Source organism: Crinia signifera, chromosome 6, assembly GCF_055691185.1.
Source record: "Crinia signifera chromosome 6, ASM5569118v1, whole genome shotgun sequence".
Taxonomy (NCBI): Eukaryota; Metazoa; Chordata; class Amphibia; order Anura; family Myobatrachidae; genus Crinia; species Crinia signifera.
In genome coordinates this window covers 148,111,574-148,183,662 of record NC_139222.1, presented here as the reverse complement: position 1 = coordinate 148,183,662, position 72,089 = coordinate 148,111,574, and the positions used below count along the sequence as shown (strand labels likewise).

General features: G+C 43.5%; 1 protein-coding gene and 1 pseudogene across 1 annotated transcript; one reads left to right on the top strand and one right to left on the bottom strand.

Moving 5' to 3' along the window:
* The first annotated feature begins 19,038 nt into the window (after positions 1-19,038).
* SOST (sclerostin) lies at positions 19,039-45,443 on the top strand. The gene is made up of 2 exons (XM_083147577.1): positions 19,039-19,475; positions 38,751-45,443. The coding sequence occupies exons 1-2, from the start codon at positions 19,253-19,255 to the stop codon at positions 39,167-39,169; spliced, it is 642 nt and encodes a 213-aa protein (XP_083003703.1). The 5' UTR covers positions 19,039-19,252; the 3' UTR covers positions 39,170-45,443.
* A 25,032-nt stretch (positions 45,444-70,475) lies between these two features.
* Positions 70,476-70,594, bottom strand: LOC146011653 (5S ribosomal RNA; annotated as a pseudogene).
* Positions 70,595-72,089: the final 1,495 nt, after the last annotated feature.

The window sequence follows — 72,089 nt, the reverse complement described above, 5'->3', positions numbered from 1 at the left end:
TGGATAATTTGCAGATGGCAACCAATCAGCTAGCTATCATTTATCTAGCACAGTCGACAAAAGCTCTTGAAGGTTTGCTATATCTCCACAGGAAGGACCAGATATATCAAGCTTCAAAAAGTGCCAAATTGGAGAGTGATAAACAACCAACCAATTGGCTCCTACCTGCCATTTTCAAACCCAGTCTGTAACATGGCAGGCAGCAGCTGTTTGGCTAGTTGTTTGTCTCTCTCCATTGTATCACTTTCTGAAGCTTGATACATTTGGCCCTAAATCATTTATAAAAAATATTGTGAGTATAACAGTGAGCAATAACCAATAGTTAGCTACTGTATACACACAATATCAATGGAATATCAAACATGTCAGGTTCAATATGAAACAAATGGAGAAATGAAGTAGCGCTTACCAATGAGGGATGATCAATGTAAAAAACATTTAATATGCATCGAATAATAAAAATTACATGTACATATACATATGAATAATAAAAATGGGGAATAATGATAAAAAACTCTCTAAGAGGCCCTCTGTATGTGCCACTGTATTTGATAGGATCCGCTCCTATTAATGCCGTCTTGATGGAAAGGTCCCAAATGGAACGATGCAGTTCTGTGAACTGGGGGTACAAATGGCTATCCACTGGATTCAATGAACACAATAGGAGATGGGTATAGTTACCACTGGATGTCCCTTTGGAGACTTGTATCCGTGTAGGATTGCTGTTTCAAGCTGTAATCTCCGTTTGAAGGGAAAGGATGGATAAATCTGTTTCTCCTGTGTAAGAATCACGATGGTGTGGAGAGCAGGTGGAAATGTCCCGAACATGCAATGGCTCCAAATGTGGAGGTGAAGACGGCTGGTTGGCTCCTGATGAGCACAATGTAGCGATGGCAGTGGGGGGCCTTGAGAGTGAGCAGCTTCCAACGCATTTCACTGCCTCTAAGGGCAGCTTTTTCAATATGAAACAATTAATATGATTATTTGATAATAGTGCATATTTATGTGTCATGTGCATATTCTTTACAAGATTATACTCTTGTGAGCAGGAGTGTAAAGTTGCTGGGTCCTATGTGATGATTCAGCTCACGTTGTACTCCAGTGCACATACATCTCTCTATACAGCTAAGAAAAAGCAGAGTGGGAGTCTTCATAGTGGGTGAAAACTCACACCACATGGGTCGCGGCTGTAGTGATGCTCCAGACTGCAAGAATCTATTCATGTTCCATAAATAGATAGATGCCTGTAGGAATGTTTCACATGTTGTATGAACCAGCCACGGGACCATGTTTGCCTTTTCATGTTACAATTTGCATGATAATGGTCTGTTTAAAGATGTTGATGAAAACAATTAGTTTTTAATTTATGACTCTTATGGGTGTTTAAAGCTGAATCTGAGATCATTGCTGGCAAAAATTAAAATGAGGGACACCGAACCAACTGTCTGCAATAAATAGAGTTATACAGATGGATGTTACTGAAAGCATTTGGACGAAACGCAGATGGAAAAGTCCCATGTCAGATGTGAAAAGGCTTTAATTAACATTGAAATCTACATCCAGTGTTAAGGGATTTTTTTTCTTTTGCCAGAAATAGTTATGGGTTGATGGGACTATGGGTCTGATTCAGAGTTATGAGCAGTGACTGTAATAGTTCAGGCTTCTTGTGTAAATAGATGCGAAGCTGCCATTAGGCCACAGTTGCGGCATTTTTAACTATTGGAAAGCATTGCAATCTGAAAGCTGAAATTTGTTGTCTGATGTAGGCACTGATCATATCTGATATAGTTGGAGCAAGCTGCTTAGGAAGAGTGGGCCAAACTAAAGGTGCCCATACACTAGTAAGATTTATCTTCAGATCTGGCTGGTTGGAACAAATACATGGTTATAGATGATTGCCAGTTTGTCAGTTTTCCAGCATTTCCAAGCAAATGGTCAACTGTCATTTGCGCTCATCCATAACCATGTTTTTGTTCCAGCCAGATCTGAAAATAAATCTGCATGTGTATGGCCACCTTAACTGCTGACAGGTGCAGAAGTATCATTGGGCCTGATTCAGAGGGGCATGCAGATCATACATGGCTGCTATTTCTCACAGATTCTTAAATAAGCAAATGCCTATTTAAGCATTTGCATTGTGTACTAATGTGTTGTGTACTTATCTGACAGTACTCAAGAGTTTGTGGATCCAATTACTCCAGAATCAACCTACTGTACCACCGGTCACAACATCGACTTTGTGAGCAGTCCCTGCCCAGGAGCAGATTTACCGCTAGGGAACATAAGCAGCTGTCTAGGGCCCAACGAGTCTTGGGGGCCTGGCCAGATTGCCTATCATTAAATCCACTCCTGCTCAACTCCAGTGTTAGAGCCAGCCACTGCAAGTGTCAGCCAGTTATCCAGCTGCATGTCTCCGCTGGTTCTCAGACCTGACACATTGTTTGATCCCCCTTACTACCAGCCACCATAAACATGCACAAGTAACCATGCCCCCCTCCGGCCATGCATGGTATTACCTCTATCGAACAGCAGCCACCGATAGTGAGCTGCCCCCTCCCTCCCCTCTTGGAAAATGCTGCTGCTGCAGATGACAATCCCTGCACCCGCATGCTATTATGTAACAGGTATGAACAATTGCACCTTTTACCCCTGCTAGTGGCACCTTTACATCTGTGCCTCTGCCCACTCCACAGCTGTGTCAATTCCGCTACCACCTGTGCCACTGCCTCTGTCATTCCTTAGTAGTGTAGCCACTGTCACACACTCCCACAGTGCAGGAGTCTCTTACCCTGTCCCGGGGTAGGTGCGGGCGGCGGCAGCAGCACGGGAATCTGGCGTCCCGGGATTCTGGCGTCCCGGGGTCTGCGGTCCAGGCAGTGTATTTCTCGCCGGCAGAAGAGGTTCCCCTGCAGCGCCGGTGGGGACAGCAGACAGGCGGCTTCCGGGTTGATGGGCGCACGCTTACTAGGGGCTCTAGCTTAGCGTTAAAGCTACAGGCAGGAAATTAACCCGATAGCCTGCAGGGATAAAAGGAAGTCCCTGGCAGGCAATCGGGGCCAGAGTATAGGCTCACACCTGCTCCAGTGTTATTGTAGTATTGTGCTAAACCTTCTCATTAAATCTGACCCCGGCTTGTTCTCCTGACCACTCTTCCGTAATTCCCCTGTGTTTGATCTGTGCTCCCAGTGTTTGACCTCCGCATGTTAGTGACTATTCTTCAGCCTCATCCCACTGTACTGCGAACTGTGCTCCTCTGTGTATGACCCGGCTTGGCTTTGGACTACTCTCTGTATTATCCCCTGGTACCTGCTGGTCCGTCCAGATCTCGACCCGGCTAGACGACCACGATTTCCATATTCCCTATCCCTACTACCAGCTCATACGGGAAACCTGACCAGTGGGCCTCGACCGACGTGTCGGGCGCTGCTGAAGCCCAAATCCTGCCTGGATGGGTCACTGGCGGAAAACCCCTGGCACGGTTAGACTCCACGCCCCTGTGTCAGGTTGAGCCAATTCCCGAGTTGGTAGGAATGGTACGGGATTGTGACAGAATACTCTGGCCCATTGGACACTGGCGTAACTAAGCTACCGCAGCCCCCGCCGTGGCGGGGAGGCGCAGAGTAACTATGGGCGCCAGGGGGGCTGCGGTGCTATAGTTACCCGCTGCGCTGCTGCCCGGCCGCATCTTCGGTCACTGTCCTGTCACTCGCTCCCGGCGCCGGCTCCTGCTGATAATGAAAAGTGACACTTAGAAAATGGCTGCCCCCGTATTGCAGACAGTTTTGGCAGCCATTTTCTAAGAGTCACTTTTCATTATCAGCAGGAGCCGGCGCCGGGAGCGAGTGACGGGACAGTGACCACAGACAGATGCGGCCGGGCAGCAGCGCAGCGGAGACTGGACGGGACAGTGACCGCAGATGCGGCTCTGTCAGGTATGGAGGCGGGGGCGCCGAAATTTTTTTGGCGGGGGGGCGCAAATTATATAGTTACGCCACTGCCATTGGAATATGGATCTCGCCGCTGGTCCATCTCCTAAAGAACTTCTGGAACATCTATTGACCAGAGTGAACAAACAAGAGCAAGATCAGGTACAAATTATGCATGGCTTGCAAACTCTGATGCAACGCATGGAGGCACCACCACCACCTCCACCTGCTCCGGTACCAGCCCCTCCAGCAGTTGTGGCCAATGCCACTCCTCTTCGAATTCCAAACCCAGCAAAGTTTGATGGGAATCTCGAACTGAATGTCTCATTCAGTTCGAGATCCAAGCGGCATCATTTCAGTCAGAGAGGGCGAAGGTCGCCTACATAATTTCGTTACTGACAGCCCAAGCCTTGTCCTGGGCCTCTCCACTTTGGGAGAAGAATCACGCAGTGGTTAACAACAGCTCTGACTTCATTGCTGAGTTTCGCAGGGTCTTCGATAAACCAGGCAGAGTGTCATCCGCCGCTTCAGCGATCCTTCGACTGAAGCAAGGATCCCAAACTGTGGGCCAATATACAGTTCAGTTCCGGACCTTGGCCTCCAAGCTGGGGTGGAATGAAGAGGCTCTGATGGCCACATTTACGCAAGGTCTTTCGGATAAGATTAAGGATGAGTTGGCATCTCGAGAACCAGCAGCCTCTCTAGACGATCTTATCTCCCTATGCACTGGAATGGATCTCCGTCATCAGGAGAGAGAGAGAGATAGGGAGCAATCCCGAAAATATAGCTTCAGATTGGCTCCTCGATTTATACCGCCGAGTTCTAGCTCTTCTTCAGCATCATCGGTTACTGCAGATCAGCCGAGGAACCCATGCAGATTGGGAAATCTTGTCTCCCATTCGCACAGAGGGAGCGAAGATTCAAGAATTGTCTCTGCTTGTATTGCGAGGAATCCGGTCACCTCCTTTCCAAGTGTCCTAAGCGTCCGGGAAACGACAGAGTCTAACTGACTGTAGGGGGGTCAGTTTGAGCACGTTGTTACATGCCCCCTCTCGAGTCTCCGCAGGGGGTTTCACCATCGATGTAACTCTACAAAGTCAAAATTTCTCTTTGGTTCTCAAGGCCTTCCTAGACTCGGGTGCTGACGGTAATTTTATTACGGCACAGACAGTTAAACATTTGGGTATTTCATGCCAAGAATTAGCCAACCCTTTACATATTATAGGGGTGGATGGTAACAAGTTGCCTTTTTCAAGTATTCGTTTCAGTACCTCAGCAGTATGCCTGAAAGTGGGAGCTCTGCACCAAGAGACCATTTCATTATTTGTACTTCCCTCAGCCGAGAATCCTGTTATCCTGGGGTTACCCTGGTTACAGTTACATTCTCCTACTCTAGACTGGAAGAATCCACAGGTCCATGCATGGGGTGCGGAGTGCCACGGTAGATGCTTTAGCCAGGTTCAACATCTTCAGTGTACCCTCTCAACAACCAAATTGGATCCGGGGGGTAAACTTCCAGTTCCTTATCGAGCTTATGTGGATGTCTTCAGTAAAAAAGAGGCGGAGAAGCTGCCAGCCCATAGGAATTGGGATTGCGCCATTGATCTTTTACCTGGGAAGTCGCCTCCCCATGGTCGGGTATTTCCATTGTCTACTGCTGAGTCACAGGCAGTGTCAGAGTACATCAAAGACAACCTGGAGCGGGGCTTTATTAGAGAATCCAAGTCACCTGCAGGTGCGGGTCTCTTTTTTGTGAAGAAGAAGGATGGGGGTCTCAGACCTTGCATTGTTTATAGGGGTCTGAATGCAATCCCCATCAAAGACCGGTTTCCTCTTCCTTTAATTTCGGAGCTCTTTGATAGGATCAAAGGGGCACGAGTATTCACTAAACTGGATCTCCGCGGAGCATATAATTTGATTTGAATCAGGTCGGGAGACGAATGGAAAATGGCCTTTAATACACGAGATGGGCATTTTGAATGTTTAGTATGCCTTTTGGTCTAAGTAACGCTCCTGCAGTTTTTCAAAGATACATCAATTATATCTTTCAAGATCTTTTGAACAAGTTCATAGTCATTTATTTAGATGACATTTTAATTTTTTCCGAGAACCTTCAAGTGCATCGACATCACGTTTGTGAAGTACTGGCTCGCCTTCGGAAACACCGGCTGTATTGCAAACTGGAAAAATGCTCTTTTGAGCAGCAGGAGATGCCCTTTTTGGGGTTCATTGTCACAGGGACAGAGTTGCGCATGGATCCCAAGAAATTGTCCGCGATATCCGATTGGCCTCAACCAGTGGGGTTGAAGGCTATTCAACGATTTCTAGGACTCTGTAACTTTTACAGGCAATTTATTAAAAACTATTCTTCGGTGGTGGCTCCGATAACGAAGCTTACGCGAAAAGGGCAGAATACAAAGGAGTGGTCCTTGGAAGCCAAACAAGCCTTTCTACTACTCAAACAGCTCTTTATGACTGCTCCCATTCTGAGACGTCTCGAACCTGACAAGCCCTTTTCCTGGAAGTAGATGCTTCATCAGTCGGGGTTGGAGCAGTGTTTTCCCAAAGGGATGATGTCAACAAATGGTACTCCTCTGGGTTCTTTTCCAGAAAATTCCAACCTCCTGAACGGAATTATGCAGTGGGTGACAATGAGTTGCTAGCCATAAAATTGGCGTTGCAAGAATGGCGGCATATTTTGGAAGGAGCAAAATTTCCGGTAACAGTTTATACTGACCACAGGAACCTGTTGTACCTTAAGACGGCACATTGTCTCAATTACCGACAAGCTAGATGGTCATTATTCTTTGACCGCTTTAATCTAATTCTGACATATCGTCCAGGGGACAAAAATATTAAGGCGGACGCGCTTTCCCGAGTCTTTGGGTCAGCCTCTTCAGAGGAGCTAGAGGAGCTAAAGCCTATTTTAAAATCTTCCTGCTTTGTTGCTTCTACTACCAAGATCAAGATTCCAGTTGGGAAAACATTCGTACCATCAGGATCTCGAGCTAAACTTTTACGCTGGTTCCATTCTTCACGATTCTCCGGTCATGCAGGAGTCAACAAGACATTAGAGATTATGTGCCGTAACTACTGGTGGCCGTCAGTGAGAAAAGATGTCAAGAACTTTGTAGCTGCTTGTGATATATGTGCTCAGCATAAATCTTCTACGCAAGCTCCGGCTGGGTTGCTTCAACCTTTTCCGATTCCAAATCATCCCTGGGATGACATCTCGATGGACTTCATCACTGAACTTCCTGCTTGTCAGGGCTACAACACTATTTTGGTAGTAGTGGATCGGTTCTCTAAAGCCGCACATTTTATTCCTCTGAAAGGTCTTCCGTCTGCTCCCAAGTTGGCCGAGATCTTCATCAAAGAAATGTTTAGACTGCACGGCTTTCCACAAAGTATTGTGTCAGATAGGGGGGTTCAGTTTACGTCCAGGTTTTGGCGAGCTTTGTGTTCCTCCTTCAATATTAAACTCAACTTCTCCTTGGCTTACCATCCCCAGAGTAACGGTCAAACCGAAAGGGTTAATCAAGACCTAGAATTTTTTTAAGAGTCTACGTCTCAGCTAATCAAGACAATTGGTTATTTCTACTTCCTTGGGCAGAATTTGCCTACAACAATCTGTTCCACGAATCCACCGGTCATTCTCCATTTTTTACCCAGAATGGGTTTCATCCGAATCTTCCAGAAATCTTTTCCAAATCTTCAGATTCATTACCAGCTGTTCAACAAACAGTGAAAAGTTTTCTTAGCATTTGGTCAGAGGTTAAGAAGAACCTAGCTAAGTCTTCCGATCGCTATAGACATTGCTCTGATTATAGAAGAAGAAGGGTTCCTCAGTTTAAGCCCGGAGATAGAGTGTGGCTTTCCACCAAGCACTTAAGGCTCAGGGTCCCATCAATGAAACTGGCTCAAAGATTCATCGGTCCCTTCCGCATCCTTCAAATAATCAATCCTGTCGCAGTAAGACTCAAACTTCCAGAGTCACTTAAGATTCCCAATGTCTTTCACGTGTCGCTGCTCAAACCATTGGTTATCAACAAGTTCTCTGCCACCAAACATTCTCCTCCATCCATACCTATAGGAGATCATGAGGAATACGAAATTAACCAAATTCTGGATTCCAGGGTGTCGAGAGGGGTGCTCCTATTCCTCATCGATTGGAAGGGATTCGATCCAGAAGAGCGTTGCTGGGTTAAAGCTTCTGAGATTCACGCCCCACAGTTACTCTCATCGGAAGTATCCCAACAAGCCCTTCATAGGGTGTTCGGTGCCCACCCCTAGGGTAGGGGGTAATGTCACACACTCCCGCAGTGCAGGAGTCTCTTACCAGGTCCGGTCCTGGGGATGGTGCGGGCGGCGGCAGCAGGATGGGATTCTGGCGTCCCGGGGTCTGCGGTCAGGCAGTGTATTCCTCGCCGGCGGCAGAGGTTCCCCTGCAGCGCCGGCGGGGACAGCAGACAGGCGGCTTCCGGGTTGACAGGCGCGCGCTTACTAGGGGCGCGCGCGCCGCTCTAGCTTAGAGTTAAAGCTACAGGCAGGAAATTAACCCGATAGCCTGCAGGGATAAAAGGAAGTCCCTGGCAGGCAATCGGGGCCAGAGTATAGGCTCACACCTGCTCCAGCGTTATTGTAGTATTGTGCTAAACCTTCTCATTAAATCTGACCCCGGCTTGTTCTCCTGACCACTCTTCCGTAATTCCCCTGTGTTTGATCCGTGCGCCCAGTGTTTGACCTCCGCGTGTTAGTGACTATTCTTCAGCCTCATCCCACTGTACTGCGAACTGTGCTCCTCTGTGTATGACCCGGCTTGGCTTTGGACTACTCTCTGTATTATCCCCTGGTACCTGCTGGTCCGTCCAGATCTCGACCCGGCTAGACGACCACAATTTCCATATTCCCTATGCCTACTACCAGCTCATACAGGAAACCTGACCAGGGGGCCACGACCGACGTGTCGACCGCCGCTGAAGCCCAAATCCTGCTTGGAGGGGTCACTGGCAGAAAACCCCCGGCACGGTTAGACTCCGCGCCCCTGTGTCAGGTCGAGCCAATTCCCGAGTTGGTAGGAACGGTACGGGATTGTGACAGCCACATAGTGTGGGGAGGTAGTGTAGCCACATAGGGCCTTATTCTGGTTCGGTCGGTACAATGTACGTTCGGTCTGTTTCACCGTACATTTCCTGTATGCGGGCGGTGAGCGTAAGTCCGCCCACAGAACAGCCGCATACGGACGGTCACAAACACACCAATGGAGAGTGGTGTACACTTGAGCGTATGCCACCAAATGCAGACGGGTCTCCTCTTAGACACCATTAACTGGCGTACAACAGAGCGCACGCCACCGTTTACGGACGGGTCTCGTCCGTTTTCACACCGACATCTTCCGTATATCGGAGCATACGCCACAGTGCATGGACGGGTCTCGCCTTTTTTCAATGGAAAACTCAGCGTGTGTCACCGATCGTGAGAGCATACGTCCATGCACAGTGGTATACCCTTCACATATATGGCACTGGAAATCTTGCCTTTCAACTATAATTAAGACAATTAATTAATTATTCTAACTGTTATTCAATAATTGTTTTCTATTAACTCAATTGTGTACCTTAATAAACACCCTAATAAAACAACATTTTAACCCTCATTACATGTATATTTATTATGTTCTAATGCTGCCCTCTCTCTGGGAGAGGGCAGCCAGCTCAGTGAAGCAGGGGAGTGGGGCCACAGATGAACTGCGGGAGGGGAAAAGGGGCAGTTCAGGGGCAGAGTCACAGATGGACTGCCCTATTGGGGGCATGTCTAGAGGGATCGCGTCATTTTAGCCCTGCCCTGCAATGCCGGTATTTCAGACCAGCAGGTTTGCAGGAGATGGAGGGAAATGCGGGAGGGTTGCCCCCCTTTCCAGGGGGCAGGGAGGAGGACCCAATTTCTGGGACCCTCCCGGCCATTCCCGGAGAGTAGGCAACTCTGATTAAATTTCACCCTTACACAGAAGGGGGGCTGCTGCAATGCCACCCCCTCTCCACTGCTGCCGCTGCTGGCATCGTCCTCGGTACTGCGTATACGCAGAACACATTTTTATGGGCTGTCACCGCAGCAGCCCATAGAGGCATCCCAGAATGAGGGAATGCCTCCCAATGGGACTGCATTGGGTGACTGGCAGGTCGGACTTCCAATAAGAAGCCACTGCCAGTCACAGTGAAGTCTCACAGACTATATCTGGCTTCACACAAGAGCCGATTTTCCCTGGGGGGCTGCAGCCCTGCAGCCCATAGGTACAAACCGTCACTGGTTACAGCTTAGATTTATAATAAAACTGAAGGTATATCAGGACTGTTTAATATTTGTAGCATTTTATGTATCTTATCTAAGCAATGCTTAGACAGTGCACCTAAGCTGTTCATTATGCACAGCTCCTCTGAACCCATGAAAACCTTTGCAAACACATTTACAAGGTTCACAGAGGAAACAACATTGACTCTGCACTGATCCTCAAATGTTTTGTACTTCATAAATAACTTCCACTATATTTCACAAATACACATCCTGCATATATGTAGAGGAATTATATTTATCATTATTTCCGTATGACTGCTTGCTGTTTGTGAAAGTAGACACAACACTGGTTTATTTTCGCACTGACTTTGTGTTATGCTGTAAGCTGAATATAATGTAGTTTAACTGACAACCTTTAATTACGTGGCATTTTGAATTAGATGGGACACTGGAAGTCAGTTTAGTAGGAAAAGTATTTTTTACTAAAACACATTTATTTTTATTTTTCAAAATAAGTTTGTGAAATGTTAAATGTGTAGATTTACAAATGTCTCTGTATTAATAATACTTATTATACTTACTATACTATACTTAATATATATATATATATACAGGGGCGAATTTAGGGGTCAGGCCACCCCTAGGCACAACATTTTTGTGTCCCCCCCCTATTTTAATGTAATCATATATGTATATACATTGTTATTTATATATTTCATTAAAATTTAACTCTAGCCCACCTTAATATTTTTTTAAGCACTCTGGGCTGCTCACTGTACAGATGACCCGGAGGGAGGCACTTATTAGTACAGTGATTAGCAGTGTCTCCGTCAGTCTCTCTCACACTGTGACTGGCTGAGTGCAGGGAGGATCTGTGCGCCGCTCAGCTGCTGGATACGCAGCCAATAGACTGTGTGTGTGTGTAGAGTAGCCAATGGGTGGTTGCCGGCAGCAGTGAGCCTGAGCCATTTCCGGATACACAGGGGGACAGTCGGACCCAGCCACTAAGCGGTGATGTAATGTGCATGGCAGAGTGGGTGGGCAGTGGCGGGTGACGAGCGGCGCTGCCGCCAACATATGATAATTCATGTCTGCGGCGGCGGCGCTCGTCACTCTCCGCTGCCCACCCGCTGTGCCATGCTGCTATTTAACAGAATGTCAGCCTGCCTGCTGCCCTTAAATGGTGCCGCCATGAGGCCGGTGCCTCACGGGCCTAGGCACAAATCCGGCGCTATATACTTAATATAGTTGGACTATATTTGAAGGAAAGTCCAAGGAGGTATATACTAATAATTGCGGCACTGTTGCAATACCCCTTTCACATCGCATCCTCAATACAGGATATTGCTGATTTGATGATGTATCAACCCGAGTCGGGGTTACATAGTTACATAGTAGGTAAGGCTGAAAAAAGACTTGCGTCCATCTAGTTCAACCTGGTATAGATATCCATTGCTGATTTGGTAGGTTCTGGTATTTTACAGACAAATTATATTTCTTATTTGTACCCATGGATGTTTTTCTCCAGTAAATGTTTGTCCAACTTTGCCTTGAACGCATTTAATGAGCCAGCCGTTACCACCTCTCTGGGAAGAGAGTTCCAGAGTTTGACTGTTCTGACCGTAAAGAAATTCTTTCTACTAGCTGAATGAAATCTTTTGTGGTGTGAAAGCACCAAAACTTATGACCCAGGTCACAAAACCTTGGAGTTCAACCCATGTCGCCCTCTGTACAACGGGCGATCCGGGTTTAGTGTGGAAACTGCCCAGGGTCAGTGCCAGGTCCGACAAGGGATCGTGCATAGCAAACTGAGGGGTATGATTAACCTTCTGTAGGAGGTTACTTTGCAGTCTCTTGCATTAGGCTATGAGTACAGAGCAAAAATTCATAAAATTATTCAGAAACTACAGTTCCATCTATAATTTCTCAAAAAAAAAAACAGGGGCAGATCCAGGATAAAATGACAGGGGGGGGGGGGGGCACCATGATAAAAGAGGGTTTGGGTAGGGGAGGGGCGGTGTTAGTGGTGCCAGTGTACATGCTAAGAGAGCGGCAGAGAGAGGGTGGGAATGGGATTAAAAATAGGCCCTTGCATTTAAAGTGCGCAGGCCCAACATGGCTACAAAAGTGAAGGATGTAGTTGTGCGCGCGCCAAAGGCGCGCTCCAGAAAAGGGGGTGTGGTCACTCAACAGGGGGCGTGTCCTTGAGTGTAGTGTACCACACCATATACAACTTCTACACATTATGCAACAAAATACTAGACCCCATTATACTTGCCCCTTACACATGATGCCAAATGGAATCATGGAATACATGCTCGCGGTAAATGGGCGACAGCCGCCGCCAGGCAGAAGTGATAGCCATTGACAGTGGCAGAGCCTGGCTGTATTCAGAGCACTGCAGGTATTGGCTATTTGAAATAATACACCTCTCACACCAGAAAATACATTCTCAGATTGGCCCCTTTTACACCAGCCTAGTCCCTGCATTTTCTGGTGTGAGGGGGAGAGAAAACCACACCCCCCCCCCCTATAACCGTTTATCACATTTAACCGGCTATATCTTCGGAACCAACTGACCCATTTACATGAGACAAGTATCATATTGAAGAACTTTTGAGTGGGCTTTAAATGATTTTGGTCCAGTGAAACTGGAACGTTTGGTTCCAGGGTAATTTGCCCTCAAAGAACATGAACAGCCATGAAATTACATTTCAAAGATTAAAAAATCGGCTTACCCGCAATATCTCTAGAAGCGATTGACCGATATGGACCAGCCTGGTATCATATTGAAGGGAGAGCGATTTGGAATTTAATGAGATTAAACACAATCTTCTGTGATGCCAGGGGGGGACCTGGCAGCTGGGTGGGTGTCGGAATTAACGGGTCCCATATTATCCTATGGGGAAAAACGTTACAGGTTTGCCAGGCAATATCTCCGGTTCCCAGGGGGCTAATGACACGGGAAAGCCCTGCTCCTCAACTACAAAGAAAATGACAGGGGGGTACATGCCAGGGTACCCCCCCTAAATCCGCCAATGAAAAATAGGGACACCTCGCAAGACAACTTTATCTTACAGTATATGCAGGTTTTTCAAATTAAGAAACAGAGATTGTATGGAAACACTTCTAATCTAACAATCAAATCCAGACCTAAAATCAAGACCAAAGTTTAACTGTTGTAAGGCTGCAAAAGAATTGAAAAAATAACCTGAAAGATCATGGAGACTGAGGGGGGAATTTACTAAGCAGGTTCTAATGCACATAGGATTTTGCTATGGGCCACCAATCAGATACTATCTATTATCTTCTACAAGGTGCTAAATAAATTAGAAGTAGAATTCTGATTGGTTGTCTGTAGCAACATCCCATGTGAATTAGAACTCCCATCTTAGCTGTTACTTGAAATAATGCCAGCCAATCATTGTGCAGCCGTAAAGCATATAGACAATAATACAATAAAAGAAGAGAAACTTCCTTACCTCTACTTAAAATCACTATCCTCTAATAAAGGGACTTTCTTTATAACTGGCTTCCTATTACTCAAATAGCTGATCAGGATCCTCCAGTTGGCTTCATTCTCTTGCTTTCCTAATATCAATAGTGAACCAATACGTTTAATTGCCTGTAGGTGATGTAACCTGCATTATAATTGCAGTATAACTATCTGCACAGTCTTTCTCAGACATACTATATTGGCCCTCATTCGGATTGACCTGCAGCTTTGCGGGTCATCTAAACTCCGCCCGCATGCATGCAAATGGATGCTTTGCATAAACATCCATTTGCAGATTGCATGCGGGGCAGAAATTATTCGATGGTCACCGACCATCGAATGATTTCTCTAGCACTCGCAGATCTAAGAGCTTCTCTGGTGGCGCCCCTGTAAGGGAAGAGGGCGGGCAGCTGACATGTCAGCTGCCCGCCCCCGCACCTGCATCATGGCTGTATTAGCATGGGAATGGCCAACATTTTCATGGGGACACCCATGAAACGCTGGGTGCTACCCCTCGCCGCTGCCCCACGCCTCCATGCGCACTGCTCCATGCAAAGTTTATGCACATGCGCAGTTGCTAAACACACAGGGAGCCAACTGATCAGAATCAGGGGCATTGTACGTTGCTAAATTAGTCCCTGACCTGATCATACAACCCAAGATTTAGATATTTGGTGTAGGAAATTTTGAAGATATAACAGTTATAAGATACAGCAAGTTTATATGCTCTGATCATTGAGATTTTGGCAGGGTTTAGGAGGGTTTGTCCATGACCCTAGATTTCCACTAACGATTTCGCCGGTTTCTGCAAAACAAAAGGTCTGCATTTTAAACACTGAAAGATATTTTTAACAATATTATTCAGAGTTGTCACTGGGACCCCTGCTGAACATGCAGTCCCTTATAATATTGATAGAATGTACACACTGGACGATATGCACACCAATTACTATCCTGCTTACCCAAATAAATGTCTAGAAGCTCCTTTGTGCTTTGGTAGTCAACCCAATTCGGGGTGAGAGTTAATGGGATGAGAGATTCAGAAAGTGAGAGATTTGGTGAGAAATCAAAGTTTTTTTTAAAGCGGTAATCATTTACACGGCAAAATCAAACTGGATTAGCAGTGTAAATGATTGCCGCTTAAAAAAACCCTCATCAAATCTCTCACTTTCTGAATCTCTCATCCTATTAAATCTCACCCTGTGTTTGTTGCATGTTCAGCTACATATTCAGATACTTTGCTACATAGAACAGTTGTAACCAGTGGCGGATCCAGAGGTGGGACTGCAGCACAGTCCATAATTCAAATGGGGAAGCCAGAGGCATTTTAAGAGAGGAGACCCATGTGCAGCCTCCTCCACCTGTGTCCCCTCCTCTCTGCCGGGAGCAGCGTTGCGTGAGTCTGAGTATTGCAGTGCTCAGACGCTACTGCGCATGTGCAGATCACTGGAAAAAAGGTGCAGCAGACATTTTTCCAGGGATTTCAACAGCACTGGGTGTTAAAAAAATGGCTGCAGCATATGTGGTGCAGGCCTCCTGGGAATCAGGAACCTGTGTGCACCGTGCACACTTCACCCATTATAAATATACCACTGAGGGGACTCGGGAGCCACACCAACTGCCAGTGAGATAGTTTGAAATTACAGTTGGTGGCAGTTGCTGTGCCTACCCTATTTTAATTTTATCTGGTACCATGCGCACAGCGTGTATTCCCGGAGAAGGGGCTGGGGCATAGCCAGCGGCTCACAAAGCCTTTGGCCATGCCCCCACAGAGGTGAAAATGGTGCATGGACTTGCAGGAGTGCCAAGAGCATAGGCCAGACCCACTTGTCGATAGGCTGCACCCCCAAATTTTGAGCGAGTGTCTTTGGCGCGTAGCATCCTGAATCCTCTTAAGCTGGGAGTGTCAGGGAAAACACAGGCATTCTTAGGTGTTTGGAGGGGGAGGGGGGTTGACGTCAGCTCAGGACCCAATGTTTATAAACACATAGGTGTATATTTACTAAAGGAAATTTGTAAAAAAAATAGGTGTATTTGTATCCAGAAATACACTTATTTTTGACATTTACTATACCAAGAATATGGCAATTCGTATTGCTGTGCTATCAATACGAATACGAATTGACGTATTTTCGGGATAGTAAATGTCAAAAATAAGTGTATTTCTGGATACAAATACACCTATTTTTTTTACAAATTTCCTTTAGTAAATTTCCCCCACAGTGTTGACCTTGATGCCCTACAAATCTGAAAAGGGTTATACTGTATATACTTTGTTATATTTTAAACATTTATCTTGTAATGAAGATTTCTTGAAGCCCATAACTGCCACTTGCTGCCATTCTGTATTTTAAATCCTCAAGTTTTACCAATACAGTATGCCATGTTTTTAGGATTTCTTTCTGTGAAAACATGTGTGATTACTAACCCAGTAATATAGATCAACTCATTTGTGCGTATTTAAAGAAATCCACAAAACACGTCCTGTTGATAGTAGAACCAGTTTAACATATATAACTTGTATGATATAAACAGGGGTAATAAAGACTTTAATGAGAATTCTCATCATATTAAAATAGCTGACATCGCGCTGTATAATACAAGCACATTAAACAGCCACCCAACACACGGCTCGCCCGCACGTGTAGTTTTAAACACGCACTATTTTCACTTATTTGTCCATTATATGTGCTTTTAATATTTTGCTCGCTCGCTTTAAATATACCAATAAAGATTATATTTTATGACTAATTTCTTTCTCTGATAATCATAAACAGGGGGCCTGCATACTATTGCAATTATATATTATACACAGTCGTGTGTGATTGTACCAAAGCATGATTGTTCTCATTTACAGTCTACATGTATGGTATATCGAGCGAAAGTTGAAAAAATACGTGAAAACCCCCCAAAACATATGTGTGTCAACCATTGCCATGTCATGCTTTTGAACCCGTCAACCTTTTGTATCCAGTGCCTTTGAGGGGGGGGGGGGGTGTAGGTACTTTTTACCCAGACTTGGGTCTGCTGGAGGAGCCTGGGGCCCACTCCCCCCTCCTACGTTGCAGGGAGCCGGGGCGGTGGGGAGAGAGAGATCACAGGGTGCTCACACCCTCAGAATGCTGAGCAGGGGGCAGAAAGACAACTGGAGCAGCAGCCTGTCATCTCTCTCCCTCTGATGTATTTTTTTTCATGGGACAGTGGAGACGCCCCCTTTCGGGTGCCCAGTCCCTGCTGGTGGCCACGCCCCCTCTATTTTACCAGGGCCTGGCCATGCTCTCGTTGGCCATATTTGTACCTTTGAAATTAAGCATTTCTGACTTATTAAACTGTCAACTTTTAGACCATGACAACCTACTAAATTTTGATTATATGGGGTTGACTTATTGACTATCTAGATACTTTCTACCTATATGTTGGAACCCGGTGGAACTTGAGGACTGTAGTTGAGTACCACCGTTTACAGATAAGGTCACATCATAAGCAGTATACAGTGATGCATCCTGCCACTCACCGCCTGCATATCTGCATTTACAGTATAAACCTTGTATGCATGAAGGAAATGGATTCCTATTTATGCATGTGTCTAGTGACAAACGTGCCATGGAGGGTGCTGCGAGCAATCTGACTGTATGCCTCTCAGATGGGAAATGCCCTAAGATATATAATAGGCCCATTGTGTACTTGGTTATATTAGAACATAGTCAAGTGTATACATCTTGTAGTTCATCAGCAGATGTATCTTCATAGGCTGCATTAACTGATGTACACTGGATACAGTAGCACACGCAGGAGGCTTCTGTGTACCCAGAAACCTCCCACCCCTGCAGAGGAGCGAGACCAGGCATGGTATTACTAAGCCCCAATATGATACATATTCATTAGAATTGTGTAATTTTGACCCCATTTTGGTGGGGCAGTCTTGCCCTCTGCTGGGAGGCCTTGTTCTCCCGGGCATTCCTTCAGCCAAGGGCAAGGCTGCCCTGCAAGCTGGGTCCCTCCCAGCGATGTGATTGTAAATATTTGCAAACGCATCGCTATCATGTGAGCGTTCAAGTGCTCGCATGCTAAGGGAAGCCCAGCTGCAAAGCAAGATGGTGGGCCGCCATATGTGGGCAAACGGTCTGGACATGCTTGCGTTGTCTGGACTGCAATGCCAAGCTGATGCTTTTGCAGTGCTGAATTCATTTTCTGTAATGTGTGTCCCAACCTGAATCAAGACCAATATAGAAGTACAGTATATGCAGATAAGATTAAAACAAACATGGGGCCAAATATAATAGGGGAATTTAATAGCATGAGAGATTCAGAAAGTGAGAGATTTGGTAAGAAATCTCAGGTTTTCTTAAAGCGGCAATCATTTACACTGCAAAACCTGTGTGTAAATGTGTAAAAACCCTGGAGATTTCTTACCAAATCTCTCATCCTATTACATTTCACCCAGGTTGTGAGAATCAGAAAGTGAGAGACTTTGGGAGAGTTTTCCCTTTTCTTATAGTGGCAATCAATTACATGGCAAAATCAACCTGTATTTTCAGTATAAATGATTGCTGCTTTAAAAAAATGGGAAAACTCGCCTCAAAATTTCTCACTTTCTGATTCTCTACCCTATTACATTTGGCTCATGCTGTAAGACCTATGTAGCAGTGGGATGCGATCAAAATCCCGGCGGTTGGAATCCCGATGGTCGAAATACCGATACCGGAATCCCGACCACCGCAATCCCGGCACTTTCTCCCTCTATGGGTGTTCACAACACCCATAGGGAGAGAATAAATTAATGTGCCGAGCGTAGCGAGCCCGCAAGGGGGGGTGATCCATGGATTCCTACCGCCGGGACTTCATACTGAATCTGTAGCAGTAATGAATAAAGGTAAAAGTGGTGCTCTGTAAACATAAACCAAATGATTCCAGAATCAATGCGGTTCTAACTCGCACAAACTACAGCACTCTTCCAAGTAATTGTAAGTGCTCACAATTAATATGTACAGTACATGTGTTTGCAAGACGGTGGTCTCTGTTTAATACTGGAAAATAGTTTTTTGGGGTTGTTTTATTTACCACCCAGTCTGACGATTAGAATAAACTTCTGTGAGTAATAAAAAAATGGTTTTTGTTTTGCTTTGCAGCTAACAACTTAAATTAATAGTCCGGTGTTTTCATTTAACAATCCTTTTGATCATTCAGAAATGAAGAGATGAACACATGATGTTATAGCCAGTGTGACAATTTTCTAGACTGCTTTTTAAAGCAGGGACCAGGCAGGAGGATTATTTTGGCTACCTAAACTGTGAGATGGGAGGAGTGACAACAAGGGATAAACTAGAGGAGCTGGATAACCACACCACACCTCCTCCCCTCTTGTGGGTCACCTCTATACCATGAATGAAGCTGGGATTAAGTCCTTCCTATCTTTATTGTCATTGGCTGGTTCTACTGAACAGAAAAGATTTAAAAAAAGGGAGTATCATTTGTGTCTGAGTAACATCTAAGCCTGTGTCTGAGCTGCAAGCATAATCAGTGAAGCAGCAACAGCATCATGTACATTGCTTTGGCTATAAACTGTGCCTTTATCCTGCTCCAGTCGGTCCTTGATCCTGTACTGGGATGGCCAGCTCTTAAAAATGATGCCACGGAAATCATTCCAGGGAACATGGAAAATACAGAGGCCGCTATAGAAACTACTGTGACAAGTGACAATTACACTCTGAATCAAGCTAAACATGGAGGAAGATACTTGCATGAAACTACTGATCCAACAGGTAACAAGTTACAACATATTACAGAGCGTTACATTATTGTCACTTTTTGTACTGGAAGAAGTGTGTGTGTGTGTGTGTGTATGTGTATATATGTAGATAGATTATTAGCAGCAACTTTGTATTTTTATTTATACAACTCTACACAGAATAATGTAGAAAGTCCTGTACTAGGAATAAATAGAAACTGTCGTTTCCCGTGAGTAAGGTTCTGTGTCTCTTTGTCACCTTATATTTATTCACTTATAAAACCAGATTTTAGGTTGACTTTTGGACACTTATAAAGTAATCTACAGTTGTGAAACCAAGAGCATTACTTTAACACCCCCTCCCCCCATCATTACTAATGAACTACTGACATATACAGTTCATTGATTTAACAACATGATAAATAATTTGAAAACACAATTAATACTTTGAGCATTAAAAATCAAATATTTAGCATGTTTAAAAGAAAAAAAACGGTAAAGAACAGTCATCTCTATATTACCAATTTACAGAATTTAGTTTATGCCTTGTGGTAGCAAATGAATTATATTTCATGGATGATCAAATAATCTGCTATGGAAAGATGAATATAAATAAAGGGGTCTATGAGCTTTGGTGAGAGATAATGTGGACAGAGATAAAGTACCAACCAATCAGCTCCTGTCATTTTTCAAACACAGCTCATCAAGCAGCATCCCACCACTCACCACGTGCATATCGGCGGTTATTAATGCCGTATGCAATAAGAATTTTAGCAAAGGACACCTCTCATGGTAACAGCAGTCCTCTGCAATAATATGACTTCTAGTTCCTGACCCAGAGCCCTATGAGCGCATGTGTGGTGACGCACATATGCAAGGGATGCTGGAAGTAATCCGATTGAAAAATGTGTAATACCATATTCTCATTGCCAGCCCTGCAATAACCCAGGTTTTGTTGCTGCAAGGCTAGGCTAGGGTGCCTCAGGACACTTGCAGGAGTGCCTTGGTTTGGTGGCCAAGATCAATTCATATTATTTATGGTCAATGTACCAGGCAAAACCAGTGCTTGTGGCTACCAATCATAATATATGTGGACAAACAGAAGCAAACCCTGTCCCTCACCAGATAACTGTGACATATAAACACAATGCACTTAATTTAATATTTTTTTCTGAATTTCTCGATAAGAAGCATTTGGCCTAGGGATGCCTTGAAATTTTTTGATGCTCTAGGGTGCCGTGATTCAAAAAAGTTTGGGAACCACTGGGCTATGTTATAACAATGACAGTTAGAAGCAGATTGGCTGGTACTTTATCTCTTACCATTTTTTCTTTCTCCAACCCTTGATAAATCTCTCCCTTAGAATATTATTTGACATACAGTATATCCTTTCTTTTGACATATTGTTTGTGTAAGGTAATATTTTGATGTTCATAACAATCTTTAAAATGAATACATGTGTCCTTCAGTTCAAGGGGTGTATTTTCTATAACATTTTAAAAAGGGCAATAACAGTAATTGCAAAATCAGGCTTGTTTTGCAATAACAATTATTGCTCTTTTTAATCAGCAAAAATTATACGGTATATAACCCTAAAGATTGCATACAATATTGTATATGATATCTCATCGCATTGCATAGGTTTTGCAATGCAATGAGATGAGATAAGATCTAGTACAGGCATTTCCAACGTTGGCCCTCCAGATGTTGTGAAACTACACATCCCAGCATGCTTTGCCACAGTTTTGCTATTAGAGAATGCTAAAAGTATTGCAAAGCATGCTGGGATGTGTAGTTTCACAACATCTGGAGGGCCAACGTTGGACATGCCTGATCTAGTATAAAAAGTATGTGCAGCACAAACTTTTTGAGCTGTGCGAAGAGATGTGTGACAGGATCTCATCGCGCCCAGCAATTGTACCGTGTATGGGCACCTTAATGAATATTAAATCTGAAAGTACAGTTCACTTACAAACAAATATCGTATACAGTATGACAAATATATGGTCTGAAGGAAAAAGTTTAAATGGACAAATGGTGGACACACATTTCTATTTCAGGTATAAATTGCACTGACATTTAGAGTAAACCGAGACTAAAACTTTGATTATTCATGCTCATGAGAGTATTTACACAACTGCATAAACTGAATAAAGAAAGTTCTGTTTCCTTTTCTGTGTTGGTTCAGTAAATGATGCCTCTAAATGTACCTTTATGATTCACAGGACTAATATCAAGCAAATGTGCTCATTATCCTGTCAGTTATTTGTATTCGAGAACTAGGAATGTGGGCACTATAGTACTACAACAGGTACTTTATTACTCAGGCTCCTGTGGTGAAAAGATAAAGATAGTTGTAAACAGCTACGGCTCAAGCTCATTACATTTATTGATTATCTAAAAAAGAGTCCTAGAAAATATATTTCTGATATTGTTGCATAATGCATGTTTGCAATGTTGTTGATGTATATGCGTGGGCACCATCCCAGTGATGGAACGTGTGGGCGGTGAGCCCAGGTGTAAAAATATAATTTGGACCCTCCTTCATCTCAACCCAATTTCACAATATGCAACACTACAGTGGGTGACAGGGAGAGCAGTGGCGTAACTATAGCCCCGCAGCCCCCGCGGTGGCAGGGAGGCGATGAGGGACTGTGGGAGCTGATCTGCGGGGCTATAGTTACAACTTACTACCTAGCCCTCCCACCCACCCAAGTAAACTTACACACACCCCATACCCCTCCGCATGCCACCACCGCATTCAGGGTCCCGGCCGCAGCGCAGATCTTGTCCTGGCTCCGTCTCCTCCTGCAGTTCTAATGAAAAATAACTATCAGAAAATGGTTGCCCCATACAGAAGACAGTTTTTTGGGATGCTAGAGGAAGCGCGGGCCTCCTCTAGCATCCTTAAAAACTGTCTGCTATTAGGGGGCAGCCATTTTGTGATGGCCATTATAGAACTGCAGGAGGAGACGGAGCCGGGAGAAGATCTGCGCTGCGGGACCCTGAATGCGGCGGCATGTGGAGGGGTAAGGGGGGGGGGTGTTTAACTTCACTTGGGAAGATGTGTGGGAGGGCTAGGGGGAGGGGGGCGGTGCTGCCAATATTGGCGGGGGCGCAAAAAATCTAATTAAGCCATTGAGGCAGGGGGAGGTTCCTGTGTGACAGGAAGAGGGAAGAGGGTGATAGAGCAGCAGTGGGTCCCCCTTAGTGTCCTTAGGGGCTGCTGCAACATTGATAGATCTGCCTCTGGGCCCTCCACTCAGGAAATTTTATATACAGTATATATATATATATATATATATATATATATATATATACAGTGGTCGAAGTGGAAATTTTGAAGTGGGGGTATGGAAAAGTAAAGAGTGAATATAGTGCGCACCTTCGGACACCCCCCTGTCCATCAACGTCCCCTGCCAGACTGCCCCGTTGTACAGGGGTATTACAAAAGCACAATATGCGCTGCTGAGTTATCAGAGAGCATCCTGAGGGGGAAAAAAAAGTTTTTTTTTTATCTTCAGATTAAAGTGGCGGTATGGCATACCCCCGTATACCGCCCCACTTCGACCATATATATATATATATATATATATATATATATATTGTATACATCTTGAGTAAATCTTTGCTTCATTTTAGAATGAACAACAATAAACCAACGTGTTTCATCTATACAAGACGGGGTATATATATCTGTGGCATCTAAACAGGGACCATGACCCAACGATTCACTCATTTAGAAAAGTTATCTTGGCTACATGCAAAGGTGAGAATTTACTAAGATGAGAGTTCTATTTCACATGAGATGTTACTATGAGCAACCAATAAGAATCTACTTTTTTATTTAGCACCTTCTAAAAGATAATAGATAGCATATGATTGGTTACCCAAAGCAACATTCCATCTGAAGTAGAGCTCTTATCTTTCCCCCAAAGATACAAAATAACCCAACTTGGATTATTGTTGTGCACATTTGTTGTTCCAGGTGTAGTTTATCTGTGCGTCATCAGTCCCACTAACTGGAATGTCTGGGAGATTCCTTAATTCAGATCTCTCCTGTTGTCCTAAGAGAGTAAATCAGCCATCCACTTCCCCAGTAGTGGCCAGCCTGTGAGCTTGATGACATGCTTTGTGATGAATCGTGTTATTACGGCCCACCAAGTATGGTGTGTGGGCATCCACTCACAGCGCACCATTTCATCTGGCTGCTCAGAGGCAAACTACCCATCTTGGTTCTCAAGGCATGTGGCCAAACTGAAAAAGCATCCTGTAATTTGGTAATGTCAGCACACTGTAAGCTTGTGTGTGACCATTTTTAGGAGATTATAAAACAGCCTGTCAGCTGAATTAGTTGAAGCTAATTAATCAAATTATGCTGTTCCGTTTCTCTCTGTTAAAGTGTCACACATGCAAGAAGTGGAAAAGGTTAGCAAGACTTTCCTATTTAGTGAATGTATACTGTTAATCATCTCTTCTAAATGAAGATTGTTGTTTTTCATTAAAGTTTGGCTAAAATATTTCAAAGCTTCAGCCTCTACTTTGAATGCTGAGTTACTGTACGCACAGGCTCTTTGACCCCCCCCCCCCCAATCTACTGCCTTTAGGGTTGTATTTATCAATTAATATTTATGGGTACCCCTCAAAAACTCCCATTTTCTAGGAGAACACTCAAATATTCAGCATCCCCCAAAGTAATATACAGGGGACCCCTATTTAGCAGATATCTGCTGCATTACCCGGCTTTTGCTCTCACACAAGTAGTCCTCATGAGTTTGTGGGGGCTGCTTAGTTGATAAATTTACCAAGTCCCAGAGCTTGGCCACAGTTACTAATGCTGGGTACACACTAGGGCCCGATCCCCTCAATCTAGATCCAATTCCGACCAATTGGATGTAGATTGTGTGCTGATTGGGCCCTTTTCTGTCCTGGTGTGGACCGATACCGATCCGATGCGCGGTCCCGCGGGTCGGTCGGTCGTTATTGAGATCCTACCTGCTGCAGGTAGGATCTCAATGACGACCATACAGCCGGGTGCGGGTCGCCATCGGATCGGACCCGCTCACGGTGCACATCGTGAGCGGGTCGTGCCCCCCCGCGTCACCGTGAGCGGGTTGGACGAAACACTGACGACCCGCTCACGATGTGCATCGTGAGCGGGTCACCCTGGTGTGTACCCTACATAACACCATGGCATGGCCTGCTTTCTGCGACAAAGGACAGATGCATTCGGTTAGGCGTAGACCAGGGAAGTGGGGATTAGGGATTAGCAGCAGTTTACAAGTATTAGGGAGGCAGAGGGAAGGTAAGTATACTTGCCTCACTCCTGTCAGGATTCGCTCCATCATTATGCCGGCATCAGTATTTTGAACACGGTAATCCCCCCTGCCGTTCATCGGTATGTATCTGCAAAGTACCTACATAAATATCTACCATATAGTATACAACCCAGGCATTCAGCACTCATTAATGTTACATCAACAGACTGGAGACTGGCTCCTAAAGGAGTAGTGAAGGGATAACATTAGCTATTCATTCACGTTTAATACATTCTAATACCCCTGTGATGATTCATTTGTTACTGCTGTGCATAGTGTTGATAAGAAATGATAATCATCAAGAATTAGGGAACCTGCCTGTGTTTTTGTAGTGGCAGTCATTGAAAAGGTAAAACCAACCAACACATACACAGTTTATAGCTTAGAAATCATATAATCATGGGGTTTATATGGCCTCAACATCAACTTAATTGTTATTTATGAATATACTTATGACTATTGGTTGACAGGCGATGGGTCAAAAAATTGAAACGGTCAACATACCATGGGTCGATCTTGACAAAAGGTCGACACAAGGAAAAGGTCAAAATGGTACAAGTTTTTCAGGTTGTTTTGGAACCCCAATTAGTGTAGTGCGTCACCTTGCATGGTTCACTTCTCTTGCCATGCTTCAGGCACGGTGCCTCGCTGTGCTCGGCACACTATTATATTCTTCCTCCATGCCCACCGGGATCATGAAGTAAGAGCAAGCAGGTTCTAAACAAAATCATGATCGACTTGTGTCAACTTTTCCTGTGTTGACCATTGACACATCAATCTTATGCTTGTGCTAACCTTTTGTCAATGTTCACCTATTGCATATAGAACTTTTCCATGTGTCAACCTATTGTCTGTCAACCAATAGTTGTCGACCTATTGACTGTCAACCTAGACACTCTTGACCACTTTTTCCTAGAAATTTGCACATGTGCAACAGACTCTTAACTGCACCGTGAGATACGCAATGACTGCCACCTCTTGCATAAAATGTTTTTATGATAATATATAAGTAGAATTGCATATGTGATCATCTCACCACTGTTGTTATTGTGTTCAATCCTTAAAAACATTTGAACCGTTTCTGAATTTTAGCAGCCACTTTTATTTATGAGCGGTAACCCCATGAATTCGAAACATCAGTTGAATATCTATATGTATCCATGCAAATCTACCACTCTCCGCTTGGATACTTTCCCCTCCGGTGTCCCGCTGTCGGTGGTGTTTCCAGAAAAATAGTGCACGCACCATTTTCCCATCATTTCATACATTCACAATAGGAAAATCACTGGGAATATGGTCGCCGCACTAGTGTCTAGCACATCCCTAGGGTCTACTAGTGATCATAGTGCTCAGAAATGACTGCACTGCAGGCTATAGAGACTATGGGGCCCACTGCACAAGGGTCTCTCCTGTAGACAATATATACTAATCTTTATACTTTTGTTGTTCCATGTGACAAGTTTTCACATTTGACGAAAAATAATTAGAATATGAATGGAAACAGATGAGTGCTCACATGATTGTTAAGAGCCTTGCTCTTGGCTAACAAACATGAGAGTGTTGCTCAAAAAAGACAACTTCAAAGTGGGTTGCAGACGTAATATAGTCTGGTTGGAAAATAAAAACAACTATCACTTACAAACAGACAATCTTATTATTATTACATCATAGTATCTTCATACAGTAATTGTTAGCCTACAGTCTCATGAATGTTATTAGCATAGGCACTGTTATTACTGCAAAAGTACACTACAATCCCTTTAACATCGCTAATGTCGGGTCCAACACAGGATTTGAATAGGGGTCATTCCAGGGAGCGACCCGGCATTTGCGATGTTTAGCCCCACAGCAATAAGCTGGGCCTCTGATGTCAGAAAGGGGGTGGGGCAATGTTCCCTCTAATTTTACGAAGGCTGTGTGCGGCTAAAGATTTTGGCTGTGCAACTTTGGAATTAAATTTACATTTTTGTGCGTCACTTATATATAACTGGAAAACGACGTTCAGCATTTGTGTTAACTTTACTTCAAAATGATATTAAACATTGAAACATACAAAATACAGTACACAATGTTGTTAATGTGTGAAACACACATTTATTGAGTCCACAACTGCAAAAAGGGACCACTGCTGCTTTGTGCGCTCAGTTGTAGTGTCTGTGCGCACACTCTTCAAGGTGTGTGCGCGGGCACATGCGCACAGCTTAGAGGGAACACTGGGGTGGGGCAGTGGCGGGCTGGGCAGGGGGGCAGGGTGCCAGCTTCCCCCCCCCAGGCCAGTGAAATGTCACTGTTTGGGGCCGCGCTGTGCTTACACATACCTGTGGCTGGGAGGTATTACAGCATGTGTTCCTGACTGCTCTGACAGCCGCCTAGGGCTGGAGCAGTCGGGTCACAGACACAGCACACTCGCAGCCAAGACTCCAATAGCCTACACTAGGGATGGCCATCGACTATCGATGTTCCAAAAACATCGATGGTTGGGACCTAGTGCTCGATGTTTTGGGCATCGATAGTGGATGGTCGAATAGTTTTATGCCATCGATGGATGGCTTCCGATGGTAAAAGTTGTGGGCGCATGCACACTGCATGCGCAGCGTCATTGCGTCCAGCGGCATTGCTGCGGGCGGCCCGCCCCGCTGGAAGGTGCACGCATGCGCAAAGAAACTTAAACTGGATTGATGGCTAAGTGAAGTGGACTAATGTATGTGTAAAAATCTATATGTAACTTGTTTTTTGTTTTCTGTATGAAATGTGTGTGTGGAAAAAGACATGTCATTGATCCTTGTTCTGTGTGTGTGTGTGTGTGTGTGGGGGGGGGGGGAGCTGTTGTGTGTGTGTGGATTATGGACCTTATTCTGGTTGACTCGCACAGCGAATTTCGCAGCCTTGCAATTCCCCAAGATACCACCCACACTGCTGATTCCCCCCCCTTTGCATGCCGCGATCCCCTTGCATTAACATCCATTCGCAGCCTTGGTACAGGGTACAAATCATTCAATAGTCAGGGATCATCGAATGATTTTTCCAGCGCTCGCAGATTTGAGACACCTCTGTGGTGTCTCAGATCTCCAAGTGCCCTGTGTGGGAAGCGGGCGGGCAGCTGACATCTGCTGACATCAGCTGCCCATCTCCGCACCTGCGTCATCGGTCCATCACCATGGGAACACCCAGCGTTTTCATGGGAACTCCCATGAAACGCTGGGCGTTCCCATGGGCTGTGCAGTTCGCCATGCCCGCTCTCACCATGCATATGCAAAAAATCGGTCCCCCGTGTGAATGCGCAGGGGACCAATTAAATCAGAATAACCCCCTATGTGTGTGGGCATGAGAGTGGAAAAATAGATCTGTGTTCCATACTTTAAAATAGGAAAATAGCACTAGGGAGCTCTGTATATAAATAAGAATGAATTTATTGGAACAAAAGCACCTTCTGAAGAAACCACAGATACACCTGTGACGGAGAAAAGCCCCCATCCCCAGTGTGGCGAGCGCAGTTCCGCTCACCATGCTGTCTGGGCCCGGCCAGTCGGGATCCCGACGTCGGGCTAATGACTGTCAGGATCCCAACTGTCGGACCCCTGTACCGCACCTGTTTGTGACAGAGGCAGCATTCTAAGCGTAATCCTGTCAAAACAACCAACATTGTGAATCTCATTTTCTATTTCATGCGCTGATAGAAAAAGCAGGGCCACTTGCTTGTATGTGCCCCCCAGGCTGAAAGTTGCCAGCCAGCCCCTGGGGTGGGGCATAGCAGCGACGCATCATCACGGAGGGGGGTTTGGGGAAGTGGCAGCACTTGGAGCTGACGCTACCTCCTCCCTATAGTGTGAATGGGACCGGATGTTTAGTGACCTGTGTTACCTGTTCACACTGCAAAGCAACCCGGGTCTGATTAACCCTTCTTTTAACCCAGATCGGAGTGCCTGGTTACTGGACCCGGGTAATTTAAAAAGGCCCTTTCACACTGCACGTCAACCTGGCAACAACCCAGGTCCAATGTGAAAGGGGTATTACTCTGGTCTTAGTAGCACATTTTTACTTAATTGCAATTGCCTTTATCCATTAACTTCTAAATTCTGAGTTTTTGCATGTGCACGAGCAAAACTAGAGATTTTGGTAAGTGTAAATACACACTCCTCCTGACTAGGGTGACAGAGCTGAGAAACGGGAATTTTCCTGGTTGATAGATGTGTCAATTTCTTGTGTCCAAATTAGAAAAATGAGTATAAAAAAAAACATTTAATAATGACAACACTTGCCAGTTACAGCTTGTTTTGTGCTTCAGGTTGTCTATACAAGAGCATGTTATCTATGAGAGGTGCTGTGTTACTGATTGCCACCATCTTTCTCTGATCATCCTAGCAGAAAGAATGGGATTCTGGTTCTTTCTGCTGCACATATTAAGGAGTCATTGTCCCTTTAAATGCGTAAAAAATACAGAGTTAATCTAATGACTCCTGGATATGTGAATTGTTTGCCTCTAAAATAATACAGATAATGAAAGCCCATTCATCACTTCAATTTGTCAGGCCATTGTGCTTGTGTGTACACATTAACACTTATCTTCATGAGGGATGCGGTCATTTGGTCTACTGCATTATGGTAGAAAGTCATTAGGTCGAATCCATTAGGTCGACATGCTAAAAGGTCGACATGACTCTAGGTCGACATGGGAAAAGGTCGACATGATTCTAGTTCGACAGGTCATTAGTTCGACAAGGTCATTAGTTCGACATTGTCTATGTCGACATTCACAAGGTCGACATGGAGTTTTTCACTGTTTTTTGAGCCAACATGTGCCGACAGGCAGTATTTCATGCCCTACCATCCACTAGGGCGTGGTGGGAGAATAAAATAGTGTGCCGAGCGTAGCGAGGCACCGTGCCCGACGCATCGCGAGCGCAGCGAGCGATGCGAGGGGATGCAGTGCACTTTAAACTGTGTCCATGTCGACTGTGTTGACATTCAGGTAAAAAAACAGTGAAAAACCCCATGTCGACCTTGTGAATGTCGACATAGACAATGTCGAACTAATGACCTTGTCGAACTTATGACCTGTCGAACTAATGACCTTTCGACCTAGAATCATGTCGACCTTTTCCCATGTCGACCTAGAATCATGTCGACCTTTTAGCATGTCGACCTAATGGATTCGACCTAATGACTTTCTACCATAATGCAATAGACCAAATGATCCCAACCCAACCAACAAGTGCTTGTCCAACCCCATTTTGAACGCACTCAGTGTCTCTGCTGACACCACCACTCCAGGAAGAGAGTTCCAAAGTTTGAGTGCTCTGACCGTAAAGACATTTTTTCTTCTAGCTGAACAAAATCTTTTTTCTTCTAATCTATACTCATGCCCTCACGTCCTACATTCCTTTCTTGTTGAAAAAAGGGTGTTTGCCAGTTCCTTATATTGGCCCCTGATATATTTGTACATGTTGAGCATGCCCCCCCTTAAACGTCTCTTTTCTAATGTAAATAGTCCGAAATTGCTTAATCTCTCCTCGTAGCTTAAATTCTCCATTCCCCTAATAAGCTTTGTTGCTCGTCTCTGGATTTTTTCCACTTCAATGCTGCCCTTATATTTATAATGTGGGCCCAGAACTGTACACCGTATTCGAGGTGAGGTCTTACCAATGCTTTATACAGTGGCATAATTACCCTTGTGTCCCTAGATTCAATGCCCCTTTTTATGCATGCTTAAAAAATTTTTGTTGCTACATTACAATGGGCACTACACCCCAGTTTGCTGTCTATTTGGACTCCTAGATCCTTTTCGAGTATTGAAATACCCAATTCCTCTCTGCTAAGGTTATAAGTAGCACCCTGGTTGTGTCTCCCAAGGTGCATAACCTTACATTTATCCACGTTTACCTCATCTTCTACTTTTTAGCCCACTTCTCTAGATTTGCAAGATCCTTTTAAAGCAGGGTGACATCTTCTGATGATTTAATAACTTTGCTAAATTTTGTATCGTCCGCAAAGATGGATACATTGCTGAGTAACCCCTGCCCAATATCGTTGAGTCACTAGACTTGAGTTGTATTGCAGGGAAGAAGCATAGCAGTGGTATTGGCATTTAAACTTTTTATTGTATAATAGTAATTGACAACAATACAGCATAAGAAAACAGACCGTACAATGCATGAGTATAATGACAAAAGAGAGCAACAAATAGATATAATTAGATTATAAACTCTAAAGATAATGACTCTGCTTATCTTTAGATTTTGTTTGTTTAACCTTGTGAGATTTTGTTGCATTATCATAGTTTATTTATACATCACCATAAATGTACACAGCACTGTTCAGAGGGTATATCATTCATTTTAGTACCTGGCCCATTGAAAGTTAAACTGGGTACACAATACACTATTGCACTCATCATAGTCGTGCGCAGCCATCATGGCTACTGGGCATGTACATTACCGCCTACATGGCGTGTCCATCACTGTCTACTGGGCATAAATGCAAACTAAATAGAAGGTGACTTATTTATGTATATGGGATTTTCCACCCACACATACCAGAAACAGGGTCAGTGGGCGCCGCAGGCACACTGTAAAAATGTAAACTGTATTGCCCATTACACATAATGCCATGCACAGTAATGCCCATTACACATAATACCACGCACAGTAATGCCCGTTACACATAATGCCACACACAGTAATGCCCATTTCATATAATTCCACACACTGAATGCCCTTTACACATTATGCCAGGGCTTGACAATTTTTTGGTAAAAAAGGGACAGTACGCGCCAAAGGCATGCGCCAAAAATGTACACCATAATGCCTATTACAGGTCACACAGCCATTACATAGTATACCACATGCCCTAATGCCCATTACATGTTATAACACACACCGTAATGCCCATTACATCTTATAACACACACCGTAATGCCCATTACATGTTGCGCCTCACATTGTTATGCTCATTACATGTTACGCCTCACACTGTGATGCCCATTATGCCTCACACTGTAATGCCAATTACCTATTAGACCACACACTGTAATGCCATTTACCTATTACGCCACACACCGTAATGCCAATTACATATTACGCCCCACGCCGAATTACCTATTACACATTATTCCACACGCAGCAATGCCCATTAAACATTATGCCATGCCCCAATATACCCATACCACATTATACCACATGTATATGGTGTATACATGTATACATTACATATATATCACACACCATATTGCTCATTACACATTATTCCACACACCATAATGCCCCTTACATATTATGCCATATAAGTGCGCTTACCTACATGCTCGTTGTCAGGAATTACATGTTCAATGCCAGGGTTGAAATTCTTCTTTGTGGGGTCTACATGCTCCTTGACATGGCTGGGGAGGGGGGGGGAAGGGGGTTGCATTGCCACAGGGACTACATGCTCCTTTACATGGCCTACATGCTCCTTGACATGGCCGGTGGGGGGGGGAGGTAGTTGCATTGCCACAGGGACTACATGCTCGTTGCCAGTGGTAGTTGCATGCTCATTGCCAGAAGGGATTACATGCTCGCTGCCCAGGGGAATACATGCTAATTGCCTGGGGGGATTACATGCTCAATGTCTGGGGAATTACATGCTTATTGCTCACATATAATGCCCCCCTTAGTGCTATATACATAATGCCCCCATAGTGCCACACACATAATGCCCTCCATAGTGCCACATGCATAATGCCACCCATAGTGTCACATGCATAATGTGCCCTGTAGTGCCACACACATTATGCTCCCTGTAGTGCTGCACACATAATGGTCATCCTTTCATGTCACACACAATGCCCCAATAGTGCCATAGACATACTGCACCCCATAGTGACACATGCATAATTCCTACTGTAGTGCCACACACATAATGCCCCCGTATTGCCACGCAATGTAATGCCCCCATAGTGCTATATACACAGCTCTGTACCATATACACAGTGGCGTGTATATGGGATAGAGCTTCCTTGAGCCTGCAGAGGGAGGGGAGAGCACTGCCACGGGAAGTAAGCTGCCACTGTCAGGCAGAAGAGGGAAGGAGGTACTGGGTGGAGGGGGGACGGCCCTCCTGCTGCCTGGCGAAGGGGGAAAAAAGCTGTCTGCCCACTTCTTCGTGAGGGTCCAGGCAAATCTAAGTGAGTCACTTAGATATGCGTGCACGTTCCACATCATTCGATGGTCGGTGACCATCGATTTATATGGGTGTTTATGTTAAACATCCACTCGCAGGCCCTGCATGCGAACACATGCTGCGAGGGGGCCGGGCGCACCACCATTCACAGGGCGGGTTCTGGTTGACTCGCAATGGTGCGAATTCGCATCTAAAAAAATAATAATTTCTAGGCTAGTTGGAGAAATGGCTGTGAAAGCATAACGTAAGATACGGAAAACAACATTTATTCAGGAAAAGTGATACTGCGGTATTATGATTTGTAGGTCTACAGACCGAATCCCAACTCACATAATCTCATTTCCACAGTTTACTCTGGTTATAAATGATTCCTGTGTTAAAGCGGAGAATAAATGTTCTTTTATACAGTGACTGATATCATTCTCAGTAGAAAAATGTCTAAAACACCCACACAGGAAATGTTTGAATGGATTTTTCAAATGCTCTGTACAGTCTGCATTCTGGTTTTAATTAATTTCAACCAGGGCAATCCATTTAAAAGCTGCCAATTAAATCACAGAGTTCTTTCATGTCCATTGGTGGTATGTAGTAATACAATGAGCAAACAGGCCCATGCTGGGAAGCATTTACACTGACAAACTTCTGACAACCACCAAAGAGAAAAGGAACCCAGGGTTTATCATAGCGGATGACCTCGAATAGGGCAAACATTGTGACAAAGCAGCATGGGTTGTGGGTAAAACAATGGCGATCAACCAATTTTACATTGTAGCTCTAGTGCACTGAGACACTGACCTGCTGAAAGCAAAGTTACCATGGGGATAACTGGGCTTAGGATACAGCAGGGAATTAACTGAGCAATATATTGCCACATAAATCTGCTTACCTATTCTTCTCACAGAATTTTTTTTTTAAAGTAGCTTTACCATATCCAATGTAATTAAAACAATTCATAAAGTTTATTTCATATTGTGCATACTATGTTGTAACCCATTGTAACCAATCTTTATTTAATTTTTTTTTTTTTTTTACTGATTGGTAGGCACAGCATGTACTGTATGCTTACTTAGAAAATCACTCTAATAAGAGAACATAGACATTATTTGAAACTATATTAAATATCATTTGTCTTTGGGATAAAATGTTATTCATCTGGTATTGGCTGTAGTATGTAGACCATTGATTGTATAATCTAATTGTACAGGGTTATGGTGCATGGATAAAATTTTATATGGAAGAAATGTCATGTCATGGTTGATGTTAACAAAGTAGAGAAAGATCCCAGGGCATTGACGGGATTTGGCAAAGGCTATATTATACCAACAATTATAGTCACATATAGCCTATAAGAACACTGATAAAAGCAGCAGAAACACACTTCAGATTCAGCTTAAACCACTGGACAAATGAGAATAAATACACCACAACTATGGTCTGAATGAACTGACGATACCCATACCTTCCTTATGGTCTGAATGAACCCACCATGCCCATACCGTCCTTGTAGTGTGAATGGACCCGCCATACCCCTACCTTCCTTATGGTCTGAATGCAGTGGGTCACCCCAGGGCCCCCCACACATAAGGGGCTCCCACATTCCAGTATGCAGCTAGCTGCTGCATTTAATGTCCCATTCCCCATTGCCCGCAGCTGCGCAGCCCAGCGTGTCGACTCTCACGAGACTGGGATCGCGCAGCCCTGCACCTGCCCCGGCCCGGCATTGCAAGATATCCCAGGAGCCAGTGCACATAGCGCACAGCGCATCCTGGGATGACGTAGGTGGGTGCGGCAGCGCGTCCGTCCCATTTTAGGCAGGCAGCCTGAGCCAGCACGTGTCAGAGCTGCGGCCTAGTCATGGGCAAAGCGATTCGTACAAATGAGTCGAGGCACAAGGCTCAGCACAGTGAAGTATGTCGAGTCAGTGTCTCGGCTCACGACTCATTAGGGGTTGGAGGCACAGAGAGACAGTGCAGGACTCACGGCACACTCAGGGAGTCTCTGTCCCTCAGTGTGCTGGCAGACAGGAAGTAAATGTGGCTGGGCTCATGACTCGTAGGGAATTGCCAGGCACACAGAGACAGTGCACGGCTCACAACACATTTAGGGCGAGATTCTCTATTACAGAAATGCGGTAAAAACCCCGTTATCGGGGTTTTTACCGCATTTCTGTATTCTCTAACCTCCCTCCGCAGTGTCACCGCTGCGGAGGGAATCGCCAGCAAAAGCTGGGGGTTCCCTGCAGAAGCCTATGGGCTTCTTACCGCAGCGGTGTGTGAGGGATCCGTCACGGATCCCTCCCAGCATGCCCTGCGTCCGGCGCATCAGTCTGCGCATGCGCATACTCGTGCTTACTACTGCACATGGACCATAGCAAAGGTCTGTAGTAAGATTTCTATAGGCTTAGCTTTTAGAGGTACAGGGGAAAAGAGCAGAACTACATAAAATGTGTTATTAATATATGTGGTTATTGTAATAAACATGCATAATTACTTGTGTAGCTATATAAAATATGTGCATATAATTAGAAATATTCAATAATTTAAAATTAATTTACCATAAGCAGTCCTTGGAATGCCATAGGAATCCATAACAGAAGTCAGAGAAGCTGATGCGTCACGTCTAGATGGAACATTTGGTCTGTTTACTCCAGCACATATAATAAACGATTTATAAAGGAAATCCTGCTTTATTGGCCACAAGGCACATTTGAAATGTGCTTTGAAGCATTAGACCATGTAACTCCAAAGTTCTGGAAAGCTTGATACGTTGGATTTGCAAACCCATTAATCTGATAAAGCATTTGAATTAGATGTGATGACCCCAGGGCACATAATACAGTATATACTTTAAGAAATAGAATACATTTTATTTCCCGTTTTCATTACTAAAATTGTGTATTGAGCAGTATGTGTGATCACCAACTCAGATGGAAATATAGTACTGGCTAGAATATCACCATTTTCCCTTTTACTTTCAGATAACCAGATGCTATGACATTTTAGAAAAAGTATTGAAGATTTCTATATGTATACATTATCAGTATAGACGTTTACTAGGATGCAAGGGGCATGCACACGGGGCATTTTTTAAGCAATCTAACTAGATTGCTTAGAAATTATGCACAAATCGCTCCGTGAGTTTACCATTCCCATAACACTGGTTAGCTCAGATCGCCCATACACACATGGGCCCTTATTCTGCATCGGACGGTACGGCCCGCGTGCGGCCGTACCGCCGATGTTTTTAGTCTGCACATGCGCAGAGGTCAATCTGCGCATGTGCAGCCCCATTCGCCGCAGACGTATTTCGTCCGCCGCAAAGGGGGCGTATAGGGGCGTGAGGGGCTTCATACCCTCATTTCCCTATGTATACGCCCCGCGTTTCATGGGCGTTCCCATGCAAACGCGGGGCGTATGCATGCTAATCAGGGTATGACGCCCCTGATGGGGGCGGAAAGCTGACATCGCCGGATGTCAGCTCTCCGCCCAAATACAAGCTTTCACACGGACGATTGTCCGTGTGCTATAAGCTTGCGTGAGCGGGGGGAGCGTGCGGCCCTGCCTTCGATGGTCGTCGACCATCGAATGCAGGGGGCAGCTCCCACCATGGTGGAGGCGTACGCCCCACCATTTTTATGCGGATCGCCAGCCGTCCGTGTACGGACGGCCGTGGCGATCCGTCTCGTGGGCGGGGATTGGTTTGTGCGGCCGGAGCACCGTGTGCGGCTCTGGCCGCACCAACCAGAATAAGGGCCATGGCTAGGTGTATATAGGTGATCTAGCTTCCGGGAAGCACAAGGGTGTATTTCCTAGCCTGCGTCGCTCAGCATGCAGGCTGGGGGGCTTAAGCTTTTACTCAGCAACAGATGTTCTGGAATTCTACAATGGAAACTTATATCAGTCACAATGATTTTAGATGAAATATGTAAAGAATATAAAATGCATTCAAATTCTAATTAGGAGACACCTATACATACATTTAAAAGTAAGGTTAATATAACACTGTAACTAGTATTTGTGACTGGATACGGTCATTTGGTCTACAGCATGTTGGTCGACAAGCATTGGGTCAACACCATTAGGTTGACATGGCTTTAGTTCAACAGGTCATTAGGTCGACATGGTCTAGGTCAACAGTCACAAGGTCAACATGGGTTTTTTCACTGTCTTTTGAGCCGACATGTGCCAACAGGTGGTATTTTATGTCCTACCATCCACTAGGGGTGGTGTGAGAATAAAATAGTGTGCCCGAAGCATGGTGAGCGCAGCGAGTGATGCGAGGGAATGCAGTGCACTTCAAACTGTGTCCATGTCCACTGTGTCCAAATTCGGGTAAAAAACTGATAAACCCCATGTCGACCTTTTGACTGTTGACCGTGACATGCCGACCTAATGTTTGTGTCTACCTAATGACCTGTCGACCTAGCCGCTTGTCGACCTAATGCTGTAGACCAAATTATCCCAACCCTTTGTGACAGAGCATGTTTGACACACCTCTAATGGATACTTACCTACTTTGAGATGCCAGGAGAGGAGTTGCTGGTGAGTGGCAACTGGGCAGGGATGCATCATTAAGCCCCACCCCTTCATTGAGAAATTGCAATGATTTGGACATATTTGCTTAAGGGTGGGGCTAAAATTGTTAGCATAAACTTGCATCATTAGATGCTGCCCCTTCCACAGGCAATTCATCCCCTCATTCTGACGACTTAACTGGGAAGTGGGTGGAATGTGTGAGGAGTGCCCACTCTTCTAGGGATGTGGGGGATTAACTGAGAAATCAGTTACCTCCTGCAGGAACTGGGAGAGTAGGCAAGTATGCCAGCATATGCACAGTGCACATAAGAGCATTACATTTTCATAAAATGAACTTAACAGAAGGGTAAAAAAAACCTGCAGCAATGCATGGGTTACAAAGATAATTTAAAAACAGGTCATAACTGCAAGAATATGCTTCTTCCTAACATCAATGTCACACCCTGTCTGTGTTTCCACCATAGGTGTCGATTTATGTTTTTGCTGGTGGGTGCTCAAGCCAAAAATATAGAGGAGAGGCTTCATGGGGAAGGGGTGTGCACATAAAATAATAACAATTTATATTACAGAGCACAGTTGTCTCCAAAATTCAAATTACGGCAACAGAGTTCCACATACATAAATGCTCCCACAGTGCAGGTACATAAATCATAAATGCCCCCACAGTGCAGGTACATAAATGCCCCCACAGTGCAGGTACTCTGCGGACAGAATACACTCTTCCCGGCATACTGTTGCCCTGGTGGCGGGTCCGGCAATGTGGGTGCTGCAGCCGCAAATTAGCAAGTTAATATGGCGGCCCAGCAGCGGGACTCGGCCCGTGGGTGCTCATCAATTTCTGTGGGTGCTGGGGCCCTGAAGCACCCACAGAATCGGCACCTATGGTTCCCACCCCTTTAGAATGTAAGCTCTTATGAGCAGCGCCCTCTGCCTCATGTGCTTCTCCTTCCCTTACTTTTATTATCATTTAATCCGTACTCCCTACATTGACACCTAACACTTGGTTGCTGCTGCTCTGCTGCTTGTTTGTGTGGTAGGATGGCAGACGCAGCATTTTCCTGCTCCCCAGATTGGCCGGGAGACTCCCTAAAGGTAGGAAAGTCTCTTGGACTAGGAATTTATGACATCACTCTGCCCTGTACTGGTAGTTACTAATTTTATTATGAATTGATGAATTTTGTTTCAACCAACAAAACGGTTGCCTTTACCTCTTGTACAGATGATTGGCGTACTTTATTTTAAGTGTACATTTTCTGTGTAATGTAGCAATAACTATATATGTACTTTTCTCTTTATCTTCAGATCCATCAGAATTCAGTTGCAGAGAGTTGCGTTCCACTCAGTTCATCACTGACGGGCCTTGTCGCAGTCTCAAACCAATCAAGGAGCTGATTTGTTCAGGTCAATGTTTACCATCTCACCTTCTACCAAACTCTATTGGCCGGGGGAAATGGTGGCGTCAGAGCTCAATGGATTACCGCTGTGTGCCTGCTCACAGTCACACACAACGCATTCAGCTGCTGTGCCCTGACAATGAAGTGAGGATATACAAAATCAGAGTGGTGACATCATGCCGATGCAAGCGCTACACCCGGTTCCATAATCAATCAGAACTGAAAGACTTTGGAAAAGATACAGTGAGACCTGTAAAGAATAAGAAGCCGCGACTCGCCAGGATGAGGAGCAAATCAAACCACCATGAACTTGAAAATGCATATTAATCATACACAATAAATGCAGTAGCTATTTATATGTGGTTATGATAAGCTGACAGTGTTGATTTATGCAACACGTAAAGATTAAAGTCTGAGGAGTTGCTTTTGCAAGTTAAGATTATGGCTGATCTATTATCCACAGATTATACTGAGAAGGCAACTGAGAGGGATAAGAAAGGAAGGCTGAGCTGAAGCAGAGGAGAGAAAATATTGAGCATATTATTTTTGTAACAGTATTTTATGTCATACTGCAGTTACACCATTCAGTTACATCGTGTATATAAGGGCAACCTGCCTGTTGAATTGGCCACCAAACAGATTCAGAGGGGCACAGGTTAATAGACTACTGCACAACTGTATAGGAGGAGACTGTTGTCTTTTAATGATAACTTAAAACATTAAAATAGAGTTTAAGACTAATTGCATATATATGCTTTATATGATAATCTTTATAAGACTGATTTATGATTTTACTGGGCTTGTTGTTTTATATATAAAAATATATACATAATGTATATATCTTAAATGCTTGGGGCTTAGAGTTTTGATGATGAATATTTATTTCTCCAAAATGTGGAGCATAATAATTAGAATGTACTTAATTATATTTAAAAATGACCTCTGTCTTTATCTTTTCTCTTTCCCATACTCATTACAGTGTTTAGTTGTTCTGCTCACGGCTGTGGTGTCGGGATCCTGACAGTCATTAGCCCGACATCGGGATCCTGACTGGCCAGACTCAGACAGCATGGCGAGCACAACAAAGCCCCTTGCGGGCACGGTGGCTCACTACACTCGCCACCTATTCTATTCTCCCTCTATGGGGGGTCGTGCACCCTCACAAGGGAGAATAGCCGGTGGCCGTCAGGAACCCTTCTGTCAGTGTTTTGACAGTCAGGATCCCGACATCGGGTAAATGACTCGTGACCCCATCCAGCACCCCAGCTCACAATATCTGTAGGAGAGAACACTTGGTGATAAATAATGTGTGCTTTTTATGACATAATCATTGAGTATCCTCCTGAAATATTTTTTTTCTGAATTTACTGAATAACTGAAGCTAGTAGAGGCCTTATCTCTATATAAATATATATCTATACCTGTATAATGTTTTATCTCATTTGATATGCTCAAACCTGAACATTTTAACAATTATTTGACATTTATTTATGCTTATTTTCAAATGCAGTAATCTATGTAGAATACAGATATTTCCTCTTACACTCCTGTCTGCGTTCGCTTTGCGGGCTAAACGTTGCGTTATAGCGTATATTGTAATCTTGGGAGCATGCATATGCATGCTTATGCTGGCACGAATACATACCACTTAGAGCGGGTGCCAGCAGACTTGTTATACCAGGGGAAGTGGGTGCTTGTGTTCCCGCTACCAGTTACTTTGCAAGGGGAAAGGTGGCGTTAAGTGGGAAATTGCAGCAATGCCATGATATGCAGCCTCTCTCAGAAAGGATGAAATAGGAAACATCTGTAACTTGATTTACAGAAAAAAAGAAAAAGAATGAAAACTCAATTTCAGCCCAAATTATTATGAACTAAGGGGCAGATTTAACAAAGCTTGAGAAGAGATGAAATACCAACCAATCAGCTCCTGTCATTTTTACAGGCTGAGCTTGAAAAATGACAGGAGCTGATTGGATGGCATATCTCTCTCCAAGCTTTGCTAAATTTGACATAAAAGTGTTAGGGTGAAATGTAATAGGATGAGAGAATCAGAGTGAGAGATTTGGTAAGAAATCTCCAGGGTTTTTTTAAAGCGGCAATCATTTACACTGCAAAACCTTTTTGATTTTGAAGTGTTAATAATTGCAGATTTTAAAAATAACTGGAGATTTCTTACCAAATCTCTCACTTTCTGATTTTCTCATCCTATTACGATTCGCCCTTAGAGCATATACACACTGGTATTAAATAAATACCTGTCAGAAAGTGTGTGTGCAGGTCCATTCATTTTTATTATTATCAGCATAAATAAGATATTTAACAGCCCTTACAAAGAATAATGTATAATATATGCAGGCCTTTAAAACTTATAACATAGTTAATATACAGATGAAAATGCTTTATAAGTGAATTTAGTGTAGCACATTATCAGAAGATTATGCTATTTTTATATTCTATTATGTCTTACATAAAACATTTTAAAATGTTTTAAAGGAGGAGTGTAATAGATGTTATTCATATATTACACAATCCACTTATTATTTATTGTGTAAAGAGTGTAGAAACGGGGCTCTAAGCACCTGTAATCTTGGGACTAGGGAAAAACTGAACCGTAACCCGGGACGCCAGGCACCCCCCCTTCCAGGACAGGCACCTCCCAGATGGGACACTACAAACTCTGGAATGGCAAAGTTTAATGAATGGAGCCTGTCTGTTCTGGCATTCTGGGGCGTGACCCGGTTTTGGTTATTACCCATTCCCTGTAATGAGCATCTTTAAAAACAAAAACAAAAAAAACAACACATCATCCCAAACTTTAAATGATGCATTGCACTGCATTGGATATTGATGAGAAACATGTCTGAAATGAACATTAAATGCCAAAGTGGATGGTGTAGGATCAGTTGTGAATGCCTAACAGTCAATTACTGTAATGGCTGATCACAATGGCACTGAAGGCTAAATAAATTCACCATAAGTACAATGAAATAAGTGTGAAGGTAAAGCTAAGACTAAGAAAAAAGGAAAACATGGGACACACCTGAACAAGAAAAAGACAGGTAGCCAATGACAAGCCATAAGAAACAACATCTCTAGTGACATTTCCCCTGATCTGGGTACTATAAAAACCATGAATAACCCACCACCTATTTTGATGGTATGTACCCCTGAAGTAAGGAAAAATATTACATTTCAGAAATTCAAAGATTATTCTCAGACATCCACCACATACATGACTTGTCTATCTAATACAACACATATCTTTTTGAAGTTATGTTGATAAAGTGTAATGTAAAAAACTGCCACATGTACAAGTAATGTGACTCAGAAATGATGTAATAAAGACTTCTTCAAATATGGAAGCATCTCTTGAAATAAAGTTAGATGATAAAATAAAACCACATTGTAACAAGATGTTTCTTTATTTTTACTTTTGAAAGGATGTACCAGAGATAATATCAATTAGTTGCTATAATTGCTTAGAGTTGGATGTCTAGTACTATTATCAATTCGACTAGTATCAATTTGGGATTATTTGTTTTGTTTATATTAGACCATATTGATGATTTATGGGGCATACATATGGGGCGATTTAAGCCCTATTTCTAAGCGTTCTGACTAGATTACACTGTGTGTGTGTATGCCCATAGCAATATCGAGGCGGGGGCCCTGTGCATCACTATCGCTGGGCTGGATATTTAAAGCATGCTTGAAATATCTACCTGTTGCCCATGTTCTCTCTATTGAGAACACGGGCATACATTGCTTGTGCAACGCTGTGGGCTGCGCAATTCAGTGTCGCTCAGCACAAAGCTTAACTCGCTTACTACTACAATACAACTAACCCAATGTAACAAATGCAGAACTTATGAGCAATGTTTTCACTTAGTGTTTCACTCCTGATTGCTGGGAAATTTACCACTGATTGGGACAATTGTGAAATTACCCTGGGAACTAAAGCCCCATACACCCTCGGGGATCCCACTAATGCCGATATAGAAGGCATCATGCAAACTTGCCGATGATGGCAGTGAGGGGAGCAACGATGGGTGGGAGGGGGTGCCGCGATGCAGCAGCAGCATGGGCCTTATTAAAGAGGTTCTCCCTCATCTGTACATGCAGGATGGGAGTGTACATCATTAACTATATTGTATGTACACACTGGACAATATAGTAAACGTTCTCATTTAGAAGTGCCCTTCTGAGCAATATATTTTACAATCTCGTCTAGTGTGTATGGGGCTTAAGAAGAAAGTGTTTTTTTTTCTTCTAAAATGTACATTTATTTTTCATAACAACAATAACAATAATAATAATAATAATAATAATAATAATAATGCTATGGCCAGATCACCATTTGAGCTTTAAGACCTTCTCTCTGCTGCATATGCATTGGGAAGAATGCTCTCTGTAAGCTTCCTCTTACAATTGCACTCACAGTAGGATCAGAATAGGAAAGGACAAGAGCTAGTCACATTGAGAAAGAGGATGACATGGATTGGGGAGTAGACAGAGGAAAGGCAGTGTAACAAATTGGACAGAATATGCATACCTCACAACTGTCGTGATTTTCGCAGGACAATTCCGTTTCTTAGGGACTGTCCTGCTCCTACCTGGGGCTGGTAGTGTCCCGTGGTGGGGGGTGGTCTTCTGAGCAGAGGGACTGGGGTGCATGGCCAGCATCTCACAATGCTAGTTATGACCCTGACAGTGGGGAAAAAACAGGCGTGGTCTCACTAGAGTAAAGTGATTGTAGGCAATGCCATAAAATTTCAGGTGCACGCCTTACAGTATATGCCACATATGTCCCGCTGCCACCAATTGCAATGTTGGGAGGTATGGAATATGCAGCAGTCTCCCTTCAGTTTATTAATACTGCAAGAACAAAATTAAATATAAGGAACATAGGGGTTGAATTATCATTAAGTTTTAGCATACACAATACGTTTTCAAATCCATTTCATATGACAAATGGGGCTTTACTCAATCAGCTACTGTCTTGTGTTTGAAATATGACAGTTGGGAGCTGATTGGCTGGAGCACCATTATATGCAATGAGTTTTAACACTCCATGCTTATGATAACATGATAAATCTGCTCCTAAGGGCTCTATGTGATTAGCCTTGGAGAAAGATAAAGTGGATGAAGCCAATCAGCCTATAACTGCCATGTTGCAGACTGTTAAAAGATGACAATTAGGATCACCTTTTTTTTGCCCCAAGGCTTAATACATAGACCGAATGGATTTTTTATCAAGAAGTTAAAGGAACTAGGCGCTGGTATGAGTTGCCTCTTTTACACAAAAAGCTGCTGCTTGGATAAGATCTATAGTAAACCTTAAAGGGGACACAACACAATATATACACAATAAAGCAGCGCTAATATTTCTATACCATAGATTGATAATGAATAATGTCAAGTGGGATTGCCTGCAAAAAGTTACAATTTATTTAATATACATACTATAAAAGCATTATCTTTAAAAACAGTTTAAAGGTATTGAGCAGTAGTGGTGTGAGCCTGAAAGAGATTGGAGGAGTCTTTCTGGTATAAAAGTCCTCTTTGGGGGCTTAGTAAACTGGGTATGCAGCTGTTTTATCTCACCAAATTGAAGGGATTTTTCCATATTGGGTCCAGAGTCCTCACTATGATGCGGATGTGCAAATGATGGTAATGAAAACTCAATTTCAGCCCAAATTATTATGAACTAAGGGGCAGATTTAACAAAGCTTGAGAAGAGATGAAATACCAACCAATCAGCTCCTGTCATTTTTACAGGCTGAGCTTGAAAAATGACAGGAGCTGATTGGATGGCATATCTCTCTCCAAGCTTTGCTAAATTTGACATAAAAGTGTTAGGGTGAAATGTAATAGGATGAGAGAATCAGAGTGAGAGATTTGGTAAGAAATCTCCAGGGTTTTTTTAAAGCGGCAATCATTTACACTGCAAAACCTTTTTGATTTTGAAGTGTTAATAATTGCAGATTTTAAAAATAACTGGAGATTTCTTACCAAATCTCTCACTTTCTGATTTTCTCATCCTATTACGATTCGCCCTTAGAGCATATACACACTGGTATTAAATAAATACCTGTCAGAAAGTGTGTGTGCAGGTCCATTCATTTTTATTATTATCAGCATAAATAAGATATTTAACAGCCCTTACAAAGAATAATGTATAATATATGCAGGCCTTTAAAACTTATAACATAGTTAATATACAGATGAAAATGCTTTATAAGTGAATTTAGTGTAGCACATTATCAGAAGATTATGCTATTTTTATATTCTATTATGTCTTACATAAAACATTTTAAAATGTTTTAAAGGAGGAGTGTAATAGATGTTATTCATATATTACACAATCCACTTATTATTTATTGTGTAAAGAGTGTAGAAACGGGGCTCTAAGCACCTGTAATCTTGGGACTAGGGAAAAACTGAACCGTAACCCGGGACGCCAGGCACCCCCCCTTCCAGGACAGGCACCTCCCAGATGGGACACTACAAACTCTGGAATGGCAAAGTTTAATGAATGGAGCCTGTCTGTTCTGGCATTCTGGGGCGTGACCCGGTTTTGGTTATTACCCATTCCCTGTAATGAGCATCTTTAAAAACAAAAACAAAAAAAACAACACATCATCCCAAACTTTAAATGATGCATTGCACTGCATTGGATATTGATGAGAAACATGTCTGAAATGAACATTAAATGCCAAAGTGGATGGTGTAGGATCAGTTGTGAATGCCTAACAGTCAATTACTGTAATGGCTGATCACAATGGCACTGAAGGCTAAATAAATTCACCATAAGTACAATGAAATAAGTGTGAAGGTAAAGCTAAGACTAAGAAAAAAGGAAAACATGGGACACACCTGAACAAGAAAAAGACAGGTAGCCAATGACAAGCCATAAGAAACAACATCTCTAGTGACATTTCCCCTGATCTGGTTACTATAAAAACCATGAATAACCCACCACCTATTTTGATGGTATGTACCCCTGAAGTAAGGAAAAATATTACATTTCAGAAATTCAAAGATTATTCTCAGACATCCACCACATACATGACTTGTCTATCTAATACAAAACATATATATTTTTAAGTTATGTTGATAAAGTGTAATGTAAAAAACTGCCACATGTACAAGTAATGTGACTCAGAAATGATGTAATAAAGACTTCTTCAAATATGGAATCATCTCGTGAAATAAAGTTTGATGATAAAATAAAACCACATTGTAACAAGATGTTTCTTTATTTTTACTTTTGAAAGGATGTACCAGAGAAAATATCAATTAGTTGCTATAATTGCTTAGAGTTGGATGTCTAGTACTATTATCAATTTGACTAGTATCAATTTGGGATTATTTGTTTTGTATATATTAGACCATATTGATGATTTATGGGGCATACATATGGGGCGATTTAAGCCCTATTTCTAAGCGTTCTGACTAGATTACACTGTGTGTGTGTGTATGCCCATAGCAATATCGAGGCGGGGGCCCTGTGCATCACTATCACTGGGCTGGATATTTAAAGCATGCTTGAAATATCTACCTGTTGCCCATGTTCTCTCTATTGAGAACACGGGCATACATTGCTTGTGCAACGCTGTGGGCTGCGCGATTCAGTGTCGCTCAGCACAAAGCTTAACTCGCTTACTACTACAATACAACTAACCCAATGTAACAAATGCAGGACTTATGAGCAATGTTTTCACTTAGTGTTTCACTCCTGATTGCTGGGAAATTTACCACTGATTGGGACAATTGTGAAATTACCCTGGGAACTAAAGCCCCATACACCCTCGGGGATCCCACTAATGCCGATATAGAAGGCATCATGCAAACTTGCCGATGATGGCAGTGAGGGGAGCAACGATGGGTGGGAGGGGGTGCCGCGATGCAGCAGCAGCATGGCCCTTATTAAAGAGGTTCTCCCTCATCTGTACATGCAGGACGGGAGCGTACATCATTAACTATATTGTATGTACACACTGGACAATACAGTAAAAGCTATCACTCAGAAGTGCCCTTCTGAGCAATATATTTTACAATCTCGTCTTTTTTTCTTCTAAAATGTACATTTATTTTTCATAACAATAATAATAATAATAATAATAATAATAATAATAATAATAATAATAATAATAATAATGCTATGGCCAGATCACCATTTGAGCTTTAAGACCTTCTCTCTGCTGCATATGCATTGGGAAGAATGCTCTCTGTAAGCTTCCTCTTACAATTGCACTCACAGTAGGATCAGAATAGGAAAGGACAAGAGCTAGTCACATTGAGAAAGAGGATGACATGGATTGGGGAGTAGACAGAGGAAAGGCAGTGTAACAAATTGGACAGAATATGCATACCTCACAACTGTCCCGATTTTCGCAGGACAATTCCGTTTCTTAGGGACTGTCCTGCTCCTACCTGGGGCTGGTTGTGTCCCGTGGTGGGGGGTGGCAGTGGGGATTCCCCCCTGCCAGCCACTGCTCTTCTGAGCAGAGGGACTGGGGGGCATGGCCAGTAACTTACAGTGCTAGTTATGACCCTGACAGTGGGGAAAACACAGGCGTGGTCTCACTAGAGTAAAGTGATTGTAGGCAATGCCATAAAATTTCAGGTGCACGCCTTACAGTATATGCCACATATGTCCCGCTGCCACCAATTGCAATATTGGGAGGTATGGAATATGCAGCAGTCTCCCTTCAGTTTATTAATACTGCAAGAACAAAATGAAATATAAGGAACATAGGGGTTGAATTATCATTAAGTTTTAGCATACACAAATCCATTGCATATGACAAATGGGGCTTTACTCAATCAGCTCCTGTCTTGTGTTTGCAATATGACAGTTGGAAGCTGATTGGCTTTAGCACCATTATATGCAATGAGTTTTAACACTCCATGCTTATGATAACATGATAAATCTGCTCCTAAGGGCTCTAAGTGATTAGCCTTGGAGAAAGATAAAGTGGATGAAGCCAATCAGCCTATAACTGCCATGTTGCAGACTGTTAAAAGATGACAATTAGGATCACCTTTTTTTTGCCCCAAGGCTTTATACATAGACCGAATGGATTTTTTATCAAGAAGATAAAGGAACTAGGCGCTGGTATGAGTTGCCTCTTTTACACAAAAAGCTGCTGCTTGGATAAGGTCTATAGTAAACCTTAAAGGGGACACAACACAATATATACACAATAAAGCAGCGCTAATATTTCTATACCATAGATTGATAATGAATAATGTCAAGTGGGATTGCCTGCAAAAAGTTACAATTTATTTAATATACATACTATAAAAGCATTATCTTTAAAAACAGTTTAAAGGTATTGAGCAGTAGTGGTGTGAGCCTGAAAGAGATTGGAGGAGTCTTTCTGGTATAAAAGTCCTCTTTGGGGGCTTAGTAAACTGGGTATGCAGCTGTTTTATCTCACCAAATTGAAGGGATTTTTCCATATTGGGTCCAGAGTCCTCACTATGATGCGGATGTGCAAATGATGGTAAGGGGCCGCTGGAGGATGATCACGGACCTTGTGGGGCTTCCCAAAACGTGGTGTACAGTATTGTAGATTTCTGCTGTACCAAAACGGAATCTAGTTTTTGTAGCCAAATTGAGGTAGATGTATTAGGAACCAGTTGCTCCAATCAGGGGTCTTTTCACTGTGCCACCTAATACTGCTCACTGTGCCACCAACGCGTTTCACTGAACTCTGTCAGCTTTTTCACCTTGAAAAAGCTGACAGAGTTCAATGAAACAGGATATTTAATATTTTAACTTTTTTTCCTGCTTTGCCATCCACTTAAACTCCAGCTGGTAATGGTAAACTGTCATCATGGTGATGTGCTCAGGTGACGACATTGACACAAATAAACCTGAAAAAGCACATTGACCTTTTCATGTTTTGACCTTTTCCTGTCAACATTTTGCTTGTGTCGACCTTTTGTCAGTGTTGACCTTGTGCATAATTTACACTTCAATTTAATTCGGGCCCAAGATAGGATAATGTTAAACGTTAAAGGGGATATAAAGGGGATAGCACAGAAAGTGTACGGGGTCTGTCTGGAAAGTAATGAGAATTATTATTTTTACGCCATGCAGAACAGATGCATGGTGGCGCTTTAGGACGGGATGGGTGGAGGGGTGTCTCTGCTACACATTCCCTTCAGTGGCAGTTATTATATTATTATTATAATTTTATTTATAAGGCGCCACAAGTGTTTTGCAGCGCCGTACAAAGGAACAATACAGGGAGACAAAACTTGGCATAACATTGAATAAATAACAAAAATACAGTACAAATAAAGAGCACCACAGTTCAATACACATTACAGCTTAAATGTAAGTAGTGAGGACCCAATCAACATACAACTAGAGGCTTGAGGCCAATGATGGAGATAAGTATGAAGATGGTCACTGAGTGTTGGAGTAAAGGAGAGCTGTGAGTGAAATGTGAAGAGTAGTGGGCTTTGACAACAGGAGGGAAGAGGGCCCTACTCGGAGGAGCTTACAATCTAGTAGGAAGGGGAGACAGACAAATTACAAGAGGTGCACGCGAGGGGGTGGTGGTTAGATAGCAGGATGTAAACAGGCAAGGGGTCGGAGAACCAGCTGGTTTATGCAGTGGAAGGGTACGCTTTGATGAATAGGTGAGTTTTCAGTGCCCGTTTGAAGCTTTGCAAGGTCGGGGAGAGTCTAATGGAGCGAGGGAGTGCGTTCCACTGAAGGGGTGCAGCACGGGCAAAGTCCTGTACTCTAGCATGGGAAGCAGTGATCAGGGTGGAGGAGAGACGACAGTCGTCAGCTGACCGTAGAGGGCGGGAGGGTGTATGAATGGAGATGAGGTTAGAGATATATGGAGCAATGGAATTAGAGATACAGGTAGCCCTGTATGTGAGTGTGAGGTGTTTGAAGAGGATTCAGTTGCCTGTGAGCCTTTATAGCGTACAGATTGAGCTGTAAATGAAGTGTTCTTTTTTTATATGGGTTGAGGATTTTAAATGGAGCAACGATATGCGATAATATTTTGTGTTTTGTGATCAAAAAGACAAGCATGTGGCAATTTCCTGCAAACTTTTAAAGCATGCGCAAAGCGCTGATTGGCACACACTATCATCACCTCGAACCAAAAAGGGCTGAATGAGTAAATAAAATACCAAATCCATACTCATTGGCTTTTTCAACTTGAGGGGTTGTGGTACACAAGGAATTTTCTACCTACCGGTCAAACTGTCAATGGCACATTTTACATGGAAGTGCTCAATCGGTTGAGAAACAAGATCCTGCGCGTCCGCAAGGAGATTGCCACTACCTGCGTCCTCCATCATGACAGGTCGCCAAGCCACACATCGCTGCAAGTGGAAGGGGAGCACACTCGACTTTAATTCGTTTCAATCATGTCTGGGTATGACGCACAGACGCCAGGGAATGCCCAGCTGGATATGAGATGCATTCCACGGCAATGGAATGCAAGCCTACTTGCAGCTTAATTTTAAATACTTATCTGTGTGATGTACATGTATAACTTTCTTTTAACAATTTATTATACTTCCAGGTCCCCCCCAAATACTGTCGGGGGGAAGTCTGTCTTTATAGTAGGACAGAAAATACAGGACTTAGGGGAAAGACACGACAACCTGTAATATATTGTGAACCCTTAGACTTGTCGGTACTATCTTCTCCTCCTGGTAACACTGATGAGTGATTTATTGTCGTGAGTTTTTTTTTTTTTGCCAATTGTACTGAGGCACTCCCCGTTTGTCCTCTTCCTTTCTCCCTTCCCGTGTTTCCCTTCTATTGTCTCTTGTGTCTCTTCTTCCCCTTCTGTATTGTATAAATATAAGTCTTATAAATATAGGTTATATATTGGTTATTCTGTGCTAACGGCTGCATGCTGATTGTGTTCATTCAACCCCTATCATTGTAATTTTGTTGGTACACAGCTTATTCTCTGTACTTGGTGTCGTAAGACTTAATAAAAACATATTGATAAAAAAATAAAAATAAAAAATACAGGACTTAGGTCCATTTCCGGGATATGGACCAATGGGGAGGTAACCCACCAGGAAGGGGTATAAATATAGAGACAGACACAGATAGAGGTTACACCTTGATAAAGACTAACTAACAGTTGGAACACATTGGTGCATGCTGAAGGCTGTCAGCATATCAGGACTCTCTTCCATGTCGGACACTCTGTCTGACCCACTACCTCTGGTGAGCACATCCCGGGCAGGTATACCATTCTCTCCCAGGGTAGAGTTGGAGGCACCTTTATGTTGTTTTATAGCAGCTTTACTATAATTATTTTACTACTTCTTGGATGAGATTAAAGTGCTGGATAAAGTTCTTTATACACATTTACACGTTTAGATAGATATCAGGGGAAAGGGGATGGGAGGGTACAGGTTAAGATTTGAGTAAGGTATATGCAAATAACAATTTACATAAATCCACCAATAATGTCTTATGAGAGAGTACTACTTTGTTTAGATAATTAATGATGGTGGAGGTGCACCCTTGAGAGTGATTGGGGTAATTAGAAAGAAAGAAGACTCTCTTTTTGTTGGGGCACTCTTTGTTTGGAGATTAATAAACGTAATCTCAGTTAAGAAAAATAGATAGGAGAAAGTTGATATACAGTAGTTTAATTTTCATAGCGCGACAAGGAGAACTATCATTTTATTCTAGGGTGCTCTGATTCCAGAATCTGGTTTATGATCCTAAAGCTCTTTTATTCAAGAATCCGGTATGTGAGCTAAATTTAGACTACTAGCCCTGCAGCCTCTTGTGGTGAGTCAGCACCCTCAACCAAGGACAGCTCCAGTACTCAGGCCTTTAAAGTCGAAGATGCAGCTTGCTTCTGCAGTGGTTTCTGAAGTCATTTACGCCCATGGGGAGGACATCATTGTTTTTTCTTGCTTCTTACTCAGCCATGGTTTCGATCTCTGAAGTGGCTAAGCAGGGATCACAGGATATGTCGGAACATACACTCCACATGAGAGATATTTTAGGCAATGACTCAGGGGGCCACCTATCAGTAATGGTTCCGGTTGTTAGATCACAGGGGGAAATTCACTAAGATGGGAGTTCTTTGTCAGATGGGATGTTGCTATGGGCAACCAATCAGATACTATTTAATATCTTCTAGAAGGTGCTAAAAATAATAATAATAATAATAATAATAATAATAATAATAGAACTCCCCCCTTAGTAAATTTCCCCCAGACAGAGTAAAGCACCGGGACCGGCCATGGGGCATGCTGGGAGGGATCAGTGACGGATCCCTCACACAGCTCTGCAGGAAGAAGGCCATAGGCTTCTACAGGGAATCGCCATGCAGGGGGGGGGGGGGGGGGGGGTGATGGGGTTTAGAGCATACAGGAATTTGGTAAAAACCCGATAATGGGGTTCATACAGCATTTTTTAGAGCATCCCATCCTATATCCGAATGTATGGGTCTCACTGAGAATTTTATTAAAAATACCAGTTTCTTTGGCTAGTGAAGAGAGAAGGTTCTCAAAATGTACATTTATTAAAAAACTTATCTGTGATCCTCAATGTCTCAAGAAGAAGTGTTGAGTTCATTATCAAACCTTTAGAATGACAATTATCTATCACAAAAGATACATTTTACTGATAAAAACAAATTGCTAGTCAGGAATCAATAAAGGCATTTTTTTCTTGATTTAATATGTTCTATTTTTTTTAAGACATGATGTTCATATTTCAGTTATCCCTGAGAAATGGAGTTTGTCTTTAATGTTCCATGGCCTGAACACTATCTTTGTCTATTCATGCTGTTTATTGAGAAATGTATTCATTACGAAGATACTGTTCAGGGCATTTTATCCTTTATGTTTGTCTACTAGTGCTCTTGTATTGTTGATAAATGTAATATGTAATGGATATATACCCATAACAGTATTTACGTTTTATAATCAAATTGTTAGAATACCTGGAGCCTGCAGTCCCCATAACCATGTCCCCATGTAATTATAACATATCATGTGTATTGGGATCACGTAAGCAAATTCATTTAGCAAATTCTTTCAAAAGCAGATGGGTAGGGACTGTGGATGCAGTAACAAAGTCGCAGCTTTCTCTGGTTACAGGCAAAAATATGCAGCGTGCTCCATTTCTTGTGTCGATGCAGCTCGAATAAAATGCAGTTTGAGAACACTAAGGAATAGCATAACCTTGAGCAGCACATAGACAATACTGATTTATGCCATACAGAGGAGACCTCAAAAACATGGGGGCCGATTCTGGTTCACTCGCAGTGAACCGAAATTGGCCCTGCCCCGATGGTCATGGATTGCACATGCTCATTTCTGCACAGACGCAAACCCTGACTGCGAACGGCCGCTGCGATTTGCAATGTTGCCGGGTCCTTCCCAAGGAGAGGTGCGGGCCGGGGGTGGATGGCGCAGGCTCAGGTGTCGCCTATGGGAGCGCTCAGTGTTTCATGGGCGTCCCCAAGAAAATGCTGGGCATGAAATTAAAAAGAGCTGAATGGGGGCGAGCAATGCTACGATGGGCTCTGCTATAATGGGCATTATGTGTATAAACAGCACTGCTATGTGTATGTGTATAAGCTGCACTGTTATGATAAACATTATTACATTTTATATATAAGGCGCCACATGATTGATTGAACCTGGTCATGCTAAGGGCCAAGCCACATATAGCGGCAAAGCAGGTCCCGTTCAGCTGGTCCTCCGCAAGGAGGATTTCAAGTGAAACACAGTATGGCAATGCTGCACTGTATGAACACATACATTGAAATGTATGTGTTCAACTTGAAATGAGATCGTCCTGCCGTCCTGTCTTATGTGCCTTGGCCACAATGTGGTCCTTAATGGAGCTGTTTAGTTCGATTCAGTGACCAGGCAGACCTCGTCTTTGTCACCAGAATATACAAATGACTTCTAGGAAGAGGAACCATTGTAAACAGTCCCAATAATAAAGTAGCAGAATACCGTCCCTTTAATGTAAACAGTTGCAATGTTGGCCCACACCTGATAAATTCCATTCTAGTGAGCAAACCGGTGACTGTTTATATTGAATTTCTTTATAATAGGTGGATCCATTTCTATCTACCTGTGAAGCTAAAGGGCTTAAGCCTGGGATTAGATGCTTTTCTATCTTTATTCTTAGCCAGGAAGAACAGATTTACTTAATGGTCTCACATCAATGAAGTCTGGCCTTTGTGACAATGGGATTGAAAGTGACACAGGAAATTGTCTCCTCATGTTGCAATGAAAAACATTTCTGTTGATAATTACTGCGCATGAAACACTAAGTAGATGGGAAAGAAGTGAGTCAATTGTACATTTTTCACATATTTTTCCTTGTAATTCACAATAATCAACTGTAAGTTAATTGTTTCAGTGTTAGCAACCGGACCTAATAAAAATGAATCACTAGGCAAACCAAAGTCTTTACATCAGACCAATGTCCCAGTAACAGAAACGAGCCGCCTACTTAATATCCTGTGGAATTTGGTGGGATAACAGGGGTACTGTAGTTTGGGGAAGTAGATGTAGGCAGAAGTGATCATTGTTATATATCACTTTGTCTTCTTTAACATTAATGCTGTAAATGGGCTTGATGTCTTTTTTATTTCTATTTTTTTTAAAGGTCATTTATAAAGTGGGAGAAATATGAAACTGCAACACATATCTTACTGTGTCTGTGCTATAAAATCCAATAGCAGATTGTGCTTGCTCATACAATGCCTAGAGCATGCACATTGATGAAGGATCAGACTTGCCTCCTAGAGGCAATGGAGTCACCTTCCTCTGGGCAGGGGGGCGGATTTAGGGGTGAGGGCGCCCCTCTGCGCCTAATCATATTATTTTTATTGATTACTTATAAGCCCTCATTTGATGATAGCCAGCCAATTTAATGGATTAATAAAAAAGCCACTAACTGATATTTTTATTATGTATATATATATATATATATATATATATATATATATATATAGGAAAGATTACAGTCGCAGTATTATCTGCACGTCCTATCCATTTACACTCTATTCAAGATGAAATATGCTACAGTACAATGTAAATACTTTGGTACATTTCATGCTGGTGGTACTTAATAATTACCAAATTATATAAATATATATATATATATATATATATATATATATATATATATATATATATATATATATATGTTCAACTCTAATGAAGTTTATTGAAAAAACAGTGCTCAGAGTGGACTGATATGCCATATCACAATGCATTCCTGCTCACTGCTAAAGAGCAGTAAAGTCACGCTCACTTTGTTTTACATAGCAAGGTAAAGACAACACAGAAAGGTCAAAACTATTATCTCTAATAGCCTTTCAGAATTTACACAGGAAGGAAATAGCCAAACTCCTGGAGAATTCCAGACAGCCCCTGCATCAGATGGAAATATTCATGCTCATTGCCTATGAAAACTCTATTTCTCGAGGCAGTGTTGGCTTGTTGATGTATGTTTTAAGATGAGAGCTGTACTGTAGCTTTTTCATCTGCACCTTTGTTTAAAGGTGTAGTGCAGTAGTCAGAAAATATCACATTTGTGGCACTTAAAGAAACGAAGGGCTTGCATAAGTGTAAGAAAAAACAAAACAACAAATAATTTATTAGTAAGATGAAACGTCATTTATTAAATACAGTTCCATAACTAAGGTGATTATCAAGAGAGAGGTAAAATAAAGACCCATGACATATTTACAGTACTCAAAGAGCATTTTATATAGGTAAAATGAAGCCCTCTAGACAGTGCCGAATTTCCCATTAGGCACGTGAGGCACGTGCCTAGGGACGGCACATGTTTGGGGGCGGCACTTGGATGCCTGTGATAGTACTGTCAGCCTGAAATGTACCAGTAACTGCAAAATGTTTCCAATGCACTGCACCAGGTTCCATCTTGAATAGAGTGTAAATGGATAGGACATGCATATACTGCCCCTGTAAGTTGTCCTACTTAGTAAATATGTATACATAATAAAAATAAGAAATATGTTACAGTTGGTGGCTTTTTTATTATTCTATTAAATTGCCAATCATCAAATGAGGACTTGTAACTAATCAATACAAATAATACAATTAGGCAGGGGGCAGCCATTATTTTTGTGCCTATGGGCGCCCTCACCCCTAAATCCGCCCCTGCCTCTAGATATAGATTATGTTATCATCTCTATGTATTGTACCTGAAAGAAATATATCATGTAATAATTGATGATTAATTCTTTCATTGGTATTGCAAAATGTGTCTTTTGTCCATCCAACAGGTTGGGTGATCACTTCCTACTCATGAAAATATTCTTCTTGAGTTGATCAGACAGGTTTGGATCTCTACTGAGTATTGAACAGTATTCTTGGATAATGGCCTTTTTTGTGGTTTACTCCGTCTGCCAAATTCCTTCGTAGATGGAGAAAACCATGTGCACTGCAGGTGGGGTAGATTTAAAATGTGCAGACCCGGGTATTTGGTATGGAATACCCATGTCACATCTAGTATGGTTACAGGTGTTGTCTTATATCTGATCTTGCATTGCTTTTCTTAAATTAAAGCATTTTTATCTGGTCTCCGTGATAATCCATCCAAAGAAACCTTTATAGAAATTCACGCAGCCTGTGACATGAAGCATACATCTTATGAAGTATCATAAGATTGCACGAGTGAGGTGATCCCATAATATCCCCTTAACTTTAGAATCTCTGGGAACACTCTTTCCATAGTCTCCATTTGCACCAAAGGAGAACATTGTAGTTATACAGTATTACACTATTGTATATTCTCTCCCCTCTTTTTTCCATATATGACGAATCTTGGAATTTATGTGAGGGTGAAAACCAACCTCTGTATGCAGTCTCCTTATTTATAATAACGCACCTACTAGATGCCAGGCACATAATTAGGTACTTGTTTAGTTTCACTCACTTCGCTCGCCCACGCTGTGGGCTCGGTGGCTCACTACGCTTGCCACGCTATTTAAAATCAACTCCATGCCAACATGGATAGTGGAGGTATGAACTATCCATGTTGGTATGGAGTTAAGTTACTTTTTTGGACATATTTCGTGGCGAGCGTACACTGGCGCCGTGTAACTACACAAGTACCCATAATTATAAATGCATCCATCCCAACAATTAAAGGTCACGCTGCGGAACCCAGGTGTGGGCCCTGACACATGTCACAAAAATAGGGAATGGTCTCAGGGAAAATGGCTCCTTCAAAATATATTGTCTTATTCAGAGGAGGTCACAGCGTTGATGCTAGATGCAGGGTGCCATTCCCCCCCCCCCCCTTCCCCCCCAGGATGTTTTCATTTTACTACTCTAGGGACACCAGGCTGCAGAAGGACAGCCAGACAGTGGATGCTTTTGCTCCCTTGCTGCTGCTTAACTAGTGATTTAGATGAACTGCTGACTAATAGAAAATGACTGCCCCGTAACAGGCTACAAAAAGATATTTGTCATTGACCAATGGGGAGCCAGGTTTCCTTTGACAGGAAACCAAACGTCAGCAAAGTAAAAAAAAGGGGTGTGGCTTATCAGGGGATAATTGACAGGGGAAGAGGAGCTGAGGAATGCTCCAGAGTGGAGAAGATACTTTTTTTCTGGTGGAGTTTTCAGTATATACTGCATTTAAGCTTGTATTGCTGTGAAACATATACTGTTTGGTTATGAATTTCAGGCTAAAGCTGCCTAGTAATAGTACTGTATGCAGTATGTCAAAATAGAAAGTAAAATGGTATTATTGGCTGTCTCTCATATACTTAATTTTATTATTATTACTGCATTATTATTATTATTATTAATTATATAATATAGATTCTAATGATGGAGGCAATTATATAAGGCTGGTGGATTATTAGTATACAGTATCTATGCGACCACAAGAAAATTGTGCTGTGAGTGACTTTCCTAACAGAAAAGTCAGGTAAGGAATCCTTACAGTCAGGATGCTGGCATTCAGAATACCAACAGCAGCATCCCGAGGAGTCAGAAATTTGACACATATTTGTAAGTACTTTAATTCTTACCCTCCCTTTCCACAGCCTAAGGCTGGGGCCACAGATAGTGACCAAGCGGGTACCGTTCCTTTGAGCAAGCAGTAAAACGCGTTAGAGTATATTCTGGACCGGACCAGTTTGTTCACACTGGACATTAATCACTTGGACCTTCTCAGCCATCTGGTCTTCCACCATCTTCACCGCATTGGGACCCCTTCCCCTCTCCCCCTGCAGTTGCTGGTCACCACCACAGTCACCACGCTCAAACTTGTACCAACACAGGAATAAAGGTTGGTAATGACCATTTGAAACAACCCACATCCTGGTCACACAGCCCATCCAACCTTGAGGACACCTGTCACAACCATCCCTGAGATTAGAAACCTCCAGCGGTGTGGGAAACCCCTGGCTGTCTCACCATTCAGCCATTCCCTACATCTACTGGGTCATTGCCATTTGTGGCCCCATTGCCGCACCACATTTGAGGACATCTCTGCATCATTGCCTTTCGGGATTGGATCACTCACAGCTACTTGTGGTAACTATCACCCCAGTGGGCAACCAGACTCACCTCCCGTACCAGTTACATCTTTGACCTGCTGAGACTAAGGGGGAAATTTACTAAGATGTGTAGTCTACTTCACATGTGATGTTGCTATGGGCAACCAATCAGAGCCTGTCTACTATCTTCTAGAGGGTGCTAAATAAATAAGAAGTAGATTCTGATTGGTTGCCCATAGCAACATCACTTGTGAAGTAGAATGTAGTAAAACTTCCCCAATAGTCCGGTCCAGACATTTAATATACATCTACCATTTTAATTTCTTTCATCATTTATTGTTATATAATTGTATGATATGATTTTTTAAATTGTTGTTATTAAACATTTGCCTAATCTTTCATCAAACCAGTGCCACTTCTCCTTTCTTGTTGCTCTTGTTTCATTGGGGCTGACAACCCCATTGTCAAGTGGCAGCTCTTAGCAAAACACCCCTGGTAGCGCCTGTCTGTGCACCCCAGGGAGCACACCCAACCTTCTTCACCGTTCAATGCTTGGCTGGAAGAAGTATGCACAAAGGCTTGTATGTATCCACCCAAACAGACACAGCAGGGCCGCAGCTGCCAGATCCTACCGCAACACACTGAGCGTTGGTCACTGACACATGCATGTGCAAGCCGTAGGAATGACAGAGAGTTAACATGGTTGTCTGAGTTTCTTTACCTTTATAATGTATTATCCTATAAGTTCATTTCTGCACTTTTTTGTAGATATTTAGGGATAGTCCACATAAAGTATTTACTTTAGAGTATGAAAAATAAATGTGGCTCTTGTTCTAGTGACTGTAATAAAAGTAATGTATAGATCAGGGGTGTACAAACTTTTTGCGACGTGGGCCAGATTTGGTGAGGTGAAAATATGTGGGGGCCGACCATTCAGCCTGACATTCTTTGAATCATTAATTACATCAGAATGGTCCCCCACTCTGCCCCGATTCACTTTATGTCCCCCAGCCCGCCCCATCACTGTATATTCCCCTGCCTGCCCCCCTTCTCTGTATTTCCTCTAGCCTATCAACATTCACTGTATGTCCCCCATTCTGCCCCCTTCACATTATATTCCCCTGTCTGACCATCCTTCTCTGTATGTCCCCCAGCCTGCCCCTCGTTCACTTTATGCCGCCCCATTCACTGTATGTTCCCCACTCTGCACCCATTCAATCTGTCCCCTAGCTTGCCCCCCTTCTCTGAATGTCCATCACTGCCCCCATTCACTCTATGTCCCCAGCCTGCCCCCAACCCCTTCTTTGAATAGTCATTACTGCCTCCATTCACTGTATGTCCCCCACTCTGCCCCCATTCACTGTATCTCCACCTACTTGTCCCCTCCCTCTCTGTATGTTTCCCTGCCCCTTGTGTGAGCCAGAGGACTGAGAGGCAAAGCAAGCACAGGAGATGCTTGGGCTCCCGCTGCTGCCCTCCTTCGCTCTGCATGCTACGGGAGCAAGCTTCCCCCTTGCTGCCCCCCCTACCCGCACACTCCTGTGTGAATGGGGGCAGAGTGGGGGACAAGAGAGTGATATACGATTGCAGCAGCAGGGGTTGGATGCACACTCACCCGAAAGACGCCAAACTCATCTCACTGTGGTGGCTGGCACCTTCTCACTGCTGCAGACAGCAAGGTAAAGGCGTGCTTGCCGGGACCCCACCTTTATTGTCGTGTGCTGTGCATCGTGCATATAATGTTCTGCCCGCTTCCGGCTGGAGGCTGCGGGCCACTTGAAATGACAGCACGGGCCACTATTGGCCCCCGAGCCGCACTTTGGACATGCCTGGTATAGATTATTAATTTTCAAGTAATACAAACATCTGTGTCTCTGTGGTGTGACAGAGTGTGCTTGAAGTGGAATGTTATTTGCAGATCAAAAGAAAGCATTTCAATTTTGACTAAATAAACACATGAGGTAATTCCTTATTTAGCACTTGTATGTTTTACAACAAACCCCCAAGAGTCAGAAGGATTGGGACATCTTGACTCCTTTCAGGTTATTTTCATCCCTGCTGTCTCCAACAATCTTTCATAATGAATGTTTTTAAGTCTAGAAGACAATATTTATGCCAAGATTATAAACTAAGTGCCAACAAAATCAATGTCATTTCTATAATGCCTACGTTTATTTACAATCTTATCTGTCTTTCAAAAAGATTGATAGGCATTCTCTCCATAGATTTTCTTTACAATTTTTTTTCCATAATTCATATGATGTGAGATGGACAACATTTGTCCTGATTAGTCAGGGCTTAAATTGGTCCTGCAGAAGTGGTGGAACCCTTTACCCTACCCATAAGGTGGGCCTGGGCCAGTGCCAGGATTATTGGCAACCCCTGCAAACTACAGTGTATAGGGAAAGTATTCACAACACTCCACTTTTGACATTTTGCTATGTTACATATTTATTCCAAAATGAAATAAATTCATTTTTTCCCCTCAAAATTCTACACACAATACCCCAAAATGACAATACGAAAAACATTTTTGAGAGATTTCTGCAAATTTCTTAAAAATGAAACTCTTGCCTGTGCTGCCGCAGTCTCAATATCCGTGTGTGGGTGGCGGCAATAGTATACGCTGGCCGCCCAGATGATAGATCACAAAAGTGCTTGAGGATGGATATAAATTTCAGCTGGCATACATTTACAGATGAAATAACTGGGTACTGGGTGTATTCCGTTAACGCATTTCACTCATCAGCAGAGCTTTTTCAAAGCGCTCTGCTGATGAGCAAAACTACGCTTCCAGAGCCTGCTCGTGCACACACTGGTGAGACAGAGGCGGTGGAATTTCATTCAGTCTGCAGGAGGAGCAGGATGCCAGCTGAACCTTACCTTGTAAATGCTTGCCAAAAATCCAAGTTCAGCTTCCCGCATCACAAACTCGGACTGTATAATATCCCATCTCTATAGAGACTGCACACAGACACTCTCCCCTATTGAACTTCCGCTGCTAAGGGGGTGTCATCTATTGGAAAACAGATAACCTTTTCCCTACCCACAGTATAATAGCTGTAGGCATTTGCCCACTCGCGGTAAATTTAATGACTTCACAGAAAGGGTAGTGGATAAGTGGAATAGCCTTCCATCAGAGGTGGTAGAGGCAAATGCATTAAAGCAATTTAAACATGTTTGGGATATGCATATTTATATCCATACAAATAAATTAGGATCAAATATGGTTTGAAGTAACATGTTTAAAAAAGGGTCAGACGAGATGGGCCAAATGGTTCCTATCTGCCGTCAAATGCTATGTTACTATGTAACTTGATAGCAGGTCATACAACCTGACAAAGCTGTTAAAGAAAGCCCTACTTATACTAAAATAGAAAATAGATACACATAATACAAATGCACTTGTCTTTAATTACAGAAAACTCATTATCCAGTCATTTGCACACTGCCTAATTTTGGACTGAGACATGTAGTTTTCACCAGGGAAATGCATTGGTAATGGCCCATGTTTAGAGGCTTGGCTAACCATTAGCAAATGCATGGTCTGGGCTCCTTGATAAATATAGTTGTTAAATACTGCTATTGCATTCAGACTAATGAGCCCAATTAATAAGAGCAATGCAATGTCTGAAACCTGTTCTCTAGAAGAGGGTGTAGGCCCCCAGGCAGTGGAGCCCTATGGGGGTTCCCCATGTATCCCTTTGGGCTAGTAAAACCCAGAGGCAATCTAGGCTACTGCCTAGAGTCCAGCAGGTACCATGGGGCCCCATACCCCGGCTGTCCAAAATGTTCAGAGAGGAGCATTGAGCTACTTCTGTGTGAGATTATGACATCACATGGATCTGCCCACACTTCCAAAGTCTCTTTGATGTTCTTGATGGTTTGGGCACACAAATGGTTTCATCCACTGTGGACAGTCAGTTTATTTAAAATGTGACACAGGTATACAGCCTATTTCCAAAAGACCTATTGCCTACTTAATATTTGTATGCAATGTCGATCTTCACACAGCATTTATTGGTAGACTGTGCAGAGTACTCTATCAATGCCATATGCAATCAGCAGATAAGATATATTATTTTGGGTGAGGAGGACCTCAAACCAGTATCTTATCTATGACACCATTAGGTCTAAATCCACCTCTGGCCAACCTTGACACTTCCCAATATACCCGGCAATTAACCCCTTACCGCCGCAGCCTGTTTTTGCCTTCCTGACAGAGCCCTTTTTTTCAAATCTGACATGTATCACTTTATGTGGGGATAACTTTTTATTGCTTTTACTTATCCCAGTGATTTTGAGACTGTTTTCTCGTGACACATTGTACTTTAAGTTAGTGGTAAATTTTGTTCGATACAGTCTGTTTTTTTTGTGAAAAATACCAAAATGTCGTAAAAAAATTGAAAATTTAGCAATTTGCCAAATGTTAAATTTTCTGCTTGTGAGACAAATAATCATACCACTCAAAATAGTTAATAACTAACAAAGACCATATGTCTACTTTATGTTGCCATCATTATTTCAACCTCCTTTTAATTTTTTTGGACACTAGGAGGCTTAAAATATGAATAGCAAATTCTCAAATTTTCAAGAAAATTTCAAACACTGATTTTTTTAGGGACCAGTTCAGTTCTGATGTGACTTTGAGGGACTTGTATGTGAGACACCCCCATAAATGATGCCATTTCAAAAACTGCACCCCTCACAGTATTCAAAACAGCATTTTGGAAGTTTGTTAACCCTTTAGGTGTTTCACAGGAATTAAAACAAAGTGTAGGTGAAATTTCAAAATTTCATTTTTTTAGCAGATTTTCAATTTTAATACATTTTTCTAATGAACACAGTAGATTTTACTAGAGAAATGAGACTAAAAATTGATTCCCCCAATTCTTTTGTTTTCATAAATATCCTATATGTGGCCCTAGTGTGCACGTTGACCAAACCACAGGCTTCATAATAGAAGGAGCACCTACTTGATTTTGGAGCCTCCTTTTTATGAGATTATTTTTTAGGCACCATGTAGGTTTCTAGGCAACATAAGATGCTAAAAGTTAGGAATCTCCCCCACAAGTGACCCCATTTTGCAAACTACACCCCTCAGGGAATTCATCTAGGGGTATAGTGTACATTTCAAACCCCCAGGGGTTTCACCAATTTTGGTACAACTGGGCTGTGAAAATGAAAAATTACATTTTTTTACACAAAAATGCAGTTCTGGCTCAAAATTTTTCATTTTCACAAGGAATGAAGGAGACAAAGCACCCCAAAATCTGTGCCGCAATTTCTCCCGAGTACGGCAATGCCTCATATGTGACCAAAAAATACCATTTGGGTGCATGGCAGGACTCCGAAGGGAAGGAGTGATATTTGGATTTTGCAGCACAGATTCTGGTGGAATGAATGGTGGGTGCTATGTCGCATTAGCAAGACCCCCGAAGCACCAATACAGTGGAACCCCCCCACAAGTGACCCCATTTTGCAAACTACACCCCTCAGGGAATTCATCTAGGGGTATAGTGTACATTTCAAACCCCCAGGGGTTTCACCAATTTTGGTACAACTGGGCTGTGAAAATGAAAAATTACATTTTTTTACACAAAAATGCAGTTCTGGCTCAAAATTTTTCATTTTCACAAGGAATGAAGGAGACAAAGCACCCCAAAATCTGTGCCGCAATTTCTCCCGAGTACGGCAATGCCTCATATGTGACCAAAAAATACCATTTGGGTGCATGGCAGGACTCCGAAGGGAAGGAGTGATATTTGGATTTTGCAGCACAGATTCTGGTGGAATGAATGGTGGGTGCTATGTCGCATTAGCAAGACCCCCGAAGCACGGTGAAATGATGAACCTAATAATCCATAGATGTGTGGTATATTTTAAAACACTCCTTCATACATAGGCCGGGTTTGTCGGGGCAAGTTTCACAGTGGAAAATAGTTTGCTTTCTTATTCCCTTTTTATAGCAAACTTTGCACCTTTTTTGTGTCCTGCCCTTTTTTCCAGTGGAGGGGATTTCGTTAGGAAAATGCTGCCCTGATACAATACGGGGGCCAGTACTAGAAGTACTGGGGCCCTCTGCCTGCTGGTTCCCAAATATTAGGCCCTTTATGACTTCCTCTTGAAAGTGCATAGTCCCCGTCTGGCTGGTAGAACGGAATAGTACGTAAGCGTTATACAGTGCCATCTGGATGATATACACGGCCAGCTTCTTATACCATATTTTTGTTTTCCGCAGGGCACTGTACGGCTTCAGTACCTGATCTGAAAGATCCACTCCGCCCATGTACTCATTGTAATCTAGGATACAAATAGGTTTTGAGGTGTGGGTACTGGTACCTCGTACAGGGACGGAGGTGGTACTGTCTCCGTGAATTGTTGTCAGTATAAGGACATCCTTCTTGTCCTTATATTTGACCAACAACATATTTTCGGTGGATTGTGCCCTGCTTTCACCCTTTCTCAGTAATTGGGCAACGTGCGTTTTTGGGAGGCCTCTTTGGTTCTTGCGCACAGTACCGCAAGCTGCTGTACCTCTTGAACCAAGGGCCTTAAACAGGGGGATGCTGGTGTAAAAGTTATCCACATAGAGGTGATAACCCTTATCCAGGAAGGGGTGCACTAAATCCCAGACAATCTTTCCACTAAAGATACAGCGGTTGTGTGATCAGTGCGCTACTATCTGCAGCTGGTACTGAGACTTGTCAGGTCTCGTGGTAGGTAAAGAGGAAAAAGAAAAGTGTACCAGCGCTGGCTGAAAACTAAAAAAATAATAATATAGAGCGGTATCCTTTACAAAATTTATTTGTCATTAAAACATGCTAAAAATAGCTGTACCGTAGTATTTAAGGTATGCTTTTGTATAAAACAGGGGGTTACAATAAAAATATCAATGACATGATAGGACATTTAATGTGCATCATAGTAAATGTATTATACGGGCATTGAGTGTATATTACCACACGGATGTCGCAGATGGTAGTCCCATATAGCAGCAGGTAGCCAGGTGGCCAAAGCAGTCCCAAAACACAGAGTCCAATGATGGAATTAGGTTCCTCTGGTGGGAAAAGATGGTAAACCTGGAGGATGATTGAGTTTTCCGGTCGCTGCCTCGGATGATGAGTCCGGATGGGATGGTGCAACTGCACAAAGTGTGGGTCCGTGGTGATATGAATTGGGCCCGTTAGGATGATGCAATATAGGAAATGTCCGATTGTGAAGGGCTCAACGCGTTTCCCTGGGTCAAACACCCAGCTTCCTCAGGAGCAAATATGCATGTGTCTCAGCTCAGTATTGAGACACATGCATATTTGCTCCTGAGGAAGCTGGGTGTTTGACCCAGGGAAACGCGTTGAGCCCTTCACAATCGGACATTTCCTATATTGCATCATCCTAACGGGCCCAATTCATATCACCACGGACCCACGCTTTGTGCAGTTGCACCATCCCATCCGGACTCATCATCCGAGGCAGCGACCGGAAAACTCAATCATCCTCCAGGTTTACCATCTTTTCCCACCAGAGGAACCTAATTCCATCATTGGACTCTGTGTTTTGGGACTGCTTTGGCCACCTGGCTACCTGCTGCTATATGGGACTACCATCTGCGACATCCGTGTGGTAATATACACTCAATGCCCGTATAATACATTTACTATGATGCACATTAAATGTCCTATCATGTCATTGATATTTTTATTGTAACCCCCTGTTTTATACAAAAGCATACCTTAAATACTACGGTACAGCTATTTTTAGCATGTTTTAATGACAAATAAATTTTGTAAAGGATACCGCTCTATATTATTATTTTTTTAGTTTTCAGCCAGCGCTGGTAATCTTTCCACTAACACCTACGAGGGAGGGGGGGCATTCTGGCGGTTCAATTCTTGTGTCCTTCCCTTCATATACCCTAAACCTGTGGGTGTACCCTGAGGTACTTTCGCACAGCTTATACATTTTTATGCCATACCTTGCCCTCTTATTGGGAAGGTACTGGCGGAATTTAACCCTTCCTTTAAAATGTATGTGAGGGGCGTGGCCTGGCAGCCATAGCGAGCGGACGTGTGCGCGGTGAGCTCCGTCCAGACTGAACCCCATTACCTGCTATTACCTGCTTCCCCCGCCTGACACCCTTCCCTCAGCGACCTCCATACCCCCTTCAGAGTACCTGGAGACCGGTTGCGGAGCCGGGGAGGGCCTCCTGCCTTCCCGCGGGTTGCGGCCTGGTCTTCCACACAAAGCCGGGACCTCGATTTCGGGGCGAGCGGCGGAGGTGTGCGGACGCACATCGCCAGAACCATCCGGAGGCTCGAGAGGTGGCGGAGTAAAGAGGATTGTCCCACAAGCCTGCCACTAGACCCGGGGACCGGAGAATCTGCACGGAGGGGCGCTCGTGACCCAGAGGACGCGGCCACCATTACTGCTGGCTGGAAGAGGCCCTGTCACGAGGTGAGGTGGGGCGCTGCTAGAATATCGCAGCAGCCCCTATCCCTAGCCTTACAGAGCTGACTAGCCTAGTCTGAGCCCAGCATACCCAGGCAGTGTAAGAGATCCATCCCCATAGGAGATCTTAACAACCAGCGCACTCCCTGCTACTCCCCCCCTTTACAGGGCAGACTCTCTGCCAGAACAGGATTCAGCATCCCTCCCTCAACACCCTGAGGGCAGCAAGGGGAAAATCACACTTCCAACTCTCCCACCAGCTGCATTGGGCCTGAAATATAAGGCAGTGAGCAGGGTGAAACTCATCCTTTGCCACTAATACCAGGGCAGCAAAACAACAGCTCACCCATTAGTGACAAGGCCAGTGCTCATTAGAATTTGGGAGCTACCCCCCCTCCACTCCCTACCTGGAAAACAACACTCCCTTGCCCTTGCTCTGCCTTGCTGCTGGACAGCATCAACTCAAACTAGCTGGGTAAGCCCAGCTCACCCCAGAATCTGTGAAGGCTGGAAATCACCCTCCATAGCTGCTCACACTCCCCTACCCTATAGACCTCAGAGTGAGCGCCCTGAGTGACCTCCAAACCACCGCGCAGCAGCCTCAGATGTGAGAAACCCAACTACCTGCTGCCACTCACTTACACTACTAAATCCGAGGTTAATATGACCCAGTGAAACCGTTAATCTACCTCCCCCACCGGTGCCACTATCTCAGAGACTAACATATCCATCACGAGTGCTCCCTCTCCTTATCATGCCCCCTAAGAGGGTTAAAAACGTGGTCCCCTCCAAAATTCCCCTCCCTCCCAAGACATCTCCCCCTCTCTCTACGGTCCAGCATAGCCCCCCCCACCCAGGCCTCCCACTCCCGGGATGCGCCGAGTGAGACAACTGCAACAGCAGGGCTAACTGGCGTAGATATGGACTCAGACGCACCTGTGACTATGAGGTCCCTATGCCAGGTCTTTTCTGCATTCCAAGCAGAAATGACCAAAGATCTGAAGTCGACTATCCGCGAGATCAAGACTGAACTAGTAGCCATAGGAGACAGAACCGACCACCTGGAGCGAAGAATGGATGAGATTGTAGCGTAACACAATGACCTGATAACCTCCTATGATTGCCAGCAACGAGATATCGACCAATTTAAATCCAAGATGGCGGACCTGGAGGACAGGTCCAGACGCAATAACATAAAAATCAGAGGCATTCCCGATTCGGTGGCTAACGCTGAACTGGAAGACTATGCCATCGTCCTGTTCCGCAAACTACTCCCCTCAGCAGACCCCAAAGACCTCCTGATAGACCGTATACATCGCCTTCCGAGACCCAAGACAGTCTCTTCTGACCTGCCGAGGGATACGCTCCTTCGGGTGCACTTCTTCACTGTCAAGGAACGCATCCTGAAGGCGGCCCTTGAGTCCAAGAATTCGGACACTCTAGGCGGCCTGCAGATCTTTCAAGATTTTTCCCCAGCCACTATAGCCAACAGAAGAGCTTTTGCCCCCATCACCGCAGCACTCCGAAACCACGAAATCCGGTACCGGTGGGGATTCCCGGTCAAACTCATCGTGTACTATGAGGACTCCACCTATGTTATCTCCTCCCTGGACGCTGGGGTTAAACTCCTGATGGACTGGGATATCTCGGTTACCAGCTCACAAGAGTCGAGACGCCCACAAGCCCTACATCAGGACTGGTCCGCTACTTGAGAATCCCCCATGGGCCTAGAAGATTGTTTAACCCTGTTCGCGAACCTGTTGCCCAGGCTCCTGAGTTCTCCTCCACCGGGACGAGATCTTCATGTTAAGTATCATCTTTCACTGTTTCTTTTTTTGTTATATGCAGGATGCTGGACAACTGGGCCTTTATATTAGAAGTATGGTTCTCTCTAGCAATATGCTAGGTTTAGTTCTCACACTTAGCTGTGTTTTCCAAGTTACAATGTTTATGTACCTCGTTATAGTTTTATAGTTTTATATATGTTCATATGTGAGTGGCGGCTCTCCGCTGTGCGAGCCAGGCCACCACCCCGACATTGCACATACTACTGCAAGACCCCTCCCCCCCGCCCCTGCAGTAGTCATGCAGGTCCAATATTCCGGACCTTTTTGTTTTACCTTTCCCTGTTCTTTTCCCTCTCCCCTCCCCCCCTACCCTCTACACGCCCACATCCCGCCCTCCGGGCTCTTCAAGGACAATTCGGACGCTAACCACTGGAGCAAGCCCCCTCCCCTGCTGAGCCATAGGTTCCCACCGCAACCCCCCCTCATATACAATGCCTAATTTCCTGTCTATGAACGTAAAAAGGGCTGAACTCCCCTAACAAAAGACGAATGGCCCTGTCCTACTTTCATAAACAAAAGGCCGATGTGGTAGCTGTTCAGGAGACACACTTCAGCTCCTCCAACCCCCCAGTATTTAGAGACGCAAACTACCCCACAGCCTACTACGCTAATGGCCCCACTAAACACAATGGGGTTGCCATACTATTTGGCAAACATTCTACTTTTGTATTACAGTCACAGACCCAGGACAAGAGTGGTAGATATATTATACTGTCTGGCCTGTTAGACGATACACTGACCACCATCATATGCTTATATGCACCAAACTATAATCAAATCCCCTTTCTGCGCAAACTATTTCTCCTAATACAAAAATCCGCAAAGGGCCCTGTGATTCTTCTGGGTGACTTTAACCTAGCCCTTGACCCAAAACTAGATAAATCACGTGTACCCTCTACCCCCTCCTCGCAGACATCAGGCCCGTCCCTAGCTTTTCGCAACCTCCTTTTGGAGTTCGATCTCTATGACATATGGAGAACTAACTACCCCTCCGGCCGCGAATACACCTTCTATTCCCCAGTTCACAACTCATATTCCAGGATAGATTATATACTATGCGACAAATGGACCCTACAACACACGAAAGATGTAGACATTTTTCCCATCACATGGTCAGATCATGCCCCGGTCACATGGTCTTGGAACACTCACTCCCCCAAAACCCCCTCGAGGCCCTGGAGGCTTTTCCCCCATCTACTTAAAGACCCCACCTCTAGATCTACTATACTAACCTCCATAAACGCTTACCTCTCTAACAATTCCCCTCAAGACACCTCCATCACAAACCACTGGTGCGCTCTGAAGGCAGTCACCAGGGGAGCCGCAATCCAAGTACACTAGGGTTTTGTCAGGGAAGACCTGACAAAGAGAGAAAAACGCTTTTTGGGCGCACTCCTTTTTTGTAAATTTACAAGTATTAGATGATTATTTTAAGATATAACTTTTATTAAAGACTTTGTTAAAATAAGTGGCACTCTGAGTTCAAATAATTGAATAGGTTAAAAATGTAGTGTGGTCCTCAAACTATTATTGTTTAAGGAATAATAATTAGTATGTCACACTTTACTTTATCATTTATGCACTGAGTTTTTCAAAGGTACGATTACCAGTGAACATAGGCAGAGAAATGATTTAGTTCCCTTTATGGATCGATATAGTGTGCTGATATTGCACAATAGGTATACATAATGGTTTACCACAAATGGGTCACAGCCTTATGTAATAAATGGTTTCTAATAACAACAGTTCTCTCTAGCAGTCATGGGTACAGTGGTTAAATTGAAGCAGCGGCTTGCTTGCCTTATATTTGTATTGCCACACCTGGTCTTCCCCAGGGGTCTCCCACCTGGGTACTGTCCTGGCCCTCCACTGCTTGGTTTCCAAGTTCGGAGAGGGTTTGGGCAAACCAGCGGGGTATGGTGGCAATACGTAAAAATTAATGCAAGGTGCTTCAATCAATTAGTACTGTTTGGCTGCAGATAGCGGTAGCGCATCACACTGGGCCTTTTTAGTGGCCTAATAATTTCACACGGGGTTAGTGATATATAACTTATTAGGGATGCAGTTATATTGGCAGGTAGAGCACACTGGTACTGTAGAACACAATTATATTAGATATGGTATAGTGGTTGACACCGGCTGTGTCGACACAGTTTTAGTTTGAGGGAGAAAAAATAATTATTATACAATGGTGGAGAGTAACAATGTAAAGGTAAATTGTTTTTGGAGAAAAGAATTGTTAGTAGGTAGAACACATTGTTGCAAAAAATTGTGCTTTCAGAAACTTGCTGTCTGTAGATAGAGTCAATTCTTGACAAGTATAAGGCACTGATTTAGAGCAATTTGCGCAGGATACATAGACACATTGTTAATGGTTTTCTACCAATAGACACAATGTTGATAACATGCTTCTGGTTGATCAAAGGAAAGGGGAGATACTGTAGCCAGAGTATGGTAGCCGGCTTGCTGAAAAAAATGTATATATATATAAATAGGGCTGACGCTGTGTTTGGGTGGTTGACACACAATGTGTCGACACAAGGTTCCCTGTGGTATGCAGTACAAAGATAACGCCAAGTGGGGAATAATGTTGGAGCAAGCACTTCCCAAATGCAGAGGCACAGGGGAGTGTGCTCGTGTACCTGCTGCCGCTGCCTGTGTTAGCGGCTGATGACGGGACTCAGCGTGTCCGCGGCTTGCTGCGGTGAGCCTCGCGGTGTTAAGCCAGACCAGGAGATGTGGTCTGCCACTGACTGGCGGGGTACAAGGATAGCCAGGGCGCAGGAAGCCGGACCAGCTTGCTGCTGTTACTCCGTCGCGGTGATTGACGGCTGGTGAGGTCGCGGCTGTAACGTGTTGGTTACCGGTGATGTCCGGTGATTGCTAGAGAGGTATGCTGGACGGGAACTGGCTGGACACATGTTTCGCCTATGAGGCTTCTTCTAGCAGTGCCATTTGAGCCACAATCCAAGCAGACGCCTTCCTCAAACGAAGGTCTGCTAAGTCCCAAATGGAACTAGAAGCCAGATTGGGTGTCCTCGAAACTCAGAATAAATCCACCCCATCCAGAGCCCTCAAAAAAGAGATATCAGGTATACGCAGCCGGATCCAGAAACTCCATCTTGCCCGCACCCAACTGGCACTGAATAGAATGCGACACAAATTTTATTTGTTTAGTAATAGATCAGGCAGAATGTTAGCTCTAAAACTGAGAGCCCAACAAGCCAGAAACAAAATTAAGCTCATTATAACTCCCTCCAAAACCAAGGTCATTAACCCTAAGGATATAGCGAATCAATTCGCCCAATACTATTCCAAATTATATAACTTGTCCTCCGACCCCCCTACCCCCCAGCCCTCTCCGGACTCGATATCTGCATTTCTCGACAAGGTACAATTCCCATCCCTCACCCCAGAACAATT

Excerpts from the sequence above, each read along its gene's own strand:
- SOST (XM_083147577.1), top strand. The coding sequence starts at position 19,253 with ATGTACATTGCTTTGGCTATAAACTGTGCCTTTATCCTGCTCCAGTCG. Across the intron at positions 19,476-38,750 it reads TGAAACTACTGATCCAACAG|ATCCATCAGAATTCAGTTGC; the intron begins GTAACAAGTTAC and ends CTTTATCTTCAG.